At 35.8% G+C, this 68,014-nt stretch overlaps 2 protein-coding genes across 2 annotated transcripts; both read left to right on the top strand.

Annotated features, from left to right (window-relative positions):
• The first annotated feature begins 2,997 nt into the window (after window positions 1-2,997).
• On the top strand, window positions 2,998-4,531 carry asf1 (histone chaperone asf1). Its single transcript, XM_089641721.1, has one exon. The coding sequence runs from the start codon at window positions 3,469-3,471 to the stop codon at window positions 4,081-4,083; it is 615 nt and encodes a 204-aa protein (XP_089497847.1). The 5' UTR covers window positions 2,998-3,468; the 3' UTR covers window positions 4,084-4,531.
• Window positions 4,532-19,922: 15,391 nt separating this feature from the next.
• On the top strand, window positions 19,923-61,554 carry ApepP (Aminopeptidase P). Its single transcript, XM_089641720.1, has 13 exons — window positions 19,923-20,001; window positions 21,251-21,380; window positions 26,688-27,561; window positions 28,201-28,313; window positions 29,201-29,339; window positions 29,764-29,859; window positions 30,487-30,692; window positions 31,294-31,485; window positions 46,708-46,994; window positions 49,553-49,682; window positions 55,453-55,723; window positions 57,827-57,954; window positions 61,031-61,554. Coding segments are annotated over exons 1-13 (2,691 nt in total). The 5' UTR covers window positions 19,923-19,999; the 3' UTR covers window positions 61,154-61,554.
• Window positions 61,555-68,014: the final 6,460 nt, after the last annotated feature.

Below are 68,014 nucleotides of genomic sequence, written 5' to 3'. Positions count from 1 at the left end.
TTTTTGTCAATTTTGTACCGTTACCGAGCGAGAAGGACAACGGGCTTTAGTGTTTAAAATAATGGTAAATAGTAGAAAATAGGGACACTAATAGAAATATAAAAAATAAGAATTTAAAACAACCACCGTGTGTCAGTTAGATAACAATGAAAAGTAAGTATTCCAGTTTGCTAAACTGGAAAATAATGCATTTTAGTAGCCATTTCGTAAAAAAATATGACGTTTTTGTGTGTGTGTTTATATTTATATTTAGGCAACTTTTTTAATTGGGTTTTATTCAAACCTAAACTGAAAACCTTAGAACCTATTTTAGGGTCATTGGTACATATTTTGACAAACCTAGTATTAATTCAACTATTACTACACTAGTAGATATTTCTTTTAATTATATTTTGTCTCACTGCACTTCTATTAACAACTGTATCACTAGCAATAATATTTTTGTGTACACATGACGCGTTCTGTAATTTATTACCAATATGCTGCTGTGTACCACTGTATGCTTATAATTCGATGTATCACTCTATTGTAAAAGCCATTTTACGGCGTTTGAATAAAAAATTGGTTTGAATAATAAAACAAAAAAACTAACCTTAAAATGTTGAAATCAACAACAAGTTCTGAAAATACTTACTTCTCATTATTATCTAAGCGTGTCCCTGTTTTCTGTAGTTTTATCGAAATATTTTTTTCTTCACATTCGAGTTTTGACAAAAGAGTCCAAAGGAAAAAAATTATTTAGTTTTTTTCATTAAAAATTTGCTTATGTATCATTTTAATTTTGTTTAATTTTGAATTAACATAATCTATTATGGCTATTTTGATAAATTAATTTCAGGATTGCAAAAAAATCGCCTTTCCATGTCTTTCCTAGCAAAGCGAAATAGCAAAAAAGTACAATAAATGTAAATATTGACGTCCGATCTCTTTTCAAAGCGTACCAATAATTTATGGCACCGTTTGGAGTAAATATATTCACTTGGACTACTGGTGTAAGAAAAGATGGCGGACGGATGTTCATAACCAGTTCGAACCAGTTTTAACCAATATCGGTGCGCACAATGTCCATTCAAACGTGCGCTCAAATGATTTATAATAGCTACATGCACAATAAATAATTATCCAACACAAACTTAGGATTGTATGTATTGGTGCATATTATGTACTCTTTCGAAATTGCGTTTACCGAGAAACACTCCTTCCGCTCAGCGAAGAAAGGGACAAGTATTTTAGTTTCGAAAGAGTACATAATATTCACCAATACATACAATCCTAAGTTTTTGTTGGATAATTATTTATTGTGCATGTAGCTATTATAAATAATTAGAGTGCACGTTTGAATGGACGGATCGATGATATTAATCAAAATGACAATTAAAAACACCTATAAAAAGTGATATGGAGTCATTAAAATTGATGAAACAAAAACTAGGCTAAATAGTTACCTGTGTATTTTTTTGTTTCATCACTTTTCATGACTTTATATCACTTTTTGTAGGTGTGTTGAATTGTCATTTTGATGAGATACCCGGTCACAGTGTTTATTTATTTTAATTTTATTTTATTTTATACATAATATAAATTACAAACAATACAAAACAAAATGAAACTCTGTCTGTCCAACTGGAAAGGATTCCCGTTTCAGGACAGCCAAATTGGGTATTAAGTACATAATATTCTTACAATGGAATGGCGATGCTGTCAAAACAAATTTTGAGAACATTGTTGATTGCATTCAAAGTGACAGGATGGTTTCTTTATCCTTGAAAGAATCGCAAAGATGTAATTTATTACCAGGGTCAATTTGGATAATATTAGTAATTGCATTCAGAACAGATGAATGGTTTCTTTCGGGACATCACAAGTCTGAAATTCTTTCCAGGGCATTTTGGAGAACATTTACAATATTGTATAGTTAGAATTTCCACATTTATAAATCAGTATAAGACATATGAATCCTATAGTACTTTTTTTAGAATTTCTTAGGTGATAGAAATTACACATTACTAGACCAAAATATATGCCGTATGACATATGAATTTCCAATTTTAAAATTTCGAATCTTTATTTATTAAATGGCTAGTCATTATTATACAGTAATCGAAATAAAACTGGGCAAAAGATTCATAAATTTAAATAATAACAACAATGAGGATCAATTATTAGGAACAAAAATAACCATTTTAAACATGAAATAAAAGGTGACTTTAAATCCTTATCTCTCATAAGTATAAAATAGCCTTTTAAAAGATAAGAATAAAATTTAACATAATATTATCAACGCTATTAATTTTTTTCCATCTATCTAAGTACTAAAAAAAATAAAATATAAATAATTAACATTTTTTTTATTAAGTACGTTTGTGTTAGTGTTTAGGTAGGTACTTTGATAGAATTTGAAAAGTTTCAACATTATTCGAAAAAAATTAGTGTTAATTAGTGTGTTATTTTTATAATGTTATAAAAATATTTTATGATACATATTACGTTTTATATGTATTTTTATGTATACATACCTATAATAATATAATCGGTTTTCCAAAGTACTTCATGACAAGCAGCTTGTCCAACCTGAACATATCAAAACCTGCCATCGGCGACTCGCCAGTGTTGTGTTCAGTTTCAAATTGTAAGTAGAACTCTGTTAAATAACCATCTTGCTTATTCAGCGCCATTTTTAAATGATTAACGTGTTCATGTAACAATGCTTATCTTTTTGTGTGTATCTTCATTTAAAAAAACATATTTTTCATCTTGCGAAACGTCAAATCATCGTATCGTTTGGTGAGGTTTATCACTCTGATTGTTATTTCAGTTGGACGAACGAGTAGAAAGGTTATATATAGATTCGTTTTTGCGTTTTACGGAGTTAGTGCTTTTTACTTTAATCTACGTTAGAATTTGCAGCTTGCCCTTAGCGTCGTGTATCTTGTTTAATATTTTTTTGCACAGCGAAAAAAGTAAAAATAATTAATATTATTGATAAAAGTTGTTATTTGAATTCTCGCGTCTTTTTACTCATTGTATCTGTTTCAGCTCATTGTCCAGCTTGTGCTGTGTCATTATATTTTGCATAGCCCGAGTAAAAAGTGTCAATCATTTTCACTGTATTGAAAAAAGTATTTGACAAAATTCTCACACATTTTCTTTGTACTACTTCCGCTTGGCGTCGTGTCTCTGTTGGAAATATTTTTCGAACGACCTGAGTAAAAAAAGTCAATCGTTTTCACTGCGTTGATAAAAAAGTGTTTTTAAAATACTCTCCTCTTTTACTAGTGCACTTTCTTAGTTTGTTTTTCTACCGCCGGGCGGATTCCTGTACAATAATACAGAAAAATTCTACCGCGAAAATGTACGTCAGGCCGCCATTCGCGACAATAAAATAACCGTGGAAACTGTGCACATTCACGAAATTAACAATTTAAACTGCAATTCTGCTTTATTTTAATTGAATTCAGTGTATTTATAATGGCCAAAGTTCACATAACAAACGTGGTCGTTTTGGATAATCCAAGTCCATTTTTAAACCCGTTCCAATTCGAGTTGACTTTCGAGTGCATTGAGGAGTTGAAAGAAGACTTAGAATGGAAGATGATCTATGTAGGATCTGCAGAAACCGAGGAACATGATCAAATACTGGATACCATCTACGTTGGACCTATTCCTGAAGGACGGCACATGTTTGTTTTTCAAGCACCACCACCCGATGTCCAAAGGATCCCAGAAAACGACGCTTTGGGAGTAACAGTGGTGCTGTTAACTTGCTCATATAGGGGGCAGGAGTTCGTCAGAGTTGGTTACTTCATCAACAATGAATACTGCGATGAATTGAGAGAAAACCCTCCACCTAAACCGCAGTTCGACAAGGTTATAAGAAACATCCTAGGCTCGCAGCCGCGAGTGACGAGATTCAAAATCAATTGGGACGACGTGAACACCAATGGAAGTGGTCAATCTGAGAACGTCGGCAGCCAGTACAACGTGTCCCAAGAAGATGGCTTCAATGATACCAGCAGTCAGAACCAGTCTTTACTCGGTGGATTTGGAGAAAATTCTAATTCTGTAGCTGCAATGGAGTGCTGACGATACTTAGACGAGATATAATATTGAAATTGGACAGTGTAATGTGAATGAAGTTTTTCTTTTGCGTATTAAAATATGTATTTTTTTAAGGTTATGTTCTATGTTTTGGTAAACACACAGAAAATAGAAACATGCACATTTTATTTATAAAATTTTTTGAAGTAGTTAAATTATAATGAGAAGTAAGTACTTCAGTTTCCAGAAATAGAAAATAATAAATATTAACAGTTATTTCGTTAAAATTAAAACTGATTGTTAATTGGCGGCCATTGATTTATTAATGTCAAAGCTTTGAGATTAATTTTCTTAGGTTGTCAGTTTGAATTTAATTAAAACATAAATAAAACAAAACAACTCAAATTATTATGTCCAAACATGGCGTGAAAAAAGACATCAAATTATCTGTTTTTTTTTTTACGATATCGCTACTAAATAGCATTATTTTTTTTTTTTTTATCTCAGGACACTGAAATACTTCATTTTTATCTAACTTCTACAAAAAGTGCGATCACTATTTTGTGTATTTTTTAGATTATGATCTTTTTGATTGTAATTACGGTCTCGGTAACATTCTCATACATAACACCATGTTTCAACTTACTATAATACTATAAATAAACAACGTACGAGGAAGTTGGAAAAACATGCATTTAAATTCATATTTGGTTACAACTTTTGTAAGCGTCGATTGCCATGTTAAATGGTTTTTGACCCGAATTGATATTCCTGATACGTAAATATAACGTTACCTGTATTTACCGTACTTTACGGATAAAATGTATCAAAATTAAAGATGGCGTCGTCAACTACGGAAATAAGGGTAATTTGAATTAAATTTGAACTTTAATGCATTTTTTGTTTCCCCCCGATGTAAATATTTCTTGCTGCTGCTATAACTGCTACACTTAATGGAACGCACAGATAATGGAAATTACACTTAGTTTCAACAATTACTACAAGAAACAACTATTTAAATACACAAAATAGTTTATTAGGTTCTTAGTTTGGTTTAATTGAGTAATTGATGTGGATTTAGATTGAAATGAAACTCTCGCAAATGTAACTACATACACAAAAGTACAAATTGTCGACAAAGTGAACGTTTTATAAGGTAAATTGTAAATTTTGATTGATTGAAAATGGAATTATAATGCATCCTTTACCATCTGTCCCGATGTAAGTTGTTTCTTGTAATAATTAAGTTGAAACAAAGTATTATTTAAATTATTTGTGCGAAGAATCAAGCGGAGTACTGAAATTTTACTGCATTCTTTTGAAATGTTATTTAAAATTGAAGAGTTAATTTATTTGCGAGAACTTTCGATTCGTCTCGGACAGAATAATGAAAATATTTTTTTTTCACTAAAGAGTTCTAATGTAAATTTGAACTTAATCCTTTGGAATTCTAGACCCTGTTTTTCTGTTCGAGACGTCGAGGTATATAGATAGAGCTAACATTGGCGTCTGAAGTATGGGCCACGAACATCGTTTAACTGTCCGCGGTGAGACGCCACAGGCTTCAATCTGTTACAATCGCTCGCCGAGCGTGGGTCTCCGGCGATAACTTCGAAATGTTCACCATGCTCAGTAATCACGTAAATTGACATTCGTAGAGTTCGTTCATGATCGGAAAGATTCGGGCGACAACGACTACTTCCCGCACGGAAACTGTATTATGTTCATTGTTAGCTCTTTAATTTTTTTATTAAACAGAGTTGGAGATTCTCTCAGTATCGAATTTAGAATTGAAACGTTTCTTGAAATGGCGTTTACCATGTTAGATATGCCAGATACTTACCCAACCTCCTCTTACTCATCTCCTTCCCCTTTTCGCTACCCTTTGCCTCACAACATTTCCTAATAGGGGATGCCATAGCATTGGGGCAATTTGGACTCCTGTGTGGTAGTCACATGAGAAGGTTTTCTGAAGGGAGTAGGAAAGGGAAGGAGATAGGGGAAAGGAATGTTGACCAGTATCTGGCTAGTCAGATCTGGTCACCAAACACGATGATCAATGTCAATTATCCGATCAATGTGTTTACGCGATTGACGAATCCAATCTACCTGTTATGTGTTTTGTGGAAGTCCTCAGAAATCGTACCTTACAGTGTCAAACTTTTGATTTTACTTTCCATAACCTTTGACAATCACAATATAATGTCAATCATTCTGCCGTCGATGGGAAGTCACAAATATTGACTATAAACGATCGATTATCAATATTGTCATCGCATCACCGATGTAAATTAACGAAACTATTGACGATAATTGATATAGATCATCTTTGAGGCGATTTAAGTCCTTTCAAGCGAAATTTTGTTGCTTTTCACCAGGGCGATACTGAGAATATCTGCCGCCATTTGTTATAATGTCTGTTGTTAATTTATAATCCATGTATTTTTCTCGTTTGTTTTCATGAAATTATTGTAACATTTGTACTGACATAACTAGTTTTTCACCACCTCCGACTAAACTGTCGATTAGAGCTACACAACGAGTAGTGTATATATTATCCCCCTTACCAATAATGTGTTTTGAATTTTTCACAAATGATAAACAACAATTGATAACGTTAAACGGTTGTTTTTCAGTCGTGTAAAATTTTAAACACGCCTTTATGCAAAACATTATCTGTTTACCCGAGTAAATGTATGTTAATGCTATGATTAGTTAATTGGAGGTGGTGAAATACTTCCATAGTGCCTAAATATTTCAATATACAGGGTGTATCAGGACTTATCCCAAAAGACTTTAACCAGCGATTCTCGACCTTATTGGTGTAAAAAATATTGTCATGTCACGAATTATTGTCAAATCACACAGCGAAACGATTATTCCGCTGTGTCAATGCACGCTTGTCAATCTCTTCAATTGTCTCAGTAAGTGATCAATTAGCGATGTTGTCAGTCGCATCAATGCCGGGTTCACACGAGGACAATACAGAAGACAATAATACAATATTGTAATGTCTCAAAGTCCAACTGCCGCAATATACGACAATGGGACACTGCAACAATTCTACCATAGATCGATGCCATAGGTGGAGCGACTGGCTACTATTCTACTGTATTTTCCAAGGGTAAGACACAGTCCTGCGATTATAGCTTGCCTGTATATCTCTGGGACAATGTCTTGGCTCAATGTCCTGTCCTTCAAACTACTGCTCACAGTAGGACAATGGGTCCACGTTAGCACGGTTGTACAACTTGATATTAACCACCCTGTTCCCACAGCTTTCGACAGTAAAGGACGGTGCACATCACATGGTAAAAGCCCTCTGGTTAAACTCTCTCGACTAAGTACTGATACATTCTGTATATATATGTATATTATTTAATTTTTGTAACATAATCGTACACGTTAGGAATTTTTTAAAATACAATATATCTGTTATAAGACAGTGAAATGTAATAACTCCTCGATTTCAGGAATGTTGTGAAATATCTGATCTGGTCGCTTAACAAGTTGTCTAAAGCCATTTCAAGCTAAATTTCAAATATTAATGCTAATCTCTCACAATATTGCAAGAGTATCACTCAATTAGGCTAAGGTTGTAGGTAAAATGATTGTAATCAAAATGACCGTAAGCAACATGACTGTAAGCAAAATGTCTGTAAATAACATGACCGTAAGCAAAATGATCATAAACAAAATGATTGTTAGCAAAATGATCGTCAGCAAAATGATCATAGGTGAAATGATCGTAAGCAAAATGACCATAAACAAAATGATTGTTAGCAAAATGATCGTAAGCAATCTGATCGTAAACTAAATGATCATGAGCGAAATGATTGTAAACAAAATGATTGTGAGAAAAATGATTGCAAGCGATATGATCGTAAACAAAATTATCATAAGCGAAATGATCGTAAACAAAATAATCGTAAGCAATCTGATCGTAAACAAAATGCTTGTTAGCAAAATGATCATAAGCGAAATTATCGTAAGCAAAATGATCGCAGGCAAATAATAAGCAAATGATTGTAAGCGATAATAGTGTCTTGTGTTTCATGTTAAGGTATAAATATATTATGATACAATTTACATGTAATCATGTATTTTACGAGATAATCTACAGTTTACGATGAAATGATAGTTATTATCTTTTTTATTACCGGTACAAATATATTATATTCAAATTTGAGGTACTGGGATTAGCTTCCTGGTGAGACACGCCGTTCGCGATCGAAACAATGCTTGAAATGGCTTTATCCGTGTTTGGCGACCAGATCTGAATAATAGACGGCGATTTCCCAAACTTTCACTTACCCGTTTGGGGGCGATTGCAACGATGGCATCCCCTGAAGCTTAAGAGGAGATGGGCAAGTGTAAGGTTGGGATGCAAGAAGAATCGCTAATTACTATAATGATTTCAATACTGTGAATTTGTTGAATTGTTCAGCATATTCAAATTTTGCAATTTCGTCAATAAAAATGATAAAAAATATGAATTAAATGCATTTTTTTTTGTGTTCCCCCGTTACGCTAGTGGTTTTGTGAACGCTAGACCTCCCGTCCAAAAAAAGTATGTTTTTAATTTTATATTATTTATCAAATCAAAACTTTGTCCAAAATCAGATTCAGATTTCTGAGTAGGTACTTGAACTACCTACCCGATTTAAACCATAAATATTTTACGTAACGTTTTTTTTTAAATTTCAAATTGGTAATTATACAATTTGTCCAAAGATTTTTTTTTTAACTCCACACAGGAGGCCTTGAGGAAAATAAATTTCTCTTATTGTCTATGTTGTTGGGATGCTGTGTGGAGGGTCTTTTTGGAGAAAGGTAGGAGAGAAAGTTCTGGGAAGGAAAAAGGTATCAGGGGTGGGTGGTAGGAGTGACGGGTCGAGAGGAAGTCAAAAGGTCTCCCTCAACCAGTATCTTCCGATCCGATCTGCATCGCATCTCAACCCCTGGAGAAGCAGTCGATTTAAAATTTAAAATTAATGTGAATTAATTTTTAAAATACAAACATAATATATGAATTAATTAATTTTTAATATATAAAATGGACAAAAGAGACATCTCTGGTCATTTTTGGATGGATTTTGCTCTGCAGGTGAATTATAACCGACTACAGTCGCCTTTTGCATTGATCAGTTGGATTCATCCGGATTGTGTCATTTGTCAAAAGATGTATATTTAAGACAAAAATGATTGAAATATATTTTTTTGTCACAAAAAATGTCACAAATCATGGCAGTGCGTATTATTGCAATGTGCCGATTCATCATTAATAATTCTACTCTCTTGAGAGCTGGCTGATCTTATAATCTCATAGTGCGAACTCAAATATATTTTGTGCTGATCTGCCGTCTGCCACCGAATTGAAGATCAAGGAGTGTAACTCAATTGAAAGTGGGATTCTCTGGTGAGTCTTTTCTGTTCATATGTATTTTGGTGGCTGGTTAAGTTGTGTTTTCCTGCAGAGTGAATTTATTGATCAATACATTTTTTTTCATTGGGATTTAAAATATTCCCTGATGGTCTGTGTTATTTACACGCCAGATCATCATCCAACCCCTCTGGCATAATTGTTCGGTTTATCACCCGTAGAATTTTTCTTCTTTCTATATTTTACCATGACTATCGATATGTAAATGGCACTTGTGCCGTTAATTCTAAATAAATTAAATAGTGCTTACTTTGGTCACAAGGGCGAGCCGACGAAACAGTTCTATCTGTTCAATACTTACTTTGTTAAGAGCAGAATCCACGGTACCAGTTCGATATATTCCTACAGCTATAAGAGTCGACTCGATTGAGCGGGAGCCGTGAGCTCGAGGGTACGAGCAGTGAGAAGCTCGCCAGATACGAAACCCAGCCTACAGCGTATGATGATCATACGTCTCTTGTTACCGTCTCTTATTAGGACCGTTCAATTGAGCCCCGGTACGATTTACCGAGAGAGTATTTGTGCTAGTGTACTAATTATTTTTCCTTTTTTTTATCTAATCACATTGAGAAATATAGAAAATAGATGATTGCAATAATATTATAATCAGAGATGTGCTTAATTTCAAATAAATCCATTTCAAATGGAAATGCAAAATGGGTATTTTCCATAGACATATGAATATTAGTAGACCTGCCCTAAGTGATTAAAAGCGTATTATCCCCACTCCCCATACCGGTTCCATTGAGCCGGCTGGGCTCGCATATGGCCTCAAGTGAAATTTGAAAACGTGACGTCATCATTCTTGTGCGAACTATGGTCGAGGCATCATCGGTTCATTTTACGAAATAACTCGGCAAAATGTTGACTTGTGATATGAAAACTTGTAAAAATAGATGTGAAAAAGAGAATAAACCCAATTGTCGTATTACATTCCATAAGTAAGCATTATTTTACTTTATTTTAAACTTATTCACACCGTATTATATGGATCAGTTTTAGAAACATATACTATCACATCACAATGTAGCGATTCTCAAGTGTGCTCATCGTTGTTTACTGGGGTAAGTAAATTATGAGACATTTGTAAAAGTGTCTTAACTAAATACTCTGAAACTAACTACGACTCTGAAAATGGAAGCTGCCTTACTTTGCCGAATTTGGACTTCGCAAATTAGTTCATAACGTGGCGAGTAATTTGCGCTCCCATGTAGAAATGTCTATTCATTCAAAAGCAGATTTTACTTTTAAGAACTAAATGGTGATATTATAATGCGAGATGCCTATTTACTGTCAGATTGATTTATTGACGAATCACAGTCAGCCTTACTCCCTTCGTTCTTCAACAGTTGATTTTACCCCTCGCCCTTATCTTCTCGTCTATTAATTCCTATGTCTGTGGTATTTTCCATTTTGCATTTTAAATGCTTTTCTAAAAACCATTTTCCATTTTAAATGCTTTTTTTCAACATACCTACTATCTCCACTCATCTTTTTTTCATAAGCCCCAAATATCAGTCGGTCCTCAACCTCGCTATGAGAGATAATTTACATTTGTCAAGTTGCTCCCTGGTAGGAGGAACCCTGGCAATTGAGTGATACCATTACAAAAAATACTGATTCAAATAGGTACTGAACATGGGGCCATGACGCTGTAATATTAAATGTTAGATAGCAGTTTCTATGTTTTTACGTTGGCAACATTAGTCCCGCGCAATTTTTTTGTGGTTTCATAATCTGTAGTCGTGGTGTTTTTGGATTTACCATCATGTAATATGTTTGTTCTACATTGATGTCCATTATTAAATGACAAAATTGTTTAAAAATTCTATAATTATTTTAATTGTTTGACTTGAGAAACCATTTTGCATTTTCAATGCATTTTGAAAATAGGTATTTTGCATTTTGCATTTGAAATTCTTTTCTAAAACCCATTTTGCATTTTCAAACGGAAAAGTTTTGACCCATTTCCATTTTGCATTTCAAATGGTTTTGGGTACCCATTTTGCACATCTCTGATTATAATTATAAATACTAATGAACTGAAATTAGAAAATAAATAACAGTAATTATATTTTTTTAATAAATAAATGAATTGAAAAAAAAAGGTATTTTCTTTAATTATTAGGGCTAGTAGATTTTTTGATAGTGACCATCTGGTAACCCTGTGCAAATCTCAAGTACGCTCAACTATTGAATTTTGTAGCCACCTTTTGGCTGGAGCCCTGAAATCGAAGCGGTCCGTTTGACTGACTTTTTTTATTTATTTTTTTTATAATAACTCCACACAGGAGGCCCTGAAGAAAATAATTTCCCTCAGGGCCTATGTCATCTTTGGGGATGCTGTGTGGAGGGTCTTTTTGTGGAGAGGAAGGAGTGAACATGGGTCTTGAAGAGTCCCATGTTGTAGGAGGGAGGAAACACAGAGGCCGGCAGTTCGTTCCACAGCCGAGCTGTTGAACCTAAGAACGAATCGTAGAAGCGACCCGTTCTCATGTGACAAATGTCAACCGTGTACAAATGTTGGGCGCGCGTTTGGCGTGTATCCCGACTACGCACCGGTGCCGAAGGGATCAATGACGCTAGTTCCTCAGAGCATCTTCCATTGTAATACCGATAGAACAAGGACAGCATACCTACCTGACGCCTGTGCTCTAAAGATTGCAGTCCGTTTGTTAAGATTGGGGAATCTATCAAACGGACCGCCCGTTTTTGCACAGAGTCAAGGGTTTTTTTCAGGTATTTAGGGGCTCCAGACCAGAGATGGCTGCCAAATTCGACAGTAGGGCGCACTTGCGATTTGTACAGGGTCAGCAGTTGTGTACTATTAAAGTATCTGCGGGCCCTGTACAGTACGCCCAGCTTCTGAGAGGCCAACTTTACTCTGGCTTCGATGGAGCCCCCGTACCTGAGCTGGTCACTTATAGTTACACCAAGCATATCAATGGAAGGCCTGTTCAGAAGATTGTACTACACTGTCTATATTGACTATATTGTCGATATTGATTATATTATCTATGTTGACTGTATTATCTATATTGACTATATTATCTATGTTGACTGTATTATCTATATTGACTATATTATCTATATTGACTGTATTATCTATATTGACTGTATTATCTATATTGACTATATTTATTATTTTCCACATTAACAACAATACTGTCTTATCCCAGTTGTGGACCTGTTGTCCTAGTGTAAACAGAAGTTTTGGGGACAGGTCAATGGGTCAAGACATGCCCGTCTACCTCACATTGTCACTGGGGTAGACGGGCAAGCTTTCTCCTCAGTATAGTGTCTTACACCCACAACCGCGCACGGCCGCGTTTAAACAAGTTTGGACAGTAGGACGATCGCTCCATGCGTACTTATCTTGGATCTCGTATTTCGGCTTAAAAAGTTGCATAAATGGAACACAACAATACGTCGTGATATAAAATAACTAATATTTTGAACGCTCGTAACATATGTCGTTGTGTATCCATTTTTGTAGCATTCCGTGTTTGAACTGCGGTCGAATTGTGTTATTGTCCTGTCCTGCTTGGCGCGGCTGTTCTCGGAGCAGTGACAGGACAATATTGTATCATCTTTTGTGTTGTCCTTTTGTGATCCCGGCATTAGTGTAAGCGTATCTCGTCATCTCAGTCACACCCGTGACGTAAATAAGTATATAATCGCTGCTAGGTCCTATGTAGCTATTTCGTTTGTACACACATATTATTTTAATGTCTATCTTTGTCGTACTCGAACAACGTTTGAATTAAGAATTTACTGGAAACATGAAAAGTATTTGTCATTTTAAACATTAATTAAAATTCTGTTTGTATTGATGTCATTACCGCGAGATACAGTCTGTAATAATTGTATATAAATCCCTTAATGTACAGTGCCCACAGACATAGGAATTAATAGACGAGAAGATAATGGCGAGGGGTAAAATCAACTGTTGAAGAACGAAGGGGGTAAAGCTGACTGTGATTCGTCAATAAATCAATCTGACAGTAAATAGGCATCTCGCATTATAATATCACCATTTAATTCTTAAAAGTAAAATCTGCTTTTGAATGAATAGACATTTTTACATGGGAGCGCAAATTACTCGCCACGTTATGAACAAATTTGCGAAGTCCAAATTCGGCAAAAAAATTCTTCTATTTTCAGAGTCGAATATTTCGTTTAAGTATTTAGTTAAGACACTTTTATAAATGTTCATAATTTACTTCCCAGCAACCAACCAGCTTTGTGTTTCGCGTCCAGACGTTTCTCGATGTGATAGTATATGTTTCTACAACTGATCCATATTATACGATGTGAATATGCTTAAAATAAAGTAAAATAATGCTTATATATGGAATGTAATACGAAAATTGGGTTTATTCTCTTTTTCACATCTATTTTTACAAGTTTTCATATCACAAGCCACTATTTTGCCGTGTTATTTCATAAAATGCCTCGACCATAGCTCGACGCTAGTTCGAACAAGAATGATGACGTCACATTCTCAAGATTCACGGGAAGCCATACGCGAGCCCAGCCGGCTCCAATGGAACCGGTATGGGGAGTGGGGAATAATACGCTTTTAATCACTTAGGGCAGGTCTACTAATATTCATATGTCTATGATTCAATGATATATTACAATTTGAGATTTTAATCATTATGTTATTGAAAAAATAAAAGTAATTTCTTATGATTAAGGCTCTCGTAGGTCGCGGGTTCAAATCCCGGCGTGCGCAAGTAAATTTTATTAGATTATTTTGTGTTATTTGACAAATTACTCTCAGTATCGCCCTTGCGTAAGACCACCATTGACAATTGAAAAGTTGCTTGAAATAGGTTTGCCACAGAACAATGCACGTCAATGGCACGCCTAAAGGTCAACAATTTAATCTCCAATTAAGTATTGTCATCACGTCTTTAATGTATAATCAATACATTAAACCTAATCCATTTGTTATCTACATTTTTTAACCACTTTCGTCAGTCTGTCGTTTTCATTTGTGAAGGTTCGTGTTTAAAAAATTATATTAAAATTCTTTTATTTTTTTCATTCGTTTGTTGAAGTACGTTTTTTTTTCATTGAATAATAATTGTAAAAAATTGTTTTATTTTTTTTAATTTCGTGTTTTAAAATAGCTTGAATTTGAAAATATGTAGTTGATTTGAACTCCGGCTAGAAAAAATTGTGCAAATTTCATAATGTCCGAGCTCACTATTAGTTGAGACTTAAATAGCTCCTGATAAATATTGATTTAAGAGCTGAAAATATTTACTTTTGACCTGAAAAATTCCGGTTAGAAAAACATGCAAATTTCTTTACTTCAGAACTCACCATTTGTGAGTTTTTGCCGTTTGATGTATACAGTTCATGTTGAAAATGGATTTAAGTGCTGGAAATAGTAAATTTAGGTTAGAAAAAGTGCAAATTTCATAACTTCAGAGCTCACCATTTGTAAATTTTGCTGTTTGATGTGTAGTATTATATAGCTCACAGTGAAAATGGATTTAAAAGATAGTTAGATTAGAACAAAAAAATTGCAAATTTCATTACTTCAGAGCTCATTATTTGTGGTTTTTCTGTTTGATATCATATCGCTCGTGATGTAAATGGATTTAAGTACTGAAAATAGTTACTTTTGACCTGAAAAATAGCGCTTTGAAAAAAGTGCAAATTTCCTTACATCATAGTTCACCATTTGTGAGTTTTGACTGCTTGATACATTCATCTCATGTTGGAAATGAATTTATGTGCTGAAAATACTTTATTTGACTTGAAAAACTCCGGTTAGAAAAAAATACAAATTTCATTACTTCATAGCTCACTATTTGTGAGTTTTGCTGTGTGATATATATAACTCATGATGAAAATGAATTCAAGTGCTGAAAATAGTCTTGACCTGAAAGATTCCAGTGGAATAAATTTACACAAATTTCATGAAGTCAGAGCTCATCGTTTGTGAGTTTGAAGTTTGAAAAATGCTCTACGCAAGCGATGCATCTGTGTTAATGCCTCATTCTTTTCAAATCTGGTTGCAATAACTTGTACAACTATATATTTTTTTAGGGTTATGTAATTACGCAATAAATTATTGAGTAGTTTTTATTGTATTCATTTCACCACTGAACAAAATGAATTCCTAGAAATGTTATAATACAATAGAATTAAAATAAAATTATGAATTATGTTATAAAAAATAAAAACTACTAAAGTTTATAAAAAATATAATTTAATGACCAAGGTTATCTGTGACATTTTCTTTTGATTTAATCAACCGTTTCTAGATTCCGTTTGCCAAGCGATTTTTATGCATATTGCCATTATTCATGGTGATATAAGGCACACCAAGAATATACACATTTTTATCTTGTGTGCAGTCAAAACGTACCCTAAGGATTTTTACTTGTAATTGTCATTTTGCTGTCCGATGATATATTTTTTCAATTAAAAACAAAACCTATATTTAAACTCGTTGCCACTGATCAAAACTGCCACATGTCGCAACGGCTGTTACAATACGCACACTGTCTCACTGCGCATATCACTCCTGTAACCTGATACATACTTCATTCATTTATATATCAGCCAGAAGAAGAATAATATTACGCTGACCTTTATTATTATAATCTTCTTGTAACTATATAGCGAAAGTATTACCAACTGCATGCAATCTAGGTACAAGCCAGCATCTAAATTACTCGGTACTGATATTATTGTTGCAATTGAAAATACTTTTCGATTGAGTAGTTCTAGTTGGTTGTTGCAGGTGTATAGACTCAGTAAATCAGGGCCGTCTATAATTCTATTGGAATCGGAGTGGATTTTAAAGTGAGGGATCCAGAGAGTAGAATTATATTCAACTTGTTATTTTTTAATATATTTGCCATTAGTAGGGTAAAATTGAGCTTATTTCTAGTACACTACAAAACACTTCTATCAGCTTTTTCTATTCGGTGATTTCACTACTTCTTGCGAAAATATTAGAAATCGTTGGATAAGAACAAGAATAAGTAGGACACGGTTAGATATACTTTATTTTCAAGTCGTTAACAACCGCCACAGTAACCGAAAAATGAAATGTGCCAAAAATGTGTATATTCTTGGTATTCCTTATATCGTAGGTAACAGGCATTAAAATCGCTTGACAAACGAAGCCTAGAAACGTCCGATTTCAAGCAAAAAAATAGTTTTTACGTATTTTGTAAATAATTTTATAAGAAAGCAAAAAAGTTAATCAAGTGAAACTGTCACAGATAATCTTAGCTATAATACTGTATTTTTTAAAAGTTTGTTTTCTTTACGCATTCATACATTTCTATTGAAAAAATATTTTTTGTAGTAATTTGCATTTATATTTTTTATTGAGTAATTTATTTTTTTATTAATATTCTACTCAAGCGAAACGATAGGAAAACCTTCAATTTAACTAAAGCATATTTTTTGGTTTTCATAATCTACACCAATTCGTTATAAAGATTAAACAAAACAGTGATTTGGCATTAAGTTTCGCCTTAAATTAAAAGTTACAGTGTTAAAAGTGAACAAAAATGTCAACACACAGACTATGGTTTGTGGCAGTTATTTTGAGTACAATAGCTTCAGAGTAAGTACACAAATATTATTATTAGATAATTTGTATAGCGCCGATTTTGTGAAAAATCACCTCAAAGCTTCGCAATACAAATACAGTGGTACCTCGACATACGAGTTTAATTCGTTCCGCAACCTTGCTCGTATCTTGAATTACTCGTATATCGATGCAGATTTCCCCATACAAAACAATTAGACTACCATTAATCCGTTCCAACCTCCAAAATGTCACCTCAGTTATTTTTGTTACGTGGTTTTGAATAATAAAATCGTATTTATAAATGACAAATATTTATTGTACAAAAACAAAAAAGAGAATGTAAATAAATAAATTAGATATCCTTACTGGTCTTTGCCTTTTTCGTTATGTTTTTCTCGCTTTTACCTGTAGGCCGTTTAGAAAAAAACATGTCCAAGGAGGTTTGTTTCTTCCTCCCTCTCAGAATGTTCCGGAAATGAGTTAGGCAAGTGTCATTAAAGAGATCAGATGCACGACCTGTTGCAACTTTTTCTGGGTGTTTCTTTTCCACGAACTTTGTGTGTCTGACTCCTCGAAAGCAATTTCTTGCATAACATCCGTATGCTGCTGTGACTGTAACTCTTGCATCTCCTCAGTCGTCAGTTCCTCGACGAGTTCGTTCACGTCTCTCTCTTCCACCTCTAGACCCATGGATTTCCCCAGAGACCTAAAGCTAAACCGAACTCGTATCTCGAATTTCGCTCGTAACTCAAAGCAAAAAATCACTCGCTCGCCGGCTCGTATCTCGAAAAACTCGTATGTTGGGGCACTCGTATGTCGAGGTACCACTGTATATAACTTATTATCAAATATTAATTATTTCAATCTATATATAATACTATTGGACTCTGCAATGTTTTGCTATTGCATTCTTCCACCATTCACTACTATATACCTCCTTCTTTCCCCAACGTTTCGGACAACATTACAGTGTACATCGTCAGGGCAGATGTGTAAGTGTTCACCACAATCTACAATTACGCTTCTGCCCTGAAGATGGACACTGTAATGCTGTGCGAAATGTTGCAAGTTGTAATACCCTATAAATAAATCACGATAATTTTTAATCAATTTCGCCAGAAGTAAGGAATAATTTACCCTACTTTCGGAACATGCACATCTCCAAAACGCACTTCCATTAGTGCACATCCTCAGTGGTCGTCACAATGTGTGATAAACATATTTTTATTAGAGATAATTAATCTATCTATATATATATAAATGAATGTTACTTCGTTTGTCACGTAAGCGTTCCTTTGGCATTCATCTGATTTCGCTGAAAGTTTGTTTGTTCTTATTAGCTGGACAAAAAAAAACATTTCTTCTTTCCGTAGAGCTGGTAGAATAAAAGTGAATAATCGAAAATATTGCTAAAAAATATTCAAAATTCGCTGAACTTGAACTTGGGACGAGGATCGGTAACTGTAGGTACGCCAGATGTTTTCAACGGAATTCTCGAAAACTCTGAAGGCCCTAACAAGTGTTTCGCTAAGCCCAGGGTAATTTATTATCCCGACAGTCACGTTTTACTGCGGGCACAATGCACCACTAACTAACGCGATCACCAGGAACAGAATTACACAGAGATGAATGATGGACTCGCCGAATATCACAGCGGTGCTGCCAAGGTCTGTTATCTATGTGAGAATTAGCAGCAGACACATACCTGGACGGATGACGAACCTCGTGCTGGCACTGTTGGTGGACGCAGTGGACTCTCTCGCTGCAGCAGCAGAGCTGGTCCAGTTTCTTCACCATCTAGGATTCTTGCTGCAGAGTCTCCATCTTATATCTACGTGTCACCTGTTCCTGTACTTCATTTCATTTAACTTTATTTTTGTAATATTTATATTTTTTCTAATACCTTCTTCAACTAAATACATTTATAAAACCACTACAAACAGTACAAAATCATATTATCAAGGTTATATATAATAAAAAGAGGACATTTTCGACTGATAAATTGTACAAGGAATCTCAACTATTCAATCTCCGTAAACTATTTTTACTTCAAAGCCTGAAATATGTCATGAAAAATCAAAACAAATTTCAAAAATATGAACCCAAAATCAACTTTAGAAGAAATCATGTATTTTATACCCCACAAACCAATACCAAACTAATGCAAACTCACAGTAGCTTTATTGGACCTCGCACTTTTAATCTATTACCAAAAAAAAAATTCAAGTAACAACTAAACTAGCTCAATACCAAAAAGAATTGCAACAATTGCAACTGTACAATGCAAATGTTGAAGCATTATTCATTTAATTTTTACTTTTTTCTCTTTTACTATTTTGTTTCTTTATAGTTATTATTATTTTATTTTGTGTTCTTTTACTTCATATATATTATCTTACAATCTTTATTTTTACTTTGATTTATTTTTAATATGCACCTCTTGCACAATCTTTTAGACTAACTTTAATTATAATCCTATCGTTTTTCTTTATATGCTTACTATTATTTTTAGGTACAAAAATATAATGTATACACTTATATTACCCACGCACAGGCTGCGCCTTAGTGGGTCCCCTTTCTTATTATTATAAAACTGTAATGTCTAATTGTATAAATTGGGAAAAATAAAAGAAAAAAAAAAAAAAAAAAAAAAAAAAAAAAACTGTTAAGCGCCCCTGAGGTGATATCTCACAAAAGCGGCGCTATACAAATTGTTAAATAAATCAATAATATTACTTCCACCTTAAGAATGCAACCAGTTGTCAGGTACTATGGAATTTGACCTGAAAACTTTACCCCAAGTCCCCGAGCGCTATCGGTTACAAGTCAGCTGGTAAATACTGTAAAATTGATAAGGCACTGATAATATATCTTATCATTATACAATTTTACAACTGCTGTTGGCACATAAGTCTTTATTGAAGTTTTTGACAAGTGTGAACTTTAAAATGTAAGTTTTAACTATTTATTAGTCCCAATGATGCAATTTGGGAGGCGTGCATGGGTACCGTCGCCCCGGGAACCATTCGTCTCTCTGCCATAGATCAGCCCAAGTGGCGAGCTACGGTCTGTGGATTAACAGTCGTGTCCGGCTTCGTGGGGTGAGGTTTATCCAGGAGCAGAAGAGGCCGGTTGAGGGAAACCCTTTGATATCTCCAGCCGGACTCTCTCAACTCTCTCAACATCTGACTGAGAGCGATGAATTCATACCATTAAGTTAATTCTACCAGTTAAGACTTTTTGAAAATTTTAATTATTTATACCGTACTTCCATACGTAAATATATGCATGGAACATCTTCATCTTCTAGGATGAGGTAAGTGTGCATGCCGAATAATTTATGATTCACATGTCATCTCTGGGTGTGCTGTGTGGTGAGTCTTTTTAAGGAATAAAAGGGTGAGTCTGGGTCTTGAAAAGACCCTTGACAAATGTAAACCGTATACACGGAGAAATTACACTGATATAAAATATTGCCAATTTATTAAAAATCTGGTCAAATTATTCTTATTCCTGTTAAAAATGGGACTGCAGGCCTTCAACAAATGAATTGACAGGTTTCCTGTCGGTAAAACATTTTTTTTATTTTTTATTTTTTTTTAAAATTTAATATTTGTATGTTTTTTACAATAAATATACAATTATACATATTATACAGTGTTATCAAGGTAAATAATAATAGCTTTTCCTCACCATAAAGAGACGAGGCTCTTGTGTTTGGTGAGTGAATCCTAGCTCAATTATATGGAATCATGTAAGTAAGTAAATAATATATTTGCAAAACCAAAGGGATATGTAAGAAATAGGCAAGATTTATCAATAATACAGTTTCAAGATTTGAAGGAAATGAAATTTGAAAAAAACATGATTGCAATCTTTAGAGCACAGGAGTCGGGTAGAAGTATACAAATGGAAGATGGTCAGAAGAACTACTGTAATTGATCACAGTTGGGTTGAAATTTATGACATTATAACAAGTCGTTTTTTCTTGATTTCAACAGCTTGCCTGCGTAATGATTTGCCAGTTCACTCCTTCTCTTTCTTTACAGCGTCCCCAAAGATGATCTAGGCCCAGAGGGAACTTATTAAAATATTAAAATAAAAACTGTTCCTATCTTCCTCTCCGCCACAGTCCAATTGTTCACGACAGCAGGGAGCAGTTGGGACTGTTAAATGAAAAGAATCTCTTTTAATTTCAGGTCGATTGCAGCCGTTGTCGACTCAAAGGCAGATCCTGACATGGCCAACAGACTGGCGCGCCTCCGGGCCTTGATGCAGCAGACCAAGTCCTTGAAAGCTTACCTCATCCCCACGGGAGACGCCCACCAGGTACACCCAATAATACTTCCGACTTCTGACATTTCTCATACATTCTATCGGCAACATATTACACTAGCGCCATGAGTTGTTCGCCAAGGTTTTTTCTCATACATTTCAAAGGATTTTATGTGATATATTCAATATTTTACATTACAGAATTATAGACACTAAAAAAAATTAGAAAACCCATCTGATTTTTTGGCTCGTACATAAAAGAATATTAAAGCGGCTATGTATTAACCTTTCAGGCCTCTGGCATATTATTGACGGTTACATTTCTTAAAAATGCTGTCAGAATGTCGGAGAATTTGGGTGTATTTTCGCTTCTCAATAAATTCCAAACAAATAGGATATTTCTGAACGTATTTGAAGACCAGAGATATGCAAAATGGGTACACAAAACCATTTGAAATGCAAAATGGAAATGGGTCAAAACTTTTCCATTTGAAAATGCAAAATGGTTTTTAGAAAAGCATTTCAAATGCAAAATGCAAAATACCTATTTTCAAAATGCATTGAAAATGCAAAATGGTTTCTCAGGTCAAACAATTAAAATAATTATAGAATTTTTAAACAATTTTGTCATTTCATAATGGACATCAATGTATAACAAACATATTACATGATGGTAAATCCAAAAACACCACGACTACAGATTATGAAACCACAAAAATTTGCGCAGGACTAATGTTACCAACGTAAAAACATAGAAACTGCTATCTAACATTTAATATTACAGCGTCATGGCCCCATGTTCAGTATTTGAATCAGTATTTTTTGTAATGGTATCACTCAATTGCCAGGGCTCCTACCAGGGAGCAACTTGAAAAATGTAAATTATCTCTCCTAGCGAGGTTGTGGACCGACTGATATTTGGGGCTTATGAAAAAAAGATGAGTGGAGATAGTAGGAAGAATGTTGCAAAAAAGCATTTAAAATGGAAAATGCATTGAGAAAAGCATTTAAAATGCAAAATGGAAAATACCCATTTTGCATTTTGCATTTCCATTTGAAATGGATTTATTTGAAATAAAGCACATCTCTTTTGAAGACTAATAACTGTTTTTGAAAGATAATGATTCAAATTTATTAGTAGAAATAAACATGTATTTTTTTAAATATGAAGAATGGTTATCTTGCTTTGTTTTGTCTACTAAAATACGTATTTTGTTAGACAGATGTATAAAGAACATTATACTATCAACTCACTTAATAAAAATAAATAATAAAAAAATTGGGAAAGTTTCTTAAATTCTTAAAGTAGTATAGCGCCCTTCGTGGCAGCAGGACACGTCCTAACGCTTCCTCCAAGCGCTTTGTGTTTTTTTTAGTATTTTCAAGGGAAATGAGGCAACATCCCTTTGAAATTATTTTTAAAATCAATCAATCAACATTTGAACTTAAATAAAAATAAACCTTATAATTATTACAAATTTATAATATGTGATTTGAGTGCAGTGTTTTAAAAGTGAATATTCGAAAATTTGCTCAAAAATATTGGACATTCGAAACGAACGGCGATCGGTAAATGCACCCCAGATGTTTTCAACAAAATTCTCGGAAATGAACAGAATTTAAATTAGTGTGCAGATCGCGATCATATCATTATAACTTCAACATGAACACAGAATGCTTGCTACATGGAACTAACACTGTTTGCCGAATTAACCTTTAAATTTTTATAATAATATTTTAATGGTATTAATCACATTTTACAAAATTAAGTACATTTTATTTGCTTAAATTTAATAAACCATAATATTTCTTCAACTGTAATCCGTCTACGTTTTTTGGTGTCTTAGAAAACGACTTGGGAGTGTTTTAGTCGTTTGTATTTATTTCATCCGTAAACTGAACACACAGAACCTACTTTTGGGACATTTTCATATTTTTTGTTATGAATATTGAACAATACAAATTGCAAAACTCTGTCAACATGATAGTAATAAATTCAATTTGCTGCCATTGAAAGGAATGTCAACGTCAATATGCTTCACCAGCGCCTTTAGCGGCCAGAGTTGGTCATATTGCCAATATTTAACTGGAGCTGGACATAAATATATTATACTATTTTTAGCCAAACATTTTTTTAAGTTAATCTCTGGTACAATACACAATCCGCCTATGTTGCAAGAGGTTAACTTTTAAGTCTCTAACAATTATACTCGAGGGAGATCCCATGCACTCTTATATGCTCCGAAAGCGAGGACTTCTGCCTATCAGAACGCGCCAATAAACAGAGCGACTCAACTGCTTAACGATTCTGCATTAGCCATCGACATTTTCAATGTCACCTACAGACAATTCAGTAACTATCTTATAACATATGTCACAAAATAATAAAACTGCCTGTGTAAACCTTTTAATTTGTAATCTTCTCCATGATATGTTGGTGTATAACCGTTTTTATGGAGAACATGAAAAAATAAATAAATAAATATTATTAATATTATAGGGTATTCGCTGACACCCCGTCCAATAGTCAGAAAGAGTCTTTTAGTCACAAGAATGGGATAGTCACATTGCTTAAATAGGATAGTTACATTGCTGAAAGGGATAATTACATTGCTGATAGGGATACTCACATTACTGAAAGAGATAGTCCCATTGCTTGAATAAGATAGTCATATTGCTAAAAGGGTTAGGCACTTTGCTGAATGGGATAGTCACATTGCTTAAATAGGATAGTTACATTGCTGAAAGGGATAATTACATTGCTGAAAGGGATACTCACATTACTGAAAGAGATAGTCCCATTGCTTGAATAATATAGTCATATTGCTAAAAGGGGTAATCACTTTGCTGAATGGGATAGTCACATTGCTTAAATAGGATAGTTACATTGCTGAAAGGGATAATTACATTGCTGATAGGGATACTCACATTACTGAAAGAGATAGTCCCATTGCTTGAATAAGATAGTCATATTGCTAAAAGGGTTAGTCACTTTGCTGAATGGGATAGTCACATTGCTTAAATAGGATAGTTACATTGCTGAAAGGGATAATTACATTGCTGATAGGGATACTCACATTACTGAAAGAGATAGTCCCATTGCTTGAATAAGATAGTCATATTGCTAAAAGGGTTAGGCACTTTGCTGAATGGGATAGTCACATTGCTTAAATAGGATAGTTACATTGCTGAAAGGGATAATTACATTGCTGAAAGGGATACTCACATTACTGAAAGAGATAGTCCCATTGCTTGAATAATATAGTCATATTGCTAAAAGGGGTAATCACTTTGCTGAATGGGATAGTCACATTGCTTAAATAGGATAGTTACATTGCTGAAAGGGATAATTACATTGCTGATAGGGATACTCACATTACTGAAAGAGATAGTCCCATTGCTTGAATAAGATAGTCATATTGCTAAAAGGGTTAGTCACTTTGCTGAATGGGATAGTCACATTGCTTAAATAGGATAGTTACATTGCTGAAAGGGATAATTACATTGCTGATAGGGATACTCACATTACTGAAAGAGATAGTCCCATTGCTTGAATAAGATAGTCATATTGCTAAAAGGGTTAGGCACTTTGCTGAATGGGATAGTCACATTGCTTAAATAGGATAGTTACATTGCTGAAAGGGATAATTACATTGCTGAAAGGGATACTCACATTACTGAAAGAGATAGTCCCATTGCTTGAATAATATAGTCATATTGCTAAAAGGGGTAATCACTTTGCTGAATGGGATAGTCACATTGCTTAAATAGGATAGTTACATTGCTGAAAGGGATAATTACATTGCTGATAGGGATACTCACATTACTGAAAGAGATAGTCCCATTGCTTGAATAAGATAGTCATATTGCTAAAAGGGTTAGTCACTTTGCTGAATGGGATAGTCACATTGCTTAAATAGGATAGTTACATTGCTGAAAGGGATAATTACATTGCTGATAGGGATACTCACATTACTGAAAGAGATAGTCCCATTGCTTGAATAAGATAGTCATATTGCTAAAAGGGTTAGGCACTTTGCTGAATGGGATAGTCACATTGCTTAAATAGGATAGTTACATTGCTGAAAGGGATAATTACATTGCTGAAAGGGATACTCACATTACTGAAAGAGATAGTCCCATTGCTTGAATAATATAGTCATATTGCTAAAAGGGGTAATCACTTTGCTGAATGGGATAGTCACATTGCTTAAATAGGATAGTTACATTGCTGAAAGGGATAATTACATTGCTGATAGGGATACTCACATTACTGAAAGAGATAGTCCCATTGCTTGAATAAGATAGTCATATTGCTAAAAGGGTTAGTCACTTTGCTGAATGGGATAGTCACATTGCTTAAATAGGATAGTTACATTGCTGAAAGGGATAATTACATTGCTGATAGGGATACTCACATTACTGAAAGAGATAGTCCCATTGCTTGAATAAGATAGTCATATTGCTAAAAGGGTTAGGCACTTTGCTGAATGGGATAGTCACATTGCTTAAATAGGATAGTTACATTGCTGAAAGGGATAATTACATTGCTGAAAGGGATACTCACATTACTGAAAGAGATAGTCCCATTGCTTGAATAATATAGTCATATTGCTAAAAGGGGTAATCACTTTGCTGAATGGGATAGTCACATTGCTTAAATAGGATAGTTACATTGCTGAAAGGGATAATTACATTGCTGATAGGGATACTCACATTACTGAAAGAGATAGTCCCATTGCTTGAATAAGATAGTCATATTGCTAAAAGGGTTAGTCACTTTGCTGAATGGGATAGTCACATTGCTTAAATAGGATAGTTACATTGCTGAAAGGGATAATTACATTGCTGAAAGGGATACTCACATTACTGAAAGAGATAGTCCCATTGCTTGAATAATATAGTCATATTGCTAAAAGGGGTAATCACTTTGCTGAATGGGATAGTCACATTGCTTAAATAGGATAGTTACATTGCTGAAAGGGATAATTACATTGCTGATAGGGATACTCACATTACTGAAAGAGATAGTCCCATTGCTTGAATAAGATAGTCATATTGCTAAAAGGGTTAGTCACTTTGCTGAATGGGATAGTCACATTGCTTAAATAGGATAGTTGCATTGCTGAAAGGGATAATCACATTGCTGATAGGGATACTCACATTACTGAAAGAGATAGTCCCATTGCTTGAATAAGATAGTCATATTGCTTAAAGGGATAGTCACTTTGTTTAAGGCCGGGCGATGCCGGAAACTTCATCTAGTTAATAAACACATTTAAACCTAACCTAACCGATTTCCTCTCAAAACTCCAATTTCGTAAACATCATCTCTGTTCTACTATAAGTTTGGTGTTCCAGAGTGAGTACATAGCGGAACACGAAGCACGGCGCGCCTATGTGTCGGGGTTCACGGGCTCGGCGGGGACAGCCGTGGTGACTCCCGACCAGGCCCTGCTATGGACGGACGGCAGATATTACCTTCAGGCTGCGGCAGAACTGTCCGGGGATTGGGAACTCATGAAGCAATGTAAGTACTATGTGTCGGGGTTCACGGGCTCGGCGGGGACAGCCGTGGTGACTCCCGACCAGGCCCTGCTATGGACGGACGGCAGATATTACCTTCAGGCTGCGGCAGAACTGTCCGGGGATTGGGAACTCATGAAGCAATGTAAGTACTATGTGTCGGGGTTCACGGGCTCGGCGGGGACAGCCGTGGTGACTCCCGACCAGGCCCTGCTATGGACGGACGGCAGATATTACCTTCAGGCTGCGGCAGAACTGTCCGGGGATTGGGAACTCATGAAGCAATGTAAGTACTATGTGTCGGGGTTCACGGGCTCGGCGGGGACAGCCGTGGTGACTCCCGACCAGGCCCTGCTATGGACGGACGGCAGATATTACCTTCAGGCTGCGGCAGAACTGTCCGGGGATTGGGAACTCATGAAGCAATGTAAGTACTATGTGTCGGGGTTCACGGGCTCGGCGGGGACAGCCGTGGTGACTCCCGACCAGGCCCTGCTATGGACGGACGGCAGATATTACCTTCAGGCTGCGGCAGAACTGTCCGGGGATTGGGAACTCATGAAGCAATGTAAGTACTATGTGTCGGGGTTCACGGGCTCGGCGGGGACAGCCGTGGTGACTCCCGACCAGGCCCTGCTATGGACGGACGGCAGATATTACCTTCAGGCTGCGGCAGAACTGTCCGGGGATTGGGAACTCATGAAGCAATGTAAGTACTTATGACTCACACTCATCAAGACAGAAACATTTGACAAACAAGTGTCAAGGCATCAAGTTGCTAAGATAAAATAGATAAATTAAGTTGTTAAGAGCCCTTGAGATGATTTTCTGACGAAAATGAAAATGATCCAATCATTATCGGTATATATCATTATCGGTAGGTACTTTACCACGTGTCGTAATTCTTCAAACAATCAGTTCAAATTTTGAAAATGACATTTAAACTAATTTACTGTTAAAATATATATATTATGTTATAGGTAGGTACTACATCACTTGAATTCTTCAAACAATCAGTTCCAATTGTGAAAATGACAATTAAAATAATTTTCTATTAAAATATATATTATACTATAGGTAGCTACTTTACAGCTTGTCTGAATTCTTCAAACAATCAGTTCTAATTTTTAAAATGACATTGACATTTTATTTTAGGTAGGCACTTCATCGCTTGTCTGAATTCTTGACACGATCAGTATCATTTTTAAAAATAAAAATTAAAAACAAATCCTAGTTCACTGAACCGGAGTTACAATCACAGACAGACGCACAATCGAAATGAGCATTTTTGGTGATTTATAGACTAAATTCAGTGTTTTTTTTATTTATACTTTGGTATTTTTTTTAGCGCTCCCCGAAACCCCAACGCAGGAGAAGTGGTTGGTGAAAAACTTGCCTCCCCGTTCCAATGTTGGGGCCAATCCGTTGCTCATGGCCAACTCCGTGTGGGAACCACTGAAGGTAAGTCCTCCCTCGTTACTGATTCCTCAACTTAACACTGTAATAATGTACCGATTTCATGTGTGGATGTCACTGGTGGAAGAAGACGCTCGAGGAAGTCAACACGGCATGATCAAGTGAATCAAACACAGTATTTTCTCTCAGTAATCAACATGCATTACAACATGGTTATCTCGAGAGTATTTCCTCCTGGGGTAAAAATAATCTCGTCTAATTTAATGTTTCAAAGACCCAATCCCGCCTGATTACGTCTAAAAGGGATCCAAATGATAACCTAGTCTCCTTCAACGGAAGCAATCTTCCGAACAGGCCTTCCATTGATATGCTTGGTGTAACTATAAGTGACCAGCTCAGGTACGGGGGCTCCATCGAAGCCAGAGTAAAGCTGGCCTCTCAGAAGCTGGGCGTACTGTACAGGGCCCGCAGATACTTTAATAGTACACAACTGCTGACCCTGTACAAATCGCAAGTGCGCCCTACTGTCGAATTTGGCAGCCATCTCTGGTCCGGAGCCCCTAAATACCTGAAAAAAACCCTTGACTCTGCAGAAACGGGCGGTCCGTTTGATAGATTCCCCAATCTTAACAAACGGACTGCAATCTTTAGAGCACAGGCGTCCGGTAGGTATGCTATCCTTGTTTTACCAGTATTACAATGGAAGATGCTCCTAGGAACTAGTGTCATTGATCCCTTCGGCATCGGTGCATAGTAGGGAAATAGGCCAAATGTGCGCCCAACACAGCATCGTTAACAAACAAACCAAAACGTTTGATTGTGTTGCAAAATCCCTACAGAGCAGTGGAGCAAGACCTGGAGTTATTTAGTTTCGGTGTTAGGTATCTTTTGTGTCGATCCAAACCGAAACGTTATGTTTGATTGTACTGCAGAAAGCCCTACAGAAGGCCGGCCACACGCTTGTGGCAGTGGATCAGGACTTGGTTGACTTGGTGTGGGAGGAACTTGATGCTGACACCAGACCACAATCGCCCAACAACCCAATCTTTCCACTGGCAGCTAACTACACTGGTAAGTACAAGTATACAAGTATGTTATGCATCTGGCAGACGTTATGTTTGCTGAAAGCAGTCCATCCAAACCTTCTTCTCTCTGATTGTATTATTACCTCTACAGTTTCGTACAGTTACATGTAAACTGAATTGGCGCCCTCTGTTATTTTCAATAAGAAGCGTGTGGAGCTGGCAATACTATAGTGAGAGTGAGACGGCTATAGTCTGAGCATTGACCAATCGCGTAAATGTTCACTTTTTAACCAGCAAATTTTTTTCGAAACCCTGTAAATCTTGGGGAATTTTTTGTTTGGAAATTTTCTAGCTAGCCTTCCCCAAGATGCAATATATCGTAAGGAATTCGCATCTTCTGAAATTCTCTATCCACCCCCCCCCCCCTCTCCACTATAAATTTAGATGAATTTCGTTAATTTCATTTCCAGGCAGAACTGTTCTGGAGAAGTTGACAGACATTAGAGAAAAGATGGAGGAGAAATCTGCCGAACTATACGTGGTCACTGCGTTGGACGACGTTGCCTGTGAGTATTATTTAGCCAACAGCGTATGTGGTCAAAGCCTTGGAGGACGTGGTCTGTGAGTATTATTTAGCTAACAGCGTATGTGGTCACAGCGTTGGACGACGCTGCCTGTGAGTATTATTTAACTAACAGCATATGTTGTCACGGCTTTGGACGACGTGGCCTGTGAGTATTATGAAAGAGAGTGTTCGATAGATGTTACTAGAAGTAATGACAATATTAATTATTGTAAACCTTTAAATGCAAAGAGAAATTGTCGTTCTCTGTTTCTAAAACTGTTTATTAAACTAAACTAGGAATCCGCAGGTCGTGGATTCAAATCCCGGCATGTGCAAATAAATTTCATTTGATTAATTTCACAATTTATTCATTAAAATAATATACAGTATATTCATGACATGTTCCAGAGTGAAAGATACTCTTAGTATCTCTAGGCACTTCCCCACTTTCCTCTTCCCCACCTTCCTCTTCTCCATCTCTTTCTCGAGTCTGACAATCAGAGCTGTTGGGATTCTTGTGCTGTATTCCCAAAAAAAAAATTGTGGCAGAAATAGCACGAGATGACTCAACGACAATTGCAGCACAAGGTGATTTATACCATTGATTAACTATAAACGTATTTTTCAGATTTGTTGAATCTGCGAGGTTCCGACATCCCGTATAACCCGGTGTTTGTGGGGTACGTGTGCGTGACGCCCTCGCGCCTGCTGGTGTTCACCCAGAGCGGCCCCGATCTGCCCCCCGCAGTCCTAGAACAGCTGCGGCAGGAGGGGGTGGGCGCCCAGCTAGAACTTCGTCCCTACAGTGAGGTGTGGAGCTACATCAAACAGCAGGTAGAATAACTAACTATACATTGTCATTTGTGGGTGGTAGCAATGAAGCAAAAAACAAAATGGTTGAACACCCTCTAGGGGGTTGGGAGAGAGGGGGATTAAAAAAAATACATTTTCTGTTGGTGAAATCAACTCACAGGGGATCAACTGTTGAAGAATAAAATGTAGGGGGATAATCTGTCGGGGATCAACTATCAGGGAATCAACTCTCGAGGGATCGATTGTCATGCGATGCAACTGTTAGAGGATCATATGAGGGGGATAAACTGTAGGGACATCAACTGTCAGGGGAACAATTGTTGAGGGATTAACTGTTGAGGGGCCAACTGTCGGAAATTCAACAGTCGGAGGATCAACTGTCGGTGAAATCAACAGAGGGGATCAACTGTCAGGAGATCAAGTGTTGGGGAATCAACTGTCGAGGGATAGATTGTCCGGGAATCAACTGTCAGGGGAACATATGCCGGGGTATAAACTGTAGGGGGATCAACTGTCGGTCCAGGGGAATCAAGAGTCAGGGGAACACTTGTCCGTGTATAAACGCAAGTGCATCAACTGTCGAATAGATCTATACTGGATACCTTGCCCATTGTGATTGCAGGTGACCACTGCCTTGGCGGACCAAACACTGACTGCAGATTACGTGGTGTGGATATCGCACAGTTCCTCGCAGGCTGTGCATTTGGCCGCACTGTCCGCCGCGCCGGCTGAGGGCGGTCGGGGGCTGGACATCGTCACGGACATATCGCCTGTAGCCGTCATGAAGACCGTCAAGAATCTGATTGAAGCCGAGGTAATTATTAACCTATCCTAACATGATCTGATCTGACATAACCTAACCTTACTGATTGTTGCCTAACCTAACCTTAACTGATATAACATAACCTAACCTCACCTAATCTTCAATTCGATTGCATACAGACAATTATTCTTTTTAACCCCTTCTTGGAAGTCTTTTTGGAAGATATATCCCAGCCTGACACAGATTCATAAAAGTCATGCTATCTCATTTTTTATTATGGTAAGATATATGATTTAAATAAAATTAGAAAGAGAGAACACCACGCTTTGAATTTTCATTTAAAAGTTTATCATTTGAAAAGTATTTGCAATGTTTTGCAAATTTTGTAATAGATATTTTTATATAAAACGAAAAAAAGTGACAGTAACTTTTATAATACCTTTGTCTTATTAGATACGTTTGTTAGTTTGTGTTTTAGTAACAATAGTAACTGCAGTTTAGTAACAGTAGCAACTGCAGTTTAGTAATCGTAGTAACTGCAGTTTAGTAACAGTAGTAACTGCAGTTTAGTAATCGTAGTAACTGCAGTTTAGTAACAGTAGTAACTGCAGTTTAGTAATCGTAGTAACTGCAGTTTAGTAACAGTAGTAACTGCAGTTTACAAAATCAAATCTTCCGGCAAGCGACTTGTCTTGTGCATTCAAAATTTGAGTATTTTTAATTGCGTATGTCCATTTGTAATACTAAAATCTGAAAGAGTCGTTGATCTGCTTTCAAAAACAGCATTTTATTAAGAAAAACAGGAAATTCAATGTCAAATGGGAATATTTAATGGGATATTGAATACCCCAATTGGGCAAACCATAATAATAATATTTGGATGATTTGTAAAGTGCCAAAAAAAACACATCAAGGGCGCTGTACAAATATATATGTACAGGGTATCCGGGGGTAAAGTGCACTAACTTTGAGGGATTATTCTACACGATAGTACAAGTAAAAAATATAAATATTTTTTTTACAAATTTAAATGTTTTAATGTAGTTTTTAAATAAAAACAGTTGAATTGTTAGTATGGAAAAATAATGAGTAAGATTAAGAAAGGGACACTTAGATGGTTTGGGCATGTAGAGCGAATGAGCTAAGAAAGGAGTGTAAGGAGAATATATGATGCAGATGTCAATGGTGGCAGAAGTCGGGGACGCCCGAGGAAGCCATGGCACGATCAAGTGATTCAGATACTCGAGTCGGGCCATGTCAAGGGTCAGAATAATAGAAGAGTATGTATGAGACGATGTATGAATGTGAATGAGGCAAGGAGTGTGTGGTGTGACCGAGTTGTTTGGCGTCCGTCCTCTCTGCCTGCCCCTGAGGAGAAACGGCGTAATGGTTAGTTTTGTTTAGTTTTTAGAAAAATAAATATTGTATAGGTACTAGAAAAATAATATAATAATAATAAGTACGGTGACTTACATCGAAGCTAGTGACTTACAACTAACATTCTAGTACAACTAGTTCCGGCCAGTGGTCAGTGCGGTATTCTTGAAATTGTTTTATAAAATCCACTCTTGTGTAGAGTTCGTGTAGTCATGTACCGCCGCCCCGGGAACCATTTATTGGAAAACCATACCTGCCATAGGTCACCCCAAGTCTGATTACGTCTAAAAGGGATCCAAATGATAATCTAGCCTCCTTCAACGGAAGCAATCTTCCGAACAGGCCTTCCATTGATATGATTGGTGTAACTATAAGTGACCAGCTCAGGTACGGGGGCTCCATCGAAGCCAGAGTAAAGTTGGCCTCTCAGAAGCTGGGCGTACTGTACAGGGCCCGCAGATACTTTAATAGTACACAACTGCTGACCCTGTACAAATCGCAAGTGCGCCCTACTGTCGAATTTGGCAGCCATCTCTGGTCCGGAGCCCCTAAATACCTGAAAAAAACCCTTGACTCTGTGCAAAAACGGGCGGTCCGTTTGATAGATTCCCCAATCTTAACAAACGGACTGCAATCTTTAGAGCACAGGCGTCAGGTAGGTATGCTGTCCTTGTTCTATCGGTATTACAATGGAAGATGCTCTGAGGAACTAGCGTCATTGATCCCTTCGGCACCGGTGCGTAGTCGGGATACACGCCAAACGCGCGCCCAACATTTGTACACGGTTGACATTTGTCACATGAGAACGGGTCGCTTCTACGATTCGTTCTTAAGTTCAACAGCTCGGCTGTGGAACAAACTGCCGGCCTCTGTGTTTCCTCCCTCCTACAACATGGGACTCTTCAAGACCCATGTTCACTCCTTCCTCTCTACAAAAAGACCCTCCACACAGCATCCCCAAAGATGACATAGGCCCTGAGGGAAATTATTTTCTTCAGGGCCTCCTGTGTGGAGTTAATATAAAAAAATAAAAAATAAAAGTGGCAAGCTAAGTTTGGTGACTTGGCAGGGATGCTCGGGTTCATGGAGTGAGGTTTGCTATGTATTGCGTTTACCCACCCGAGGCAGGTCGGAACCGGTTGGATCCGTTGAGGGAGACCTTTTGACTTCTCCAGCCGGACTTTCTCTCGACCCAACGCTATGCACCGAATGGATTCATACGTCCATCAGATTCCTACCCCACATTCTTTTTTCCTTCCCAAAACTTTCTCTCCTTCTTCTTTATGTGCCGTATCAGGTCCCCCCCGACGTTGGCGATCACTCTAGAAAATGTCTCTTTGTCTTGCGCTGCCCGGAATAGCTCCTCCACACTTCTAATGCCGGTCCACTCTCGTATATTTCGCAGCCAAGACATTTGTCTCTTACCAGGCCCTCTGCGACCCTCTATCTTGCCTTTCAATATTAACTGGAGCAAGTGATACTTCTCCCCTCGAAGTACATGACCCAGATATGAAAAGATTTTTATTAATCTAAGCAGTTCTCTCTCTGCTCTAGCCCGCCTGAGAATTTCTGTGTTGGTGATCATGTCGGTCCATGGGGCTTTGAGTATTCTCCGGTGAAGCCACATTTCAAAAGCCTCTAACCTGTTCATGGTATTTACTTTCAAGGTCCATGTTTCACATCCATACAACAAGACCGACCACACATAACATTTTAGCATTCTCTGCCTTAGTTTTAAGCTGATATTATCATTGCAGAAGAGTGATTTCATTTTAATGAACGCAGTTCTTGCTGCTTCAATTCTGCACCTAACCTCTACATCTGGGTCAAGAGTCTCCGTGAGAATACTGACGAAGTTCTCTCCTTCCTTTCTCTGAAAAGACCCTTCCGAACAGCGTCCCCAAAGATGACTCCTGTGTCGAGCTAATGTGAAAAATTGTTATGTCTATTATTATCTGGAAGGACAAAAATATTTAAGTTATGTTGATTGCATAAAAGATTATAATTATTTTTATCACTTAGTTATTTTTTCACCTTTAAGATAACTACAATCTTTCCTAGTATTTATTTTATCTGAATTTCATTTATAATTTACATAAAATTAATTATTCAGTTACTTAGTAAACAAAATGGAGAGAGTCTCGCCCAATAAAACTCCTAGTCTGGATATAATCAGAGTAAGTTACAAAATAAATAATAGTCGGCTGTTTTTAAATTCCCCATCTTCTGACGCCCGAATATGTATAGACCACAACCGCGAAGTTGAAACTATGCAAATGAGATTTTCTGGTGCCACCATGATTTTGACGGGAGACTTTAATCTGACTAACAACCTAACTTATAGCACGGAAAACGTCAATCACGGTTCTCACAAAATAATCGAGATGTTAAAATTTTTTAAGTCTCCGACAGTTAAATTATGTATACAGTGTTAACTCTCGTCTTCTCGATCAAGTATTTACCAATTTTTCTTCTGTAAAAGTATTCGCATTTGTTGATATTATTTTTCCAATCGATAAGTCACTAACAAATTAATGTTACGGTTCAATGAGAATAAAAAATCTATCGGCATCAACAAAGTTAAACTTTTTCAAAGCAGATTTTAATCAAATTACTATTTGCTATGTCTGCTTTACTTTGCAGATTTCAGTGTTGGGAACTCTTTGTAAAAGTAAAAGGTTCTTTAGGGCGGCTTGCACCAACTATCGCAAAGTTTATCTTAAATATTATTTAACTAAAGGAATTTAAAACCCTAAATACATTTAACTTAAATGCGTTTAGTTGCCTCCTGCACCACGCAGTTCGTTGGCAATTTTAGTTAAACGTCATTAACGCGTCGGTAAAACAGTTACCGCCATAAATAAACCAATCACCGCCTGATTACCGCCATTAGCGAGTCGACAAAACAGCTACGATGTTTCATTTTACTTGAAGTGTCAAAATTGACGTTGAATTTTAACTGAGGTTCAATTTCTTGCACTAATAATGATGTCATTTCTTTACTGAGACGAAATCTTCTTTGAAACTTCTTGGCACTGAGTGTTTCAAATAAATTTGTTCTTGTGTTTACTTCTCTGACTATAAACGGTCTACTTATATAAATAAGTATAATCTATTTATAATTTCCATAATTTCTATAGTATAATTTCTTCATCATCATGAGAAAACAAATCCCAAATGTTCATTGTGAATACAAATTAAAATGAGATAGATTTTAACCACAATCAGAAATCGAAGGTAAACTAAATTTTTTTGACATTACTGCTTTATGAGTAGGGCTAAACACGTTTAACTCGGTTAAACAGCCCCTTTTGGGTATTTAACTTTGACAGTTCTAAACGCATTTAACGAATTAAATTTTGTGGTGCAAGACGCCAAGTCGACTTAAATCAAATAATGTGTTTAAAATGATATTTAAACCAAATTTAACTTATGGTGCAAGCCGCCCTTAGTATAATTGTGTTTATTTACGTAATAATTAATAAGTCTGGATTTAGCTACACTGTTCATTACCCGAGGGTTGGTAATTCTCTGGTCCGAGAAGCTTCTTGCCTGTCGATATTATCCCACAGATAATTGCTACACTCTAGCGACATCTGTCGGAATCTGGAGTAAGCTCTATGACTAGCGCCATCTATTGCTTGAATACTCAACTTTATTTCAATACATTACACTTATAACTATTAACTATTCATTTATCTTCTGCTGATTGGAGCTATTTGTGTCTTGAAGAAATAACAATGAAATGTTTTTCTTAAATCTAAACAATGCTTTTGATATGTTTGTAACCGTTTCTAAAATCAATCTACAAAGTACACTACATTCACCCCACGATGGACATATTTAGGGACTTCAAAGTACTCAATATAAAATCCCTATACATCAAACACTTATCCTCCTACTACAAATTCAAACATACTATAACAACCTATCTTAATCAACCTATAACACAAGATATTCCATCCAATCCAACTATATTATTCCAGCAACAAGAACCTCAATGGCTCAGTCACAATTTAATTTTCTTGCTCCTAAAATCTTCAACAATTTACCAATAGAAATCAAGTCAATTGCCAAATACGACAGTTTCAGGAAGGCACTTGGGGACTTTTTATGTTATGTTTTTATGTATGTAAGTATATGTATGTGTGTGTATGTATATGTATATGCATACATGCATGTATGTATGTATATATGAGCGTTTCTATGTGTATGTATGTATGTACATATGTGAACTACTTTATATATTTGTGTTTTATTTTCAAGAAAACTTGGCAATTTTGTGAGTTATTGAAAGTTTTTTTTTATAATTCTACCAAAATATGTTTAAACTAGACTTAAATTCAAACTAACTATTCTCCATTGGTCACCATGAAACAGGCAGCTGCCTAGTATGGTGCTCTAATGTATCTTCTCTAAATTAATGTATTAAGGCGATGCACTACGTCGTGTAATATTTTGAATCGAGCCGCTATCAATAACACACCTTACGTAGATGGCGATAAGGCTTAAATTCCCGCTTCACACCATCCGCCTGTTTTGATTTATGCATGAAAAAAACATGGCCAAAAAGTGCCTTTTATTTTATTTTGTGGATTTTCAGGCACAAATATTTAAATGTTTTTCAATCATTTTATAAATAACTTAATTTGCCACATTAAACAATAAAACCATAACCGAAAATGGGTTCGTAAGTAGGAGATTTTGAACTTTAAAGCAGTTTTTATAGGCCTGTACATTAATTTTTTCTGGGCTTATAAAAAGACTTATCTAAAAGATACTCGATTATTTCAAAGGCCAAGATGTATTCTACTCGCAGTATTTAATTAAAGCATCTGAAACATTTCTAGGCGACCAAATTTTCAAACCAAAAACACATGATTTTAAATTACTACGTAGTGCATCGCCTTAATCACGTACTTATAAATAAATAACAGGATCTTATCAAAATAATTAGACGCATAAAATGCCACAAAAGTGTAGCATTTTTTTGCATCACTCGATCCTAAAGATTACGCTAAATTTTGTGAACTATAACTTAGTTATGTTACCTAAAATGCATTGATAACTGCGAAGAAAGGCAATTTCTTATCCTCAGAATATTTACAAATTCTCAAAAATGTTCAATAATACTAAAACTGACATTCCCTCTAACATTTATTTTGATAATAAAATGGCCGATAATCCTCAAGAAGTCGTTGATCTCTTCGCCGATTTCTTAAGTAAAGTCTATGAAATTGCAAACAAATGATAACAATATCGATTTTAATCAATGTATATTTGAAGAAAGTAATATTAAAACTAAGTTAAAATCCCTTGATTTAACAAATCGGCAGCCCACGATAACATTCCTCCAATATTCTTATCAAAATGTTTATCAGTCTTGACTTATCCTCTTTTTAATTTATCTCTAAAAATTGCCGCCTTTCCGAAAAGATGTGAAACTAGCTTCTTATCTCCAATCTTTAATAAAGGTAATAAATCAGATATCTCTAACTATAGACCTATATGTATGCAGTCGTCAATCAACTATTAATTAAATTTGCTCCGATCTCAAAACCCTCGCTTGAGATCAATAAAATAATCTCGCAGCTTCATCGTGGCAAATAGATCTACTCTAACAAACATAATGATTTATTTAATACAATGAACAAAAGTCTTCAAACAGACATAGTGTACACCGACTTGAGTAAGGCTTTTGATAAAGTCTCACAAATAAATTAAGAACCCTTGGAATAACGTGGAATATTTTAAGATGGTTTGAACAAAAGAAAAATAAAAATTAAACTCAATTCACACTTTTCATACCAGTTTGAAGTCTTCACCGGTGTTCAAACGGTTAACATAAGTTTATCGGTACATAAGAAATATCTGAATTATGTTTTTATGTAACTTATAATTATTAAACTTCCGATTTTATTGTCCGGGTTAAATTTTCCCCATAGGAAAAACTAAACCCTTCCACACACTTTTCCACAAATGATCATCTAGTCAATCAACATTATGTAAGTGCATTATATTAAGTAAAATAAATACAAAACAATACAAGAACAACAACACGTCAACTCACCAGAGATCAAATGGGAAAATAATTTACCGACTTCAGATATTTTCATATCAGAGGGTTCGGCTCGGTAGAACTTCTAACAGGGCCTATAAATCCTACTGATCCCTCAACATAAATATTTAAAAAATCTTTTGTTATCCTACATGTATTCAAAATTACCGACTTTTGCATCTTTATATATAAATTTTTTGATAGATCTAATACGCCTAAATTTTTAATAAGAGAGCTAGGTATAATGCCAGTAGCCGAAATAACGAATGGTAATATTTTTATAGTCTGAGAATGCCAAATTCTTTTTATTTCATTTCCTAAATCTGTGTATTTTCTTATTTTTTCACTAACAGATTTTTGAATATTACAGGAATTTGGTATAGCGACATCAATGATATAAGTTATTTTTTAAATTTTGTCATGTAAAACTATATCGGGTCTATTATGACTAATCGTTCGGTCTGTTAGTATAGTTTTATCATAATATATTTTATAAAATTCGTTTTCTAAAAATGAATTTGGTTCGTATTCATAGTATGGTACTACATTACGGCAGTCAATCAAGTTATGTTTAATTACCAAATTTTGGTGAATTATTTTTAAAACTTGATTGTGCTTAAATGTATACTCGGACGGTGCTAATACAGAACATCCCGATATAATATGTTCTATAGTTTCCGGAAAAGCCAAACATTTTCTACACAAATCATCAATTTGATTTGTATCTTTGATTATATGCTTCCTATAATTTTTAGTATTAATGACTCTTTGATTATATGCTTTTATATATGTAGTATTATTGGATCATTTATTTTTTTCATTAACTTCCTATTGTAAATTCCTTGTATTCACTTGTAAATTATGTATTATCAACCTGTTCTATTAGTTTTAGTTATTTGTTTTTGGGGTGTTATGTCGTGTTGCGCTAACTCCGTCTTTAGCCAACGTTTCGGACAACGTTACTGTGTCCATCATCAGGGCAGATACGAATAACCTGACAATATTTGAAAATCTCCTACTACCACCACAGTAAGCTGAAAATGTTGCTTGTGTTGTGATGGAGGACTTAGCCAGCCGAGGAATTGAACACACTACGCCCGAGTGGGACCCAAGCGCGATGTCAACTCGGCCACCGACCGGTCAATGTAACATGTATTATATTACAGACCGCAAGTGTGTCCCAGTGTTAAATTTGGTAACCACCTTTGGTCTGGAGCCCTGAGTTACTTGAAGAAAACTCTTGATTCTGTGGTGCAGAAACGGGTGGTTCGTTTGATAGATTCCCCTGTCTTGATACATTAATTTAGAGCACAGGAGTCAAATGGGATGCTGTCCTGTTCTACCGGTATTTCAATGGAAGATGCTCCGAGAAACTGACACTGGTGAATAGTCGGGAAACTCGTCAAACTTTTGTACACGGTTGACATATTATGTCACATGAAAATGGGTCGTTTCTAGGAAGCGGTCTTGAGTTCAACAGTGGAACGATTTGCCGAGCATTGTGTGTTTCCTCCTTCCTACAACATGGCACCCACGCTCGCTCCTTCCTCTCCTCAAAAAGACCATCCTACAGCATCCTAAAATTTAAAAATTATTTTCCTCAAGGCCTCCTGTGTGGAGTTAACGTAAAAAAAAAGTATGCAATACTATGTTGTATATTCACGTCGCAAATACTTGTCGCTCACAATCCATACTTGTCGCTCACAATCCATACTTGTCACTCACAATCCATACTTGTCGCTCACAATCCATACTTGTCGCTCACAATCCATACTTGTCGCTCACAATCCATACTTGTCGCTCACAATCCATACTTGTGATCTCTGAAGCCATCTCTGGTCTGGAGCCCCTAAATACCTGAAAAAAACCCTTGACTCTGCAAAAACGGGCGGTCCGTTTGATAGATTCCCCAATCTTAACAAACGGACTGCAATCTTTAGAGCACAGGCGTCAGGTAGGTATGCTGTCCTTGTTCTATCGGTATTACAATGGAAGATGCTCTGAGGAACTAGCGTCATTGATCCCTTCGGCACCGGTGCGTAGTCGGGATACACGCCAAACGCGCGCCCAACATTTGTACACGGTTGACATTTGTCACATGAGAACGGGTCGCTTCTACGATTCGTTCTTAAGTTCAACAGCTCGGCTGTGGAACGAACTGCCCGCCTCTGTGTTTCCTCCCTCCTACAACATGGGACTCTACAAGACCCATGTTCACTCCTTCCTCTCCACAAAAAGACCCTCCACACAGCATCCCCAAAGATGACATAGGCCCTGAGGGATATTATTTTCTTCAGGGCCTCCTGTGTGGAGTTAATATAAAAAATAAAAATAAAACTTGTCGCTCACAATCCATCCTTGAATTCTCAAAATGTCGAAACTAGAATGTTTTATTTAGCTGTCATTATATTTTACTGTTTTGATGCTAGCATTGATTTACATTGCCCTTGAGGTGATTTTCCATAGAAATGGTGCTAAACAATTTATCCAATTATTATTGCTTTTATTATCTAAAGCAAGTTGTTGCAAATGTCCGACAGGAGTGACGTCTCAACGACGTAAATTAAAATTGTTGGGAGTGAGAAGGAGCATGTTTGAATGGTTTAAGAGTTATCTGTTGGGAAGGTACTTAGCGGTAAAGGTTGATTCATTCACTTCTTACAAATTTGCGGCATCAAGTGGAGTACCGCAGAGATCTCATCTGGGCCCAATATTATTTTGTTTGTTCATCAATGACATAGTAAATATTTTTAGCAAAGTCACAGTTCTGTTATTTGCCGATGATTTGAAGATCTACAGAATAATTAAAGATGATAATGATCGCGCTATTTTGCAGTCGAATCTGAATAAACTATTTGCTTGGTGTTCAGAAAATGATTTGCAACTAAATATTAGTAAATGCCAGATTATTAGTTTTTACAAAGGTAAAAATCCTCTTCATTTTTCTTATTTCATTAATGGCGTTAATCTTCTTCGAGTTTCACAGATTATAGATCTCGGTATCTTATTCCACGAAAGTCTACAGTTTAACTTACACATCGATGAAACTACTAGCGATGCAATGAGAATGCTCGGTTTTATTTTGAGAATGAGGGCAAAGTTTAAAAATGTGTTAACTTTAAAACATTTATATTGCTCATTAGTACGAAGTAAAATAGAATATAATTCAACAGTATGGTCACAGTTCTACAAAGTCCATTCTCAAGCCTTAGAAAAGGTACAAAATAAATTTCTTCGGTACATCAATTTTAAAATGAATATTCCCATCGAATTTATAAATTATAATAACTTACGTACCGAAACCAGACTTCTCAAACTATCGGATAGAAGAGTTCTAACTGATATATTATTTTTATTCAAAATTATCAAATCTCTCATTGACAGCCCTGAATTATTGGAATTAATTTATATGAATGTACCTGCCAGACAAACTCGAAGCATAGACACTAGGGCGTCCCTTATATGGTTGAAAAATTTTTTTTTTTTGATATCAAAATGCATACCCACTATTTCTTTTTGAACTACCCAGACTTACTTAAATACAAAATTTTATCTTCCTACGTCAACATTAACCCGTGCCGACAGAGCTCTGAAGATTTTGAAAATTGCTGTTTTTAACCCTTTCCGTTATGTATTGAAATCAATTGAAAAATTGATAATAATAATAAACTTTTATTACACACAGGGAGTACACAGAAGGAATAAATCATGAACAGTACAAAGTAAGCAGTTTAAATATTTATATTTAAAAGAATATTTATTAAAAGAAGATAAAATTACAGATCAGACAGGATATTTTCCTTTGAGGGTCTCTTTTTTACAATCTGGATACAGATTTCTATGCTCCTGCACACAGCGTAGCAAAAATTGCTTTTGTTCTTCATTTGCAGTGATCAAACCATGGAAATCTTGTATAAGTTTTACAGCTCTTTCAGCTGTATCATTAACTGCCCTTAAAGAAAAAACTTTTCGTTTTGCCTCTATATAGGCAACATCTTCGTCCCACGTAGAAACGGGTCTCTGGAGGAAGTTCTCATCAATTTTTAATCGAGAAAATAAATTTGTGCTTTTGACAGACACAAAATCACTTAATAATTTTCCTGCAATAATAAATAAGTTTTATTATCAGTTTAGTGAAAACAGTATAAAAAATAAAACTATGTATTCCTACTTACCATACAAAAAATCAGACATATCTTCTTTCGATGGAATGTATCTCTTCCCAGAATCATACAAACTCTCTCTTTGTAAGTTCACTACAATGTTTCCCTTGGTTTGTGTATTAACTTCATCATCAAAGAGTGACAAAACGGCAATTTCTTCTGACAAGTACCAAAGATGTTGACTAAACTTGCTCAGGGCTGCTTTGGAGATCAATTTGTCAACAGTTTCATATTCCTTAAGCCTCTTTAAAAAGCACAAATCTTGATTTGGTGCCTTTACCGCCAGACTACATCCAAGCCATGGTTTCACATATATAACCGCAATGAATAAACAAACGTCTTGAAGTGCTCGTTTATCCTTGGCGCTAATTTTGAACTGGGATTGCAACAAACATATCTTTAAAGAGTAAATAGCTCTAGCCATCCACCTTGCTTGATGCATCGCTCCAGGAGGTCTGATATTAATTTTTTTTCTCATTATCTCCCCCTAAGAAAATAATAGATAGTTCAATCAGCTCACGATAATCGTCACGTACAATGGTTTTTTGCAGTTCTTGATTATAAAATGTCAACAGTTCTTCTATTGTTGTATTACAAAAATGTTGTGTGACTATATCGGTGTATGTTTCAATAGCAGCAGGATTAATAGTTTTCCAGTTGTCTCTAAGCTTTTTGAACATTGGAATATCAGGGCTACTAGTAACTTGTTGGATTTTTGTTTCAAACACACATTTCAAAACCAGTTCGTAAACGTGATGGCGGCAAGCAAAGAGTAGTAATTCCCTGTCTAGTCTTTGTTCCAAAAGTACACAGGCTCCTTTCAATCGCCCTGTATTAGACGCAGTTGTGTCACAACACATTATTTGAACTTTGTCATCGATGTTCCAGTCATGAAGTGCGTTTAACACAGCTTTAGCTTGATCCTGGCCGGAAGAGCTCTCCAGTTTGGGTACAGCCAGCAGTTGTTCCTTTTCTCCAAATGAAATTAGAATTGGCAGGCGTTCTTCTTTAGAACTTCTCACGTCCAGTCCAGGTAATAATTTCCCATCCCAGTGAACGGTCACCATTTCAGGCATATTATCCTGAAAATCTGATTTTATAGATTCCGCTCTATCTTTTCTACTCTGTGTGCGAATGCGTTGAATGGACGATTTGTTTATCGGAAAATCATCACAGCTAAGGTCTAGCGCTTCTACTACAGCATGAAGAATATAGACAGAATCCCTTATGCTTAATTGACATCTATCTAGAGCTGCAACTAACTTAGGCGTGATAAAGTTTTTCCGTCCTCTTTTTGAAGTGAAACTTCTTTAGGCGCGTAATGGATTTTCGGGGACGGAGTAAAACCGAGTCAGGATCGACACGAAAATGCGGGTACCCCCACCACCGCTCACCGTTCACTGTCCCTCTCTCACCATATGCGCTTGTTGAGGTGGGGGAGCCGCTCACGAACGTTCTCTCTCTTCTCTTCTTTCCTCTCTCTCAGACACCAGCGAACTGCGCCACGCCAAGCATCAGCTGCTTGGTTAGTATACTGCGTCGTGAGTGTAATACGAGTGAAATACGTAATTGATTGTGGTTCATACGGTTTGGTACAGAATTTCAGTGTTAAAAATGAGTAGTGACGAGATAGAGGTGATGAACACATCAGTGGCACAAGAGGAAATATCCCCTGAGAATCACCAAAGAAGAGGAGAGTCTGATTCACACAGTGATGACATTAACATAAGGTAAATATAACCTATAAGAGTTGATAAATATTTCACAATATAGTAGTATTGTTGGAATAGGATTGTTTAATATATTGGCGAGATTATATTAACAGTGAAATATGATGTAGGAATGTCGTTACAATCAAAGCAATGGCCAACAGGCGGTACAGACAGCGAACTATACATTAATCGAACGTCATTCATCTATAAGAAAATATTAGAAAAAGCAAATCCATGCTTCGTCGTTGAATTATTTAACCTCTAATTTTCAAACTAACCTAAGAGAGAAAATAGAGATGATGAAATGAAAATAGAGAGAGAGGAATACTAGAAGTTTCACTTCTGTCTTGCGTAGGCTTGACACACCCACTTTTTTGTAGTAGTTTCAGAAACCGTTTGAGAGGTGGTTGGCAAGGGTTCCTCGAGGCTTTCTTCAGAGCTGGTATGTTGATCGGTATGTCCTTGTGTTTGTATAAAATCTTGTGTAGTAAGAGATGACGATAAACTCGCGAAACACATTTGCTCATGTCTTTTCTTCTCTTTTAATTTTCTCTCTCTTGTCCTTTCTTCTTTTTCGGCTAACTTTTTGTCTACACCCGCTAAGCATCCTGGACGGCCTGGTTCTCTTTATTTTTGTAAAAATATTTTGTCTTCTTCTATTTTCATCCGTTCTAAAGCATCAACGTGTGCTATATCGAATATATTGTTTAAATTGTTTTGAAAGTCCTCCTCACGGCGCTTGTAAACAAGTGTTTTTTTTTTTTTTAATTTTTTTGCAACTCCCTCCAAGCATGGTGAAGATCCACAAGTTTTTTTACACAGTTAGGTATAGCTCTGGTAGGGATTCTATCTTTTTCCCAAAATATAATACACTCTCGAATGACGAGATTCGCGCTTTCACTAACAGTCAATTTAACTTCGCGAATGTTAAAAAAAAGTACTACAAGAACTTGCCGGTTAGACGGTAACTTTGCGCCTGTTATTTGATAATTTACGTCACCAACTAAGAAAATACTTTTTTTATTGCTTCTTAATTCCACTGCCATCTTTTAAATGTAAAACAATACGTGATAATCACGAGAATAACTGAACACAAATGACAGATACCGCGAGTGCGCGCCGCTACTTCCGCGCAACTTGTATGAACATGATTCGGTGCAAGTCGGCACGGGTTATCGTGCTCCGAATAAGGTTAAAAAAAAATCCGAGGGTTTTAGAAGCAAAGGAACAAAACTAAGACCTATGCATTAGAAAATAAAAACTTTGAAATATAAGGGACACCCTAATAGACACTTTTAAATGTAACAATAACCTCAATACTAACTACTCTTTGTACTCACCAATTCCTAGAATTCATCACCTTGCAAACAAATATTGTAAACTTATCGACATATTTGGTGTTAATAACTTTGAGAGTTTCAAAAGGCAACTAATTTTAGAACTTTTTGCTAGTTATTAACTTGTAGTATTTATTAGCTTTAAAAAAAAGGTCTAGCCTTCATACTTTGATTTACTTTACCATATTATTTTCTAATTACCTTATGAGTATATTATATCTAGCTATTTTATCCATGTACATGTTACATTTTTATACATATAATGTCAACTTACTATGTAAAAACCCAATAGGGCGTTAATAAAAAATAATAAATAAATAAGTGTAAACTGTAGCTGCGTATTTAAATGTTGGCGCCACAGGCGTTATATTACATAATCAATATAATAATAAGATTCCTATGCGTAGAGAATCGTGGGAGTCTTCAATGATATTATAGTAGTTGGTCAAGGTTACAAGTTGTTTTATTAACTATAAGAAATACAATAGTACTGTTGTAAGGACTGAAATCCTATTCTAGAGAATCTCTTTGGCGCCTCGTAACCACGATCGGCTAGGTCCGGAATTGGTTGGAACCATTAATTTAACTGACACTTCAATGTTTAATGAAAATGAATTGTTTGACAGGGTTTTGTGCAGTGCCACATCCGTGATGGCGCCGCTTTAGCTCGTTACTTCTCTTGGCTCGAGAACCAGATATCTCTTGTTGGGGTCACCAACATCACTGAGGTATCGGGGGCTACGGAGCTGGAGCGACTTCGCGAGGCCCTCCCCGACTACATGGGGCTCTCGTTCGCCACCATCAGCGCGTCTGGACCCAACGGAGCTGTCATACACTACCACCCGGCGCCCGCCACTGATCGCACCCTCAACAAGCAGGAGATGTATCTGTGCGATTCTGGAGCACAATTCAGGTACATTATTATTATTTTAAGTTTTTGGAAAGTCTCTTAATCGGTAGTTCGGTGAACAGTATGTTGACCTCGCAACCAATCTTATAGTTTTCTCTTATTTAATAAATTAAAACCAAAATATCCTCTGAAATCATAATGCGACGGTCTCCTGCGACCGATTCTACAAACATTACTTCAAACATTGGCTCAAACAAAGCTCTTATTCTTCTTTAATGTATCAGCCGGTGTATACCAGAACATCCTTCGGACAAAGGAGTTTTTCATATAAAGCTCCGTTGCTATATAATATGCTTGGAGAAAATATAAAAACTATAGGTACGTTAAATTCATTCAAGAAAATGGTCAAAATCTCCGTACTAGCTGAGAGTGATGATTCTGGATCACCCATGTTGTCGCTTATATCATAATTCCTTGTGGAAGCTCTGTTTCGATACTATCCTTATTTACTTACTGCGCGTGCACTTATTTACTTCTAAAATAACTTTTGGTTATTTATTATTATGTTACTTATTATTATTATTATCTACTTAATTATCGTATTAATATTTACTTTAATTATTGTCTAGCTAAAATATTTACTTACTTACTTTTTATTATAATATTATCTACTTACCTATCGGTTATTATTTACCTTTTTTATTTAGTTATTTTTATTTTTTCTTATAATCTATTATTCATACTATCCATGTTGTAATTGTTAGTATGGTTACCCTATGCTTGTGTCTGATAAGCCAGCACAGGTACCTTGTACTTTAGTTAACGGAAGAATATTATTGTTGCCAACTTACTTAATAATGCTTCTTTTGTTGACTTTTTTGTTTTTATTTTTTTCATACATTTGTTACTAAAATTTTGTTTATTTTTGTCTACCGGTCTTGAAACGTCCGTGTCATAAACTTTTCTTTTTTGGTTTAAATTTAATTTAATGTTGTTATTATTTTAAATTTACATATATGTATTTTTTTAAATGATATTATTGTAAAGCTGCACATCTTGATACAGGAATGCCCTAGTGAGATGTGCAGAGTATGCTTTTTATGTAAAAACTGTTTTTTGAATGAAAATAAATAAATAAAATAAATAAATAAACATTCAAAAAGGGGGCGTTTCCGTACACATTTTAGTTCGCAAACGCAATGTTTGTATATTCCGTGGCTGATGGAAAACATTCTCTGCGCAGGTAAAGCGGGGAAGGCAGGGGAAGGCAGGGGAGGGGATTATTTAATTTTTTGACAGCCACTGCGCGGACGGTCAGTCACGAAGAATAAAGAGTTTTCGAGCTTTTGTGTTGTTACGTGGGTTGATATGGTGACAACTCATCTGACAGACTTTCCTAAAAAATAGTGCGCCAAAACCAATCATCAATCGGGCTTTGTTTGTCTGATGAGTCACCAGCTCAGGGTAGCAAGGTAGATGACTCCATACTCATGAGGTAGGCACTGTTGTGAATATTATTTGGACACTGAGTAGAGGAGTTAGTTAAACCCATGTTTATAATAAAATAGTTTACAATGATCCCGTAATTTATAATGTGATGTTGGCCGCCTCCAAGCGGACCACAGCTCCCTGGGGAAATGGTAGGCTGCGAGAAGACTTCCGTGACAAATTCCCCGCCGAATCAGCCCAGGTTCCGGCCCAGAATTTTATGTAACAACTCCCACGAGGTAGAGGAATTCGAATATTAGAATTGCATCAGGAACAACACTGAGATGGCCGTGATAACTATCAGATTCGATGTGTATGTTTCATCAAAGGTCGAAAACATAAATGTTTGCGCTAATATTTGTGGTAATTTTTGACGTATTGTTTGTGGAAACAGTCGCAGCAGACTGCGTTTTAGATTTGTAAGTATGAACAAATACATAACTATTATAAACCAATTTAACCCCTAAATTAGTGACTAAATATTTTAATCGAAACATCAAAAGAATCCAAGGATTAATCGATTTAATCGCTCTTAATAGGTAAGTCACTTCATTTGCAGTAAATGGGCAAAACCAATGTTTTCATACTGAAATGATTTACAACAAACATATACATAACCTTAAAATACACGTCAACCTTAGATTATTAATTCAGCGCCTTTGAGGTGCTTTTTCGCAAAAACAGCGCAGCAAAAATGATCAATCAATATAGAATTTAAATATAAAAATGCAAAAATCAATCATTTTAAATACATGTAGGATTACGAAAGATTTTGTAAATATTTATGTTGAGGGATCAGTAGGATTTATAGGCCCAGTTAGAAGTTCTACCGAGCCGAACCCTCTGATATGAAAATATCTGAGTCGGTGAATTATTTTCCCATTTGATCTCTGGTGAGTTGACGTGTTGTTCTTGTATTGTTTTGTAATTATTATGCTTATATAATGTGGATTGACTAGATAATCATTTGTGGAAAAGTGTGTAGAAGGGTTTAATTTTTCCTGTGGGGAAGATTTAACCCGGACATAAAGTCGGAAAATATAAAAAAAATAAGAATATCGTCTATGTTTGGGCGTTTTTAATTATATTTGGATATTTTCTATTGTTTACTACAAAATAAATAATTTCCACAGAGACGGAACTACAGATGTAACGCGCACCATGCACTTTGGCACTCCGACTCCTGAACAGAAGACCACCTTCACGCTGGTGCTGAAGGGGCAGATAAGTCTGGCGACTGCTGTGTTCCCCAACAAGATCAAGGTAAATGAATGATTTCCACAGAGACGGAACTACAGATGTAACGCGCACCATGCACTTTGGCACTCCGACTCCTGAACAGAAGACCACCTTCACGCTGGTGCTGAAGGGGCAGATAAGTCTGGCGACTGCTGTGTTCCCCAACAAGATCAAGGTAAATGAATGATATCCACAGAGACGGAACTACAGATGTAACGCGCACCATGCACTTTGGCCCTCCGACTCCTGAACAGAAGACCACCTTCACGCTGGTGCTGAAGGGGCAGATAAGTCTGGCGACTGCTGTGTTCCCCAACAAGATCAAGGTAAATGAATGATTTCCACAGAGACGGAACTACAGATGTAACGCGCACCATGCACTTTGGCACTCCGACTCCTGAACAGAAGACCACCTTCACGCTGGTGCTGAAGGGACAGATAAGTCTGGCGACTGCTGTGTTCCCCAGCAAGCCAATATCTTAGTCAACTTTATACGAGGGTATGATTTGAGATTTTCACGACCAAAAGTATTATAAGGATTTGTTTTTGGGGTATTATGCCGTGTTGCGCTACTTCCTTCTTTAGTCAACGTTTCGGACAGCATTGCAGTGTCCATCATAAGGGCAGATGTGTAATCTGAGGTTGTGGTGAAATGTGTGTTTATGCTTTATAAGTTTTGGGTCTTCCCAGGACTTCAGGAATTGTTCCTGATTGGATTTATATTTGGATTTGTTCCTGAAATCCTGGGAAGCAATTGAAATCCACAAAAATCCCGTAAATATAATTAGAAACGATGGAGCTAAGCTTAGTAGTTCTTGGTATCCGGTAATTGATGTCTACACCAGAAATAAACGCAGAAAACCACTTTAAAGTTATACATTAATGTCAGCTCTTAGAGGGTTGGAGCTGGCAACACGGTATCGCATCTTCATACATAAACACACATTTCATCACAACCTTAGATTACACATCTGTCCTGATGATGAACACTGCAATGCTGTTCGAAACGTTGGCTAATGAAGGAAATAGCGCAACACGGCATAGTATCCCAAAAACAAATCACTATAATAACTTTATACAATATTAATGACAGTATCCAACGTGCGAAAACCGTCTTTAATGCTCATATGTATAATGCACAGAATTGTATACTTTTTTTTTATTTTTTTTTTATTTTATTTATTTGGGAAAATCAACAGATTATTTACATATATAAGAATAAACTAAATAATATAGATAAAATCCAATAACAGATTTTCACTTAAAATTATAATAATAATAAAAAATATTAAAACAAGAAACTAAGGGTTCTGTACCCGTGGCCTGAGAAATTTACAAAAAATACAAAATTGTAAATAATAAATAAAAAATAATAACAGATCTAGGAACACAAATAATATACTAATAACCAGCTAAATTTCAAAAATTTAAATTTAACTGATATACTAATAACCAACTAAAATTCAAAACAAAATGTATTGTAAAATTTCAACACAGCAGCAATCAATAACACTACACAATAGCAATAATAACAATATAATAAATGTATACCTACAACTAAATTGAACACATGAGTATAAATTGGAAGGTAAGTAACTGGAAAGGATTCAAAGCAATAACATGATAACTTCAAGTAGAATATTTAAAATTATTTAATGTTAGTTATTACATATCTTTTAAAGGTTCCTAAATTACTTGAGAATATGTCCATATCATTAAAATTCTTATTAAATATACTACAGGCTCTGAATATAAACGCATTTTGTCTTATATTAGTAGAACATTTATGGAGATGAAAAAGTGATTTTTCTCTAGTTCTAACGCTCGGAACTCTAAAATTAATTTCAGACAGAAGGGGAGAACAATCAATAAAGCCATTGATAATTTTATGGAGATATATTATATCTGCGGAGTCTCTTCTAGTTTTTAATGGCTTAAGTCCATAAAGGTCCATCGAGCTGTTTACGTCAAGGTTTGAATTTAGTTTGAAATTTAAATGATGGACAAATTTTCTTTGGATGGCTTCAATGCGATTTATGTAAATATTATATTGAGGATTCCATATGGGAGAAGCGAATTCAAGATGACTGCGAACATAAGAAAAATACAATATTTTAAGTGTTATGATATTATTAAATTCTTTTCCAATACGGAATAAGAATCCTAGCATTCTAAGGGCTTTCTTAACAATCATATCAATATGAGCCTCAAATGTAAGTTTACTGTCAAGTATAACACCTAGATCACGAATTTGTGTAACTTTTTTGAGTAGTTGGCCAGCTATATGATAATTATGGTCAAACTTAATTTTATTTCTAGTGAAGGTAATTACATAACATTTAGAAGTGTTCATGTTGAGACGATTGCGGATACAATAATCATTAAGCCTATACAGATCTTCTTGTAGTTTAAAGCAGTCAATTATAGAATTAATAGGCAGGAATATTTTCATATCATCAGCGAAAAGTAGAACATTTGCATAATTAAAGCATTTTATAATGTCGTTGATGAAAATTGTAAACAGTAACGGTCCCAGGTGAGATCCTTGGGGCACACCTGAGGGTATATTTACAATCTCAGAGATGAAGCCATTTATTGTTACTCCCTGAGTGCGCCCATTAAGATAGGAGACTAACCATCTATATAAATCCCCATGAATTCCCAAAGCTAGTAATTTGGACAAAAGAAGACTGTGGTCAATTTTATCAAACGCTTTTGAGAAGTCTGTATAGATTACGTCAACTTGGATTTGATCATCCATTGATTTAGTAATATTTTCAATGAAAATGGCAAGATTAGATACAACCGATCTTTTTTTCATAAAGCCATGTTGGTTCACGAGTATTACAGACTCGATGCAGTTATATAGTTGTTCATGAACAATTTTTTCAAAAATTTTACTAAAGATTGGTAATTTAGATATCGGTCGATAGTTCTGGACATCATTTTTAGCCCCAGACTTAAAAACAGGTGTGATGAGAGCACTCTTCCAACGATCAGGAAAGATACCTTCTTTCAATGAGGATTGAAAGAGCAATAATAGGGGCTTCGAGATTACCTTGCTACACATTTTGATAAAGAAAGCCGGAATTTTATCACTACCCGCACCCAGTGAGCTAGAAATAGTATCGATTATTTTTTCTATTTTTTGTTTTGAAACTGATACCGAGGAGATATTAACTTGATTGTCAAAATGATAGTTGGTAGAGTGTACATCGGAAATAGTGTTGTAATTAAAGGTGGAGACGAAATGCTGTGAGAACAGGTTACATATTGCGAAAGGATTTTCAGCAGTCACTTCGCCCAGTTTCATAACATGAGGCAAACCAGAATTATTTCTTTTTCCTTTAACATAAGACCAAAAGTTTTTAGGGTCACGAGATATATTAAGTTCAGCGTTTGTTATAAATTGTTTAAGACATTCTCTAGACAATTTCTTTTGCCTTGATCTAAGGATACAGAATTCATGGTAGTCTAAAGGATTGGACCACCTTTTCCACATTTTAAACACTTTATATTTTTCCTTAGTCAGTTTTATTAGGGCTGGACTAAACCAATAGGGATAAGAATTATTAATATGAACTTCCTTTGACGGGACGTTTAATCGAATGATTTCATATAAAATTGTATAAAAGCGGTCAATAGCAGTATTGGTTGATAGGTTTAAAAATTCTGCATCCCAATCAATACTACTAAGGACGTTATTTATTGTTTCATAGTTAGCTTTCCTAAAAAGATTGATTGTTCGTTTGTTGTCCACCATAGGAGTTTCCAGAGATATGTTAATGTCAACAAGAATGCTTTTATGATGTTTACATTCAGGGATGAGATACTGGTCAGTATTTGATACAATTACAGGGATCGAGCTAAAAACAAGGTCTAGGTATGTATGATTATTATTTGGAAAGGTGCAGTACTGTGATAGATCAGTAAATGAAAGGGTGTCAGATAGTTTGGAAATAATTTCAGATTTAGAGCCATTCGTAATATGCATACTATTACCATTACTTAAAGACCAGTTAATTTGAGGTAAGTTGAAATCACCCGATATGACAAAATGATCATCGTGATGTAGTCCTCGAAGTTCACATAATTTATCCATGAATTCATTTATATTTTGTGAGTGATTGACTCCTGGAGGTATGTAAACACAGCATAAATGAATTTTTATGAAATTATTAATCTTAACAGTCACCCAGATGTCTTCAGCATTCGTGTTAAAATCCTTACGTTCATGAGCTATGAGGTGCTTCTTCAACGCAATCATTACTCCACCTCCTCTTTTTTGCTCATTGCGATCGCGCCTAAATACCAGGTAACGGTTGTCAAATAGCTCTTCACTAGCAATACTGTCTACAAGCCAAGTTTCAGTTATCATAATAATATCATAGTTGTTATTGGTAACATTAAAATAAAATCTATCAGTCTTAGAACGCAGTCCAGTCACATTTTGATAATATACATTCAACATTTTAGTACATTTAGTTGATAATATAAATAAAATATAAGATTGATAAAATAGTTGTAAGCATGTTCTAGTAAATTATAAATATTAGAGTGGTGTTGTAGTAACGCAAGCAGAGTAATTGTAGGATAATTTGGATTAAAGTTGGTAGTTTTAAAAGAGTTAGTTGTTAATATTATACAAATAAAGAAAAACCAGTACAAAGGATGATATTTTAAAGTAGGAAAAAAGATAAGGTAGATAGGAAAAATAAATTGATAATAGCTTATAGTCACACGAGACGATGCTAAATCTAAGAAGATTATCAGCAAAAAACCTGAGTCACGTCAGATTCCAATGTCACCTGAATAATGGGACTAGTTTCATTTTTGCGTATAAAAATTTTTCCGTATTTGATCCATCTGAATTTAAAGTTTTTATCCTTGCTTAAGTCTCTCACTGTCTTGAAGAGCGCACGGGTTGCAGCAGTCAGATGCTCGTTGACATAAATTCTGGAGTCCCCGGGAAGCTTCAAATCACTTGAGTTAAGACTGCCTTTCTTCCTTATAGCAGCAAGAAAGTTATCTCTACTGCGGCTGGCTGTGAACTTTACTACAATTGGACGAGTAAATTTAGGATTTTCTCTGGGTAATTCCTTGACCCTTGTACGAGAGATTCCATCAATATCATTTGGGTATATTCATTACTATTACTAATCCATTGGATTGTATGCGCTCACATACTCTACATACTCTATTACTAATCCATTGGATTGTATGCGCTCGCTGCTTTGAAAATTTGCTTTGATACTTTGCCAACGTGTTCTAAATGATAATAGTGAATTTTGTGGTTGTATAATTGAATCATTAATGCGAAAAAAATTTGTGTCTCGGCCATTTGCGGAAAAAAAACTTATTCTGGATACTGGAAATATGGAGTTATGGAGCTTAATGGATTTATGGAGATAATTTTAGACGGTACCCAATTGTAAACTTGTTCGTGGGCTAGCGTCTAGATGTGCATATTTGATATCAAGCACGAGTATAAGCATTTGATGTCCAGCATTCCTTCTACAAAATGTCACCGACCGCAACTGACCTAGTACCCGCCACCCAATCTTTGAATGGGAACTCGACATAGGTAGGTAGAGGGTAACATTTATAGTTGTAAATATTTTCTTTTTAATTTAAACTAATCTCGATGAACTGACTCTCCCTCTGTCTCTTCTACATGTCATCACCTCATTTGTCATTTATTTAGTGTATTCTGGTACTATTTTACCTGTACACATAGTTTAATGGAAGCATTTGATTATGTTGATTAGTTAGTTATGTTTGGCTGAATTTACAGGGGAATACATTGGACACGATAGCGCGCAGTGCTCTGTGGCAGCGCGGACTGGACTACGCTCACGGCACGGGACACGGTGTGGGCGCGTTCCTCAACGTGCACGAGGGTCCCGTCGGCATCACCTGGAGACAGATGCCAGACGACCCCGGCATGGCCGAGAACATGTTCCTCAGCAACGAACCCGGATATTACGAAGACGGAGAATACGGCATCAGACTGGAAGATATTATCAGAGTCGTCACGCTTGTACCACCTGGCAACGTCACTGAAGGTATTGTTGCTTTACAAACATTATTATAGTATAATTCACCTTACCATAAAGTACAGATAATAAACTGCTTAAGAAATTCAGTCAAAGTTTTTAAGATTTATTAATTTTAACTAAAACCATATTTTATCAGAAGCGTATCTAAAAAGTAAAAACTATTTTTGAAAGGTGATAAAACACGCTCTCATATATTATTATTAGAAACAAACATTTATTTTTTAAATACAGTCGAACTTGGTTATAACGATCACGGCAATAGCGAGTTCACGGCTATAATGAGCAATTACAAAACAATGTCTTAGTTCAAGCTTATCTTCATATTATTGTTGACTGTTATAACGATGTCGATTCACTGATTTCCCGAGCGAATCATTTTATTATTATTATTATGTAATGAGCAGGCAGCATTCTGCTGATGCGCTCATATCTGATTTCACAACAAGTTTGACAGTAATTGAGTTGTTTTAAGTTTGAACTAAGTCCTTTCTTCTCTCCAAATGTGAATCCAATAGAGCTTTTAATTAATTTATATTTGTTGCTTCGATGACATGTTGTGGGAGTTTGTTCCAAGCATCCACTACTCTATTTGCAAGGAAGTGTTTTCTAGGATTAGATGCAAAAGGCGTTTTGGTAATTGTGTCCACGGAGATTTATATTTTTATTAGTAGTGAAGATTTCTTGGATGCTAGGGCAACTGTCATGTCCAGATAAAATTTTGAAAGTCTCGATCAAGTCACCCCTTTCTCTTCTTTCTTGTAAGGTTGGTAATCTTGGTTCCTTGAGTCTATCTTCGTATCGTAGATCTTTCAGAGCTCTTGGTATTTTGTCTCTGTACTCTCTCTAACAGATTTATATCCTTTGCGAAGTAAGGACTCCATATTTGGAAAGCATATTCCAGGAGAGGTCGCACATATGTTTTATATATTTTTTAACATCATGTCCGGTGTTAGGTCAAGGAAGGTTTTCCTGATTAGATATGTTAGTGAATTTGCTCTTTTCACAATTCCAGCGATGTGTGGTTCCCATTTCAAGTCCTGTGATATGGTAACTCCTAAGTCTTGTTGTAATGTCACTGCTTTTAGAGGTGTTCCATTAAGTTTGTAGGCAAGTGTAGGGTTAGTTTTTCCAATATGTAGGACAGTGCATTTTTCGGCCTTGAGTTTTAGAAGCCAATCATTTGTCCATTGATATATTTCGTTTATATCGTTTTGCAGTTGGTTGTGATGAGTGTGTGGGTTGGCAAAGAATTTTGTATCATCTGCAAAGCAGCTGGAGTCTGATTGTATTATAGTGTATTTTATCATTTTATATTTAAAAAAATAATTTTTCCTCCTAATTTTTTGTGATGCAATTTTGGAAGGTATTTTTTCAATGTTTAATTTTTATATAATTTTTTTAGATTGAATAAAATGTTATATTTTCAGTATAGAGAGTAAAAATTTGTCATTTTACGTTTTACACGCATTCTGGGCCTAATATTATTTCAAATGAAAGTAGCAATAACTGACGAACTGACGAAGTCTTGTCTGTCAAATTAGTGAAAGAATTGAGAGTCTTGCGGAACATTCTGGTTGGTCCTAAAGCAGCTGCTGTAGATTGCTCTACATTATGTATTGCATATAATTAGCCATTATACTGGAACTTAAAAGAACTGCAAAGAGCGCGCCGGAAATGATTAGGATATAATAGACTAGATTTTTACAGCCATCGAAGACAAGTCACTGGTTCCACTTACTCGTTGTTCGAGTGGAATGACTTTTGGCATCTCAAAGTTCGACAAAACTCGAGAATAAGAAGGTCGACCAATGTACGTACTTTCGTTTGCGATTGCGAGCGACCTGGATTGGAGAATTGAGTCCCAGTTCTTATGTGACATACAATTTTGGGCGCACGCTTGGCGTGTTTTCCAATTATGCACCGGTGGCGAAGGGATCAACTACGCTAGTTCTTCAGAGCATCTTCCATTGAAATACCGAAGGATGGATTCATACGACCGTCACTTCCGGACACACTGACTCCCAGATTACCGAGGAAAATCATTTAGCTCAAGCGTGGAGTTGATACAGTACGTGAGATCTCGCCACTAATTGAAGTGTTTGCTTTCAGATATGCATCCCTTGCCGCGCGGCTTAGTTGGAAATTTTGCCGGCCGAGGCGCTCTCGGTTTCGAAACCGTTACCATGTGTCCCATCCAGAAGAAACTGATAGATATCAAACTGCTCACCGACAAAGAGGTAAGACACCCATATAACTAACATTCCCTGAGCTTCATCCACATTCATTAATTCACGTATGTTAACATGCGTGTACATAATAATAATAATAATTATTATGTTGACAAATTTTCGTCCAACAAATGGTTGAGTATTGGAGAGTTGAGCGCAGAAATAGAAGGATTTATGCTTGCCATTCAGGATAGAGTCATTAATACTAAAAATTATAGAAAGCATATAATCAAAGATACAAATCAAATTGATGATTTGTGTAGAAAATGTTTGGCTTTTCCGGAAACTATAGAACATATTATATCGGGATGTTCTATATTAGCACCGTCCGAGTATACATTTAGGCACAATCAAGTTTTAAAAATAATTCACCAAAATTTGGTAATTAAACATAACTTGATTGACTGCCGTAATGTAGTACCATATTATGAATACGAACCAAATTCATTTTTAGAAAACGAATTTTATAAAATATATTATGATAAAACTATACTAACAGACCGAACGATTAGTCATAATAGACCCGATATAGTTTTACATGACAAAATTAAAAAAATAACTTATATCATTGATGTCGTTATTCCAAATTCCTGTAATATTCAAAAAACTGTTAATGAAAAAAATAAGAAAATACACAGATTTAGGAAATGAGATAAAAATAATTTGGCATTCTCAGACTATAAAAATATTACCATTAGTTATTTCGGCTACTGGCATTATAACTAGCTCTCTCATTCAAAATTTAGGCGTATTAGATCTATCAAAAAATTTATATACAAAGATGCAAAAGTCGGTCATTTTGAATACATGTAGGATAACGAAAGATTTTTTAAATATTTATGTTGAGGGATCAGTAGGATTTATAGGCCCTGTTAGAAGTTCTACCGAGCCGAACCCTCTGATATGAAAATATCTGGAGTCGGTGAATTATTTTCCCATTTGATCTCTTTTTAAATAAAATTTTGAAAGTCTCGATCAAGTCACCCCTTTCTCTTCTTTCTTGTAAGGTTGGTAATCTTAGTTCCTTGAGTCTATCTTCGTATCGTAGATCTTTCAGAGCTCTTGGTATTTTGTCTCTGTACTCTCTCTAACAGATTTATATCCTTTGCGAAGTAAGGACTCCATATTTGGAAAGCATATTCCAGGAGAGGTCGCACATATGTTTTATATATTTTTTTGTAACAAATAGATATAATGATATCCTCACTGGGATCTCCCGTGCTGAGGATGTCATTTAAGTATGATTAAAATTTTGTAGTATGGATAATTTAAAGTAATTATAATTTTTTTAAATAGTTTTTTTTTTTTAAATTATTATAAATTACATGGTGTTTTTTTGTTCAGTTCAGTGGTTTCAGTTTCATTCTGTATTTGGTGTCAGTTTATTATCTATTTCTGATCACCCTATGTTTTGTATACAGCTTATTATTTGAGATTTAAATGTTGAAATATTGTTGTGAATTTTTCAATGAGAGTGGGATATTTGTAGAGTTTAGTTGCATAGTATAGGAAACTTTTTACCCAAATGCTATATATTATAGTGTAATATAAACATAATACAACACACGTTATACAAGAATAAAATAATGATAAGATTAACAAATATTTATTATTATCCAGCAATCTAACACGAGACTCTATAATTGGATGGATTGAATACCTCAGGGCCTTGTGCCAAGTTCGAAGAGGAAGCTCTGGGCACCATGGAATTTACGGTGTAACAAATTAAGTTCGTAGAAGTGACATAGTAACACATGAGATCCACTAATCTTATTAATAGTGTAGGACGCCATGTAGATATGATAACATCTACAGAATAAAAGTAATTAAGGAGACAGTGTCCAGTAAAAAGGATTAACGCGTATCCATTTTATCAAGAGGTCACCCGCCCGATTTGACAGAAAGGTCCAATCCTGTTAATAACAGTTCTTGCCTATGTAATTGATGAGGTGGCTAATATAACTGTTACAGTAGTTGCTTGTTGGACATGTTGTTGACCCAGAGATCTCGTGTTTCTAATTTACGTATTAGTCGATAAATAGTTAATACGCTCAGTCCATTTTAAATTTTGATCAATATTTACACCTAGATAAGTTACACGGTCAACGTTTTGCAATGATGGACAATTTTTACACCTAGATAAGTTACATGGTCAATGTTTTGGAACGATTGACAATTTTTACACCTAGATAAGTTACATGGTCAACGTTTTGCAATGATGGACAATTATTACACCTAGATAAGTTACACGGTCAACGTTTTCCAATGAGGGACAATTATTACACCTAGATAAGTTACATGGTCAACGATTTCCAATGAGGGACAATTATTACACCTAGATAAGTTACACGGTCAACGTTTTCCAATGAGGGATAATTTTTACACCTAAATAAGTTACACGGTCAACTTTTTCCAATGAGGGATAATTATTGCACCTAGATAAGTTACACGGTCAACGTTTTCCCATGAGGGACAATTATTACAATACCCAATTAACTGATGGAAGTAATGTATTTTTATGATCAGGTTTCTTTCTGATTTTTACCTAGTTGGTTTATAATATAACATACTCTACGGTTATTCTGACCTAACCTAACATAAAATAATTGCTAACTGTTAAATAATACAAATAATAATAAATATATAGAATTATCCTGATATAATAGTGAATTGGCCATTAGAATAGAAATTATTTAAAAAAAACATGATTTCAATCACACATCAGAAATACCAAATTAAACGACGTGCATGGCGTATGCGTAAAAGTAGCAAGTCTCTCAAAATGCGACATTGTCAGTTTTTCGCAGCGCAGCAAGTGACATTTTTTATTTGTAATATTTCGAAATTGTACAGTCTTTGTACAATGTGAAACTAAAACACTGTTTAACGGTTGTGAAGTGTTTTTTTTATTAGTAAGAGTGTTATTGGTCAGTGATAGCACTAAAGTTGTTAGAAATCACAGAGATAAGGAGGAAAATATTCATATTAAAAAAAAAAACAATAACGTATTATCAAAAAATTCTAATTTTTCATGTAAATTTTTTAACAATTTTGGTAAAATATATATTTTTTTGGTTATTTTCAGATGGAACATTTGGATTCATATCACAGGACGGTGTGTGAGAAGGTGGCACCGCTACTCCAGTCTACAGAAGATATCCTGGCTCTGACCTGGCTCCAAGAGAACACTCGACCCCTCAGGGAATAGAGCGGAGACCCAACCTTCATCTTGACCATCTCCTTCTCCCCCCCACTCCGGCCTCACGGCATATACTACAATGTGGGGACTGCATTAGCTCTAAACGGTAACTTGTTATCGTTCCCCAACATGACTGCAAATCGTCAACGAAAAGACAACAGTTTACAACTACTAAATGAACTGTTGTTTGGACGATAACGATCTGTAATCGTCATCGAGAACGATGACAAGTTGCCGACATTATTTGATAAAACCTTTGTCGATCGACCAGGCGGTATAAGAAAGAGTAAACAATAGCGATTGGCTGTCTCGATCCAATGATAAAAATGTACTACGTCATTGGGGACATTGGTTTCCATTCAAATCCACATAGAAAACATTTCTATTTAAAGGTGTGTTTTAAATCAAATCCTGTGTAAATTTGTTACAAAAATAAATAATTATTTTAAATTTTTATATTTATTGATGTATATCATTACCTTTTTCTATAACCTGTCAAAAATTGCTCTTCATCATCGAAACAAATGCAGACATTTAATACCCAAGTATATAAAATAAATATCATTATATGTATACAATAAATCGACCAACTACATTTTGCACATCCAGAGTCTTAACTCTGTTTGGTTTAAAATGGTTTACATTTCACCAAATGAATCAGTTCTATTTGAAGTCATAAAATGTAACAAAGCGAACTTATGTTGGAACATTTTTAAACTAAATATACATCTACAACATCGGAGTATATGTTTCCAAAATTTTGGATTCGTCTCATAGGCGCGTAGTCTAGCGACGTTGTAAAAGAATTGCTACAATAATATGGTAGGTACTGTCTTGTAACTGTCCTGTCAGGAACATGGAACAATATGAAATATCGCAACTCAGGGGTATTCAATAACAAATTAATCATTTTAAACAACCACATTAAGTCACAAATTTTATTTTTATTTATTATTGCCGGTAACCTTGTTGTTTATTGACATCAATGGTTATTTACAAATCATGTACGCTACCCAACTCACTAGACAATATCTGTTCTGAGCCGGGTAGCAGTATCATTACATATATATTTTGGAAACAAATCAGGGCTTAATAAAAAATACATAAAATAATCTAGATATAAAATATTACATACATATAAAAAAAAAATTGAACTAACTTTATTGTGAGAGTTCTTATTGAGATGGAGTACCCCATAAATCTTATCACATGTGTTGTGTTCCCACAAACAGTTCTCCAACTCGTCGTGGAAGGAGAAAATAAATAAATGGTTCTTTGTGATAAATCAGTGATTTATTAATACTTCGCGTATTACAATGGTGACTCGATGGTCGACCTAACTAGAAGCTGGCTAAATGTGATCTGAAACAGTAAGTTTGTCTGGGAGCATTCCCACTGGCCCTGGCGACTACTGGCCACTAGCTGCCATCTTGTGGTCTTTTACGTAAGCTCTTTGCACTGCCCTCTATGAGTGCATCTGTGAAGCTCTTACTTAATATATAACAATATGTATAGAGTAAAGTTGTATTTAACCGGTTGTGTGCCTTAAGCGCGTTTACGCGCTCTTGGTAGCCGTGCTAACAAGGCCGGCCATGCAAAATGAGCGCGTTAACACGCTGTTCTATATGACGATTTTGCTTGTCAAACTCAAGTAATTTGAAAAATCTAAAATATTGAACCCACGTAAGTAAGTAGAAGCGAAACCTGGTTGGCTGTTAATATTAATTCATAATAAAAGTGGTGTTTTACAAAGTGTATTTTTTTCATTTAATATATAATGTCACATCACAAAGTGCTTGTTTCCTTCGATAAAAGAATACATAGTGTTCTTTTTTTTTTTTTTTCATATATACGGCACAACGTGTGCCATGAACAAATGTAAGAATAGTGAAAGTACAAAAACTCAAACAAAAGTATTGAGTAACAAGCATAAAATGTAAGAGTTAAACAACTCAGAGAAAGGTATAGAGTAACAAGTATAAAATGTTAAAATAATAAAATATGTAAAAGTGTACAATGTACAAAAAATATTATTTATTTTAAAAAGGGAGTACTGCCAAGTATGAACAATGAAGAAGAAAATAATTAACGGGAAAAGAAAATCTTTGGTAAATCTAACTATTCATTGAAAAAGTTCAATATCTCTTTTTGTGCCATTTGCGTGTTGATTGTCCCATATATTAGGCAATTTAAGTTCTAGATTAGACAAACGGGTAAGCATGAATTATCATTATAATAATTAAGTTATGAAACCGTTTTAAATCGTAACAAGAAAGTGCTGCCCCACACCATCGGCGTATTGCAGCCACTATCGGAACTAAACCAACACGCGAGATCAGCACCAGCGCTCCTAGCGACAAGACGTGCAACGCGTCTGCCTCTCGCGTTGCGCGGAAGCTAAATGAATTCAAAACGTCGATATTAAAATCACTAGCTTTTAACAAGAATTGAAGGATGAACTCCTGGCTGGATCCTACTGCGAATCTGGCCATAGATCTAAATATGCTTCTGAGTCAGATTCCGATGTACCGAACAACTGCTGAAATTCACGTAAGCTGAAACCATTTGATTCCCCTTCATGTACTTTGATATTAATTCAGTGCCGAGTTTCTGTTTATGATTCACCAGAAGTGAGAGATTTAGTATAGAATCCATGTACCCGTATTGTAATCCATGAACCCTTGGATAACCTTAACCCTAGAAACCTAACCTTCGTCGATTCAACGATTACGCGACACAAAATATGCTGTCATTTTTTAACGCATGCGCGGATGATCGTGTCGTTCCTTGTCAACTCAGTGCTCGTACAACTCTTACGAGGAGTGGCCGTGTTCGGCGGGTAAGTGCAGTATTTTTTGATATATTACGCGCATAGTCGTCGTTTCAACGAATGGTTAGGGTTTGTGTGACTTTTTGGTATATTGTTATTGTCGTTTTTTTTGCAGTTTTTTCGCTATGGCTTCGCAAAAATCGCTGTCTGTTGCAAATATTCAACGTTTATTGATGGAAGAGGACACAAATTCATCAGAGGAGTCATCTGTCAGTGAACAACACCTTGGCTCCAAATACGACTGCAAATTCGTACAATGCCAACACACATAAAAAGTAAAATACAAGATATATTACGTGTCAGCACTGAAATTCAAGATCAAAGTGGTCAGTCTACCTCCAGAAATGACCCTGGATCGACAGAGACTGCCAATTTGCGAAAAAGAAAAGTTTGTGGATTATGTCCGTATAAAAAAAGGCGTATGACGAAGACTTATTGCTCAAAGTGCAGCACTGCAATTTGTGGTGAACATAAAATTGATTTTTGCACTAGTTGCGCTTCAAAAAACAGTTTTTTTATTTTTTCACAGAAGGGATCGTGATCTTTTTAATTATTTTTGCCAAAGAAAAGAGGCTGTTTTTATTTTTATTTCTTTATTATTAATTTTCTAAGTATGATCTCACTTCTAGTTTTATAAATACCTAGTGCCTTACTAAAAAAATTTAAAAACAAATATATTTTCCAATTACATTTAAATAAATAGTTTTATTTATCAATATAACCTTTGTTTCATATTTTTTGAAAATATTTTTTTTTTAAATAAGTATTAAATAGATAAAATACTGATGAAAATTTTTTTCGTCGATTCGACGAATGGTTAGGTTTAATAGGGTACACACGAACGTTAGGTGTCTAGGGTTAAAATGCTCTGTGTAAATCTCCACTGTGTTGATATACAAGCCCTACCACAGTATCCACTTGTTAAATATCATTATGTTGTCATTAACGATACCCGTCCTAACCTGAATGAAGTAATCAGAACAAGATAGCTGTTCCCCGGCCTGGGACATGTCAATATCGTGCCGTGAATTATCAATCATGGCTGACACTCAAACCTGCTTCCCGTCTTATTGTGCCCTGCCCTTGTGTTGTTTTATATAACTAATGTAGCACCAGCGTTCTACGGGGACATATATTTACTATATGACATATTGCTAAAAGGTATGACTTGACAACTAGATCTTTAGTTTGTCAAGATACAAGAGAAAAATAAGAAATGTTTGTAAAAAATTATAATAAATTTGATCCTCAGTCGATCAAATTTGTAAAATATGGTAATATTGCTGAAAATGGTCGCAACATATTACTTTTATTCTCAAAAATAGAATAGGTACGAAAGTTAACCTATAACTTTTACCATATTCTGAATGAAAAATACCTTTCAGAGATACAAAAATACTATTTTTCCGAGGTTCCCCGTAGGAGAACGCTCTGAAATATGTTTATTTCACTACGGTACGAGGTTCCTGTAGGTAAGCGCTCTGAAATATGTTTATTTCACTACGGTACGAGGTTCCTGTAGGTAAGTGCTCTGAAATATGTTTATTTCACTACGGTACGAGGTTCCTGTAGGTAAGTGCTCTAAAATATGTTTAGTTCACTACGCTACGAGGTTCCTGTAGGTAAGTGCTCTGAAATATGTTTATTTCACTATGCTACGAGGTTCCTGTAGGTAAGCGCTCTGAAATATGTTTATTTCACTACGCTACGAGGTTCCTGTAGGTAAGTGCTCTGAAATATGTTTATTTCACTACGCTACGAGGTTCCTGTAGGTAAGTGCTCTGAAATATGTTTAGTTCACTACGCTACGAGGTTCCTGTAGGTAAGTGCTCTGAAATATGTTTATTTCACTATGCTACGAGGTTCCTGTAGGTAAGCGCTCTGAAATATGTTTATTTCACTACGGTACGAGGTTCCTGTAGGTAAGCGCTCTGAAATATGTTTATTTCACTACGGTACGAGGTTCCTGTAGGTAAGTGCTCTGAAATATGTTTATTTCACTACGGTACGAGGTTCCTGTAGGTAAGTGCTCTGAAATATGTTTAGTTCACTACGCTACGAGGTTCCTGTAGGTAAGTGCTCTGAAATATGTTTATTTCACTATGCTACGAGGTTCCTGTAGGTAAGCGCTCTGAAATATGTTTATTTCACTACGCTACGAGGTTCCTGTAGGTAAGCGCTCTGAAATATGTTTATTTCACTACGCTACGAGGTTCCTGTAGGTAAGTGCTCTGAAATATGTTTATTTCACTACGCTACGAGGTTCCTGTAGGTAAGTGCTCTGAAATATGTTTAGTTCACTACGCTACGAGGTTCCTGTAGGTAAGTGCTCTGAAATATGTTTATTTCACTATGCTACGAGGTTCCTGTAGGTAAGCGCTCTGAAATATGTTTATTTCACTATGCTACGAGGTTCCTGTAGGTAAGCGCTCTGAAATATGTTTATTTCACTACGGTACGAGGTTCCTGTAGGTAAGCGCTCTGAAATATGTTTATTTCACTACGGTACGAGGTTCCTGTAGGTAAGCGCTCTGAAATATGTTTATTTCACTACGGTACGAGGTTCCTGTAGGTAAGTGCTCTGAAATATGTTTATTTCACTACGGTACGAGGTTCCTGTAGGTAAGTGCTCTGAAATATGTTTAGTTCACTACGCTACGAGGTTCCTGTAGGTAAGTGCTCTGAAATATGTTTATTTCACTATGCTACGAGGTTCCTGTAGGTAAGCGCTCTGAAATATGTTTATTTCACTACGCTACGAGGTTCCTGTAGGTAAGCGCTCTGAAATATGTTTATTTCACTACGCTACGAGGTTCCTGTAGGTAAGTGCTCTGAAATATGTTTATTTCACTACGCTACGAGGTTCCTGTAGGTAAGTGCTCTGAAATATGTTTAGTTCACTACGCTACGAGGTTCCTGTAGGTAAGTGCTCTGAAATATGTTTATTTCACTATGCTACGAGGTTCCTGTAGGTAAGCGCTCTGAAATATGTTTATTTCACTACGGTACGAGGTTCCTGTAGGTAAGCGCTCTGAAATATGTTTATTTCACTACGGTACGAGGTTCCTGTAGGTAAGTGCTCTGAAATATGTTTAGTTCACTACGCTACGAGGTTCCTGTAGGTAAGTGCTCTGAAATATGTTTATTTCACTACGCTACGAGGTTCCTGTAGGTAAGTGCTCTGAAATATGTTTAGTTCACTACGCTACGAGGTTCCTGTAGGTAAGTGCTCTGAAATATGTTTAGTTCACTACGCTACGAGGTTCCTGTAGGTAAGTGCTCTGAAATATGTTTAGTTCACTACGGTACGAGGTTCCTGTAGGTAAGTGCTCTGAAATATGTTTAGTTCACTACGCTACGAGGTTCCTGTAGGTAAGTGCTCTGAAATATGTTTATTTCACTATGCTACGAGGTTCCTGTAGGTAAGCGCTCTGAAATATGTTTATTTCACTACGCTACGAGGTTCCTGTAGGTAAGTGCTCTGAAATATGTTTATTTCACTACGCTACGAGGTTCCTGTAGGTAAGTGCTCTGAAATATGTTTAGTTCACTACGCTACGAGGTTCCTGTAGGTAAGTGCTCTGAAATATGTTTATTTCACTATGCTACGAGGTTCCTGTAGGTAAGCGCTCTGAAATATGTTTATTTCACTACGGTACGAGGTTCCTGTAGGTAAGCGCTCTGAAATATGTTTATTTCACTACGGTACGAGGTTCCTGTAGGTAAGTGCTCTGAAATATGTTTAGTTCACTACGCTACGAGGTTCCTGTAGGTAAGTGCTCTGAAATATGTTTATTTCACTATGCTACGAGGTTCCTGTAGGTAAGTGCTCTAAAATATGTTTATTTCACTATGCTACGAGGTTCCTGTAGGTAAGCGCTCTGAAATATGTTTATTTCACTACGGTACGAGGTTCCTGTAGGTAAGCGCTCTGAAATATGTTTATTTCACTACGGTACGAGGTTCCTGTATGTAAGTGCTCTGAAATATGTTTAGTTCACTACGCTACGAGGTTCCTGTAGGTAAGTGCTCTGAAATAT

Source organism: Hesperophylax consimilis, chromosome 17, assembly GCF_061612785.1.
Source record: "Hesperophylax consimilis isolate HC1 chromosome 17, BYU_Hcon_1.0, whole genome shotgun sequence".
Lineage (NCBI taxonomy): Eukaryota > Metazoa > Arthropoda > Insecta > Trichoptera > Limnephilidae > Hesperophylax > Hesperophylax consimilis.
The sequence above is the reverse complement of the archived record's forward strand: the minus strand, read 5'-3'. Positions and strand labels throughout refer to the sequence as shown.

Bases quoted from the DNA above. Each gene is read 5' to 3' on its own strand.
- asf1 (XM_089641721.1), top strand. From the start codon at position 3,469: ATGGCCAAAGTTCACATAACAAACGTGGTCGTTTTGGATAATCCAAGT.
- ApepP (XM_089641720.1), top strand. The intron at 49,683-55,452 runs GTAAATGAATGA...CTGAATTTACAG, and splicing joins TGTTCCCCAACAAGATCAAG to GGGAATACATTGGACACGAT. The intron at 57,955-61,030 runs GTAAGACACCCA...GGTTATTTTCAG, and splicing joins AACTGCTCACCGACAAAGAG to ATGGAACATTTGGATTCATA.